At 37.7% G+C, this 72,089-nt stretch overlaps 1 protein-coding gene across 1 annotated transcript; it reads right to left on the bottom strand.

The window, feature by feature from the left end:
- Positions 1–26,232: 26,232 nt before the first annotated feature.
- On the bottom strand, positions 26,233–70,075 carry GPR63 (G protein-coupled receptor 63). The gene is made up of 2 exons (XM_001100856.5): positions 69,872–70,075; positions 26,233–31,743 (listed from the first exon to the last, which is right to left on the bottom strand). Exon 2 carries the CDS (start codon positions 31,591–31,593, stop codon positions 30,334–30,336), a length of 1,260 nt encoding a protein of 419 aa, XP_001100856.2. The 5' UTR covers positions 31,594–31,743; positions 69,872–70,075; the 3' UTR covers positions 26,233–30,333.
- Positions 70,076–72,089: the final 2,014 nt, after the last annotated feature.

Raw genomic sequence — 72,089 nt, 5'->3', positions numbered from 1 at the left:
TTGATCCTCCTCTCTGTAAAGCCACAGGACCCTAGAAGAAAAAAATATTTTTCATATTCAGGATACAATTGAATATCTGTAACATTAGAAAGACCTAAGATTAAATTATATCTGTAGAGAAATATAAATTCTGGAAAAATGGAGAACAGGTGACAGAGAATGAAAGGAAAAGAAGTAAGAGAAGACAGTGAGTGAAAGTGGAGAAAGCAGTTCTGTGGCCACTCTAGGGAGGTCAACATAGTGAAACTCAGTGCTTGTGAAGGACTAGGAACACAGTGGCTACCCAAAGAGTACAATGCCTCATCTCCACATCCATATCTCACCCTCTCGCCTTTGGGGAACAGCTTGGGCACAGTGACCTATGCTTTGCAGTAAGAAACTGTTTAGGCCTTCAGTGGTGACACAGGTGTGCTCAGTCACGGACACTGGTCTCAGGCAGTGTCTGGAGCTTCACATTCCAGGCTTCAGCCTCTTTCTTTGTGGATCATCTGGAAACAAGAAGTGTCTTCCTCGAGACTATAAGAAATTGAGGACAGGGGTTTTTCAGTTTCATTTATTGCTCTATAACATGGCCTGGAACATATACACACTCAATAAACATTTGTTGGATACCAGCTGAATACAGGCCAGTAAGAGGATCACAGCACCTCAGTGGCAGATTCACGATTAGAAACTTTCTCTTAATGTCCAGACTTATTATGATTTCCTCCAAATATCACGTAGTTTAGAAACTATTTGGTTTGAAAAAATGTTCAAACTAATCTTAAGGAGTTAGGAGCTTTAATTCATAATTAAGCAAATATTTAATCCCTTTTAACTTTAAATACCAGAGAAAGAGCAAGTAACCTGGGAACACATACACGGAGAGGGACAAAAACTTTACTTTTATTTATTTATTTTTCTTTATCTTTTTTTTTTTTTCCTTGAGACAGTGTCTCACTCTGTCACCCAGGGGGAAGTGCAATGGTAGGATTTCAGCCCACTGCAATCTCAAACTCCTAGGCCCAAGTAATTATCCCACCTCAGCCTCCTGAGTAGCCAGGACTACAGGTGCATACTACCATTCCCAGCTACATTTTAAATTTTGTTTTGTAGAAATGGGGTCTTGCTATGTTGCCCAGGCTAGCCTCAAACTCTTGACCTCAAGCAGTCCTCCCACCTCAGCCTCCAAAAGTGTTGGGATTACAGGCGTGAGCCACTGCACCCCAGCATACCTTTATATTTAAAGAGAAGAGATTAAATTTTTTAAGTTTAATTTATACAAATCATAATTTAATGGTTCCAAACTCAGACTAATTATAAATAAAGTAAAATCTAGGAACAGAATATTTGTTGTGCTTTATTTTTTTATAGAATATTTATGTTAAGCCAAATTTTCCCAAGGCATTTTTTTGGGCCCTGGAGAAAGAGACATAAGTTCACATAGTAAAGGGGTAACTACTTTACAAATAGTAGTCACATGTAATGATTTCTGACTAGGTAATATTTTTACAAGGTTTGAAAATCAAAGCAACATTTTTTTTTTTTTTTTTTTTTTTTTTTTTTGAGATGGAGACTCGCTCTGTCGCCTGGGCTGGAGTGCAGTGGCTGGATCTCAGCTCACTGCAAGCTCCGCCTCCCGGGTTTACGCTGCCTCAGCCTCCGGAGTAGCTGGGACTACAGGCGCCCGCCTGGTTTTTTCTATTTCTGTTTTTTTAGTAGAGACGGGGTTTCACCATGTTAGCCAAGATGGTCTCGATCTCCTGACCTCGTGATCCGCCCGTCTCGGCCTCCATTTTTAAAAAGTATATCTTGGCCGGGCGCGGTGGCTCAAGCCTGAATTCCAGCACTTTGGGAGGCCGAGGCGGGCGGATCACGAGGTCAGGAGATCCAGACCATCCTGGCTAACAGAATGAAACCCCGTCTCTACTAAAAATACAAAAAACTAGCTGGGCGAGGTGGCGGGCACCTGTAGTCCCAGCTACTCGGGACGCTGAGGCAGAAGAATGGCGTAAACCCAGGAGGTGGAGCTTGCAGTGAGCTGAGATCCGGCCACTGCACTCCAGCCTGGGCGATAGAGCGAGACTCCGTCTCAAAAAAAAAAAAAAAGTATATCTTGAGAAATCTTAGTTCTACCCCATTCCTGTCCACCTTGTCCCCACACCCATTCTGGGTAGTCATTTTTATTTGTTTCTTGATTATCATTCCAAAGTGTCTTTATACAAATATAAATAATTATAGATTTTTGTTTTTACTTTTTCATCTTTGTTAGTTTAATTTATACACAATGCTGTTCCTTGCTTTCTCCATTAATAATAATACAGTGTGGAGATCTCACACCAGCATTTTATGAATGACCTCATTCTTTTAATAACTGTGTGGTGAATCAGGTCTCTATTGGTGGGAACTGATAATGTTTCTTGTTTTTTCTACTGGAGATGATGCCATAATGAGTTTCTACATACACTATTTTGTAACTGAGTAGATAGATCTGTAAAACAGACTCCCAGAAGTGAGACTTTTGGAGCAAGGAGTAAAGTGCAGTTATCATTTTGGTGATTATTGCCAAATGTTCCTCCACAGGAGTGGTATGCTCCACTTGCCACCAGCAGCAATATATGATTCACTGGCACTGTCTGTTGTCAAACCTTTCAGTTTCCACCAATATGGCCGTGAGAAATGTTATCTCATTTTTATTTCTCTTACTGTGAGTGGGGCTGAGCATCTTTTCACATGCTTATGGACATTTCTATTTCTTGTTCTGTATCTATCCACTCCTGCCTTTTAACCATTTTTCTGTGTAGTGGCTGGTCTTTTTCTTCACAGTATTAGGAGCCTTTTATATAGTAGGAAAGTTACATGTTTGTCTGTGATGTCAGTGGCAAATATTTTTTCCTTGTCTATCAACTGTCTTTTGCTTTGCCTATTGCAGTTTTCAGGTGTTTTATTTCCATTCAGAAAATATGACTACATTGTCCTTTCTAAACATTACACAACCCTAGAAGGTAGCACAATTATTTCCATTATTCAGAAGACTCCAATCTATAGGGATATTAAGTAAATTGTCCAAAAACATACAAATCTGACCACAGATCTAACTTTGAAGATGATATAAAATTCATTATGCCATATTGCCCTCTCACCATGAAGATAAAAAATCAGAAAAGTAATAAAATTATTATTTCACACTTTACATTGGTTATATTTTTATCCTCACACCAACTCTATAGATTATTTATTTCACTTACATTACAGATAACAATTTGAGACTACTAAAAGGGAAATAAATTTCCCCAGTTTGCACTGACTTTTTTCTCATCTTCATGGATTTATCTACCTTCAATCTTTGAGGCTGCTGACCTTTGGATGGGGTTTAACATTAAGTGTTCCATTGAGGACTGAATTTTGCTTACATTATGGACCCTGAAACTCTTGTAAATGGTTACATGGCCCTCACTGAGTTGTATACAAGGAATCTCAGATTTGAATCTGTGACCCACACGTGGAATTTGTGTGCTCACTACTCCAGATTCTTACTACTACTCTACCCTTCTTTCCCTTGTATTTCTTTAATTTATCTTGTTGAATTGTGTGTATTGTATCATCACCTAAATTAACTTTAATAAGAGTGTAAATATATATTCAAACTAAGTATTTTATCTTCATTTTTAAATCCTTTAAATATTCCAAAAATATTATGATTGAAACTCTACTAAATCCAAATTATGACTCAAATTAAATGAGTTAGTAAAATAAAGTTTATTGCATCTGCACCAACATTTCACTGAATTCTTCTTAATCTGCACTGACTCATAAAACTTTACTAGAGAAGAGCAAAAATCGCAAGTGAATCCCTGCTCCATCAACTAAGGTATCCAGGTTCTCCACTGGGACTGACTAGGCAGTTGGTGAGACCCACACAGAGCAAGGAAAAGCATGGTGATGTGATGACTCAGGAGCCAGACAGGATGAGGAGAGCTCCCACACCCAGCCAAGGGAGGCGGTGAGTGACTGTGCTACCCCACCCAGGAAACAATGCATTTTGCATAGATCTGTGCATCCTACGGATCAGGAAATCCCCTCATTAGCCCACCCCACCAGGGCCTTGGGTCCCAAGCACAGAGCTGTGCAACCTGCTTGGGCTGCAACCAACAGCAGCAGGCTGGACCGAGTTCCCAGGCAGAGGGGTGGCCGCCATCACTGTAGCTCCAGTCAGCCATTATTCTCTGCCGGTGTCAGGAAGACTGGGCAGTTTGGACCAAGAGGAATTCCCCACAGTGTAGCACAGTGGCTGTGGCAGATCATGGCCAGACTGCTTTACTAGGTGGGACCCGGATCCTTCCCTCCTCACCAGGAGGGGCCTCCCTACAGGAATTGCAGCAACTCCAGCCACAGGTTTAGGGAAAGAAGTCTGATATCCTGGAAAGGAGCCCCTGGGGGGAGGGACAGTCAAGGTCTCATAGTTCAGTGGACCTAGTCTTTCCTGCCTGCTGGCAGTCCAGACGAGAATTCTCCCCAGTGCAGCCAAAGCTGCTCAGCCAAGGGGCAAGCCAGACTGTTTCCTTAAGCAGGTTCCTGATGCTGTGCCTCCTGACTGGGTGAGACCTCCCAACAGGGGTCACCAGACACCTCATACAGGAAGGTTCCCACTGGTAATAGCTTGATGGCCCTCTGGGATGGAGCTCCCAGAGGAAGCAGCAGGCAGCCATCTTTACTGTTCTGCAGCCTCCCCTAGTGAAACCTCCAGGTAAGGGAGGGACCCTGGTTAAATGGGTCTAGAGTGGTCCCCAGTAAACCGCAGCTAAAGGGCCTGGCTGTTAAAAGAAAAACAAACAAACAAAGCAACAACATCAACAAAAAAAACCCCACAGAAACCCCATCCAAACAAAGGTCAGCAGCCTCAAAGATCGAAGGTAGATAAATCAATGAAGACGAGAAAAAGGTCAATGCAAAAAATCCCTGAAAACTCAAAAAGCCAGAGTGTCTCTTCTCCTCCAAATGACTGCAACACCTCTCCAGCGAGGGCACAGAGCTGGGCTGAGGTTGAAGTGGATGAACTGACAGAAGCAGGCTTCAGAAGGTAGGTAATAATGAACTTCACTGAGCTAAAGGAGTATGTTCTAACCCAATGCAAAGAAGCCAACAACCATGACAAAACATTATGGGAGCTGTTAATCAGAATAAACAGTTTAGAGAGGAACATAAATGACCTGATGGAGTTGAAAAACACAACACAAGAACGTCACAGTGCAACCATTGTGTCAATAGCTGAATAGACCTAGTGGAGCAAAGGATCTCAGAGCTTGAAGACTATCTTGCTGAAACAAGACAGGCAGACAAAATTAGAGAAAAAAGAATGAAGAGGAATGAACATAACCTCTGAGGACTATGGGATTATGTAAAAAGATCAAACCTATGACTGATTTGGGTAACTAAAAGAGACGAGGAGAATGGAAACAAGTTGGAAAACATACTTCATGATATCATCCAGGAGAACTTCCTCAACCTAGCAAGACAGGCCAACATTCAAATTGAGGAAATCCAGAGAACCCCAGTAATATACTGCATGAGAAGATCAACCCAAAGACACATAACCATCAGATTCTCCAAGGTCAAAATGAAGGAAAAAATGTTAAGGGGAGCCTCAGAGAAAGGCCAAGTCACCTACAAAGGGAGGCCCATGAGGCTAACACCGGACCACTCAGTAGAAACTCTACAAGCCAGAAGAGACTGGGGGGCCGACAATATTTGACATTCTTAAAGAAAAGAATTTCCAACCCAGAATTTCATATCTGGCAAAATTAAGCTTCACAAGCAAAGGAAAAATAAAATCCTTTTCATAAAGGCAAATGCTGAGGGAATTTGTCACCACCAGGCCTGCTTTACAAGAGCTCCTGAAAGAAGCACTAAATATGACAAAGAAAAACCATTACCAGCCACTACAAAAACACACTGAAGTACACAAAACAATGACACTGTCAAGCAGCTATATTAACAAGTCTGCAAAATAGCCAGCCAGCATTATGACAGTATCAAATTCACACATAACAGTATTAACCTTAAATGTAAATGGGATAAATGCCCCAATTAAAAGACACAGAATGGCAAGCTGGATAAAAGCACAAGACCCATCAGTTTGCCATATTCAAGAGACCTATCTAATGTGCAACGACATGCATAGGCTCAAAATAAATGAATGGAGGAAAATTTACAAAGCAAATGGAAAACAGAAAGAAAACAGAAGTTGCAATCCTAGTTTCTGACAAAACAGACTTTAAATCACCAGAGACCAAAAAAGACAAAGAAGGACATTACATAATGGTAAAGGGTTCAATTCAACAAGAAGAGCTAACTATCCTAAATATACATGCACCCAATACATGAGCACTCAGTTTCATAAAACAAGGTTTTAGAGACCTACGAAGAGACTTAGACTCCCACACAATAATAGTGGGAGACTTTAACACTCCACTGTCAATATTAGATCATCTAAACAAAAAATTAACAAAGATATTCAGGACTTGAACTCAGCTCTGGATCACGTGAACCTGCTAAATATCTACAGAACTCTCCATCCAAAAACAACAGAATATACATTCTTCTTAGCACCACATGGCACTGACTCTAAAATTGATCACATAATTGGAAGTGAAACACTCCTCAGCAAATACAAAAGAACTGATATCAAATAGTCTGTTAGAACACAGTGCATCAAATTAGAACTAAAGATTAAGAAGCTCACTCAAAACCACACAACTACATGGAAATTGGACAACCTGCTCCTCAGTGACTCCTGGGTAAATCATAAAATTAAGGCAGAAATCAAGAAGTTCTTTGAAACCAATGAGAACAAAAAGACAACATACCAGTATCTCTGGGATGCAGCTAAAGCAGTGTTAAGAGGGAAATTTATAGCTCTAAGTGCCCACATCAAAAAGCTAGAAAGATCTCAAATCAACATCCTAACATCACAACTAAGAGAACTGGAGAACCGGCTGGATGTGGTGGCTCACGCCTGTAATCCCATCACTTTGGGAGGCCCAGGTGGGCAGATCACCTGAGGTGAGAAGTTCAAGACCAACCTGGCCAACATGGTGAAACCCCATCTCTATTAAAAATACAAAAGTTAGCCAGGCATAGTGGTATGCACCTGTAATCCCAGTTACTCGGTCAGCTGAGGCGGGAGAGTCACTTGAACCTGGGAGGTGGAGGCGGCAGTGAGCCGAGATCATACCACTGCACTCCAGCTTGGGTAATAGAGCTAGACTCTGTGTCAAAAAAAAAAAGAAACAACAACAAAAAAAAACCAGAGAATCAAAAGCAAACTAATGCCAAAGCTAGGAGAATAAAAGAAATAACCAAGATCAGAGCAGAACTGAAGGAGATAGAGACACACAAACAAACAAACAAAAAAACTTCAAAAAATCAACAAATCCAGGAGCTGGTTTTTTTTTTTGAAAAAATTAATAAAATACATGGAGCACTAATTAGAATAATAAAGAAGAAAAGAGAATAATCTAATAGACACAATAAAAAATGATAAAGGGGATATTACCACTGATCCCACAATAAATACAAACAACCATCAGAGAATACTATAAATACCTCTATGCAAATAAACTAGAAAATCTAGAGGAAATGGATAAATTCCTAGACACATATACCCTCCCAAGACTGAACCAGGAAAAAGCTGAATCCATGAATAGACCAAAAATGAGTTCCGACATTGAGGCAGTAATAAATAGCCTACTAATAAAAAAAGCTTAGGACTAGACAGATTTACAGCTGAATTCTACCAGAAGTAAAAGAGGAGGTGGCACCATTTGAAACTATCCCAAACAATTGAAAAGGAGGGACTTCTCCCTAACTCATTTTATGAGGCCAGCATCATCCTTATATCAAACCTGGCAGAGATATAACAAAAAAAGAAAATTTCAGGCCAATATCCCTGATGAACATTGATGTGAAAATTCTCAATAAAATACTGGCAAATCCAGCACCATATCAAAAATCTTCTCCATTAGGATCAAGTTGGTTTCATCCCTGAGATGCAAGATTGGTTCAACAAACACAAATAATAAATGTGATTCATTAGATAAACAAAACTAAAGACAAAAACCACATGATTATCTCAATAGATAGAAAAGGCCTTGATAAAATTCAACATCCCTTCATGATAAAAACAATCAACAAACTAGGTGTTAAGAAACATACTTCAAACTAGTAAGAGCCATTTATTACAAACTCACAGCCAATACCATACTGAAGGGTCAAAACTGGAAGCATTCCCCTTGAAAACAGTACAAGATAAGGATGTCCTCTCTCAACACCACTATTCAACATAACAATGGAAGTTCTAGCCAGGGCAATCAGGCAAGAGAAAGAAATAAAGGGTATTCAAATAGGAAGAGAGGAAATCAAATTGCCTTTGTTTGCAGATGACATAATCCTATACCTAGAAGACCCCACTGTCTCATCCCAAAAGTTTCTTAAGCTGATAAGCAAATTCAGCAAAGTCTCAGGATACAAAATCAATGTGCAAAAGTCACAAGCATTCCTATACATCAACAACAGACAAACAGAGAGCCAAACAATGAATGAATTCCTATTCAAAATTACTACAAAGAGAATCAAATACTTAGGAATACAGCTAACAAAGGAAATGAAGGACCTTTTCAAGGAGAACTACAAACCACTGCTCAAGGAAATCAAAGAGGACACAAACAAATGGAAAAACATTCCATGCTTATGGATAGGAAGAATCAACATAATGAAAATGGCCATACTGCCCAAAGTAATTTATAGATTCAATATCATTCTCACTAAACTACCATTGACATTCTTCATAGAATTAGAAAAAACTACTTTGAAATTCATATGAAACCAAAAAAGAGCCCATATAGCCAAGACAATCCTAAGCAAAAAGAACAAAGCTGGAGGCATCATGCTAACTGACCTCAAACTATACTACAAGGCTACAGTAACCAAAACAGCATAGTACTGTACAAAAACAGTCACATAGACAAATGAAACAGAATAGAGAACACAGAAATAAGACCACAAATCTACAACCATCTGATCTTTGACAAACCTGACCATAAATAGCAATGAGGAAAGGACTCCCTATTTAATAAATGGTGCTGGGATAACCAGCTGGCCGGCCATATGCAGAAAATTGAAACTGGACCCCTTCCTTACACCTTATACATAAATAAATTCAACATGGATTAAACACTTAAATGTAAAACTCCAAGCTATAAAAACTCTAGAAGAAAATCTAGGCAATACCATTCAGGACACAGGCATGCACAAATATTTCTTTATGAAAATGGAAAAAGCAATTGCAACAAAAGCAAAAGTTGACAAATCAAACCTAATTAAAATAAGGAGCTTCTGCAAAGCAAAAGAAACTATCATCAGAGTAACAGACAACCTACAGAATGGGAGAAAACTTTTGCAATCTATCCATCTGACAAAGGTCTAATATCCAGAATCTACATGGAACCTAAAATACAAGAAAAAAAACAAACAACCCAATTAAAAAGTGGACAAAGGACATAAACAGACACTTCTCACCAGAAGACATTTATGCAGCCAACAAACATGAAAAAAATTTCAACATCACTGATCATCAGAGAAATGCAAATCAAAACCACAATGAGATACCATCTCGCATCAGTAAGAATGTTGATTACTAAGAAGTCAAGAAACAACAGATGCTGCTGAGGCTACAGAGAAACAAAATGGATCTTTTGCTGCACTTGGTCTATTCAGCTATTGATACTGTTGGTTTCAGACTGTTGGTGAGAATATAAATTAGTTCAACCATTGTCGAAGATAGTGTGGCGATTCCTCAAAGACCTTGAACCAGAAATATCATGTGTCCAAGCAATCCCATTACTGGGTATATACCCAAAGGAATATAAATCATTCTATTATAGAGATACATGCATGTGTATGTTTATTGTTATTCACAATAGCAAAGTCATGGAATCAATCCAAATGCCCATCAATGATAGACTGGATAAAGAAAATGTGGCATATATACACCATGGAATACTATGCAGCCATAAAAAGGAATGGATCATGTCCTTTGCAGGGACACAGATGGAGCTGGAAGCCATCATTCTCAGCAAACTAATGGAGGAACAGAAAAACCAAACACTTCTCACTTATAAGTGGAGGCTGAACAATGAGAACACATGGACACAGAGAGGAGATCAACACATACTGGGGCTTATGGGAGGGGGTGTGGGGGAAGGGAAAGCATTAGGAAAAATAGCTAATGCATGTTGGGCTTAATACCTAGGTGATGAGTTGATAGATGCAGCAAACCACCATGGCACACATTTTCCTATGTAACAAACCTGCACATCCTGCACATGTACCCTGGAACTTAAAATAAAATAAAATAAAATTAGAAAAAATTAAAAATGAAAACGTGTATCTCTGTTAAGGGAAGGGTCAAGGCACATCAGAAGTATTTTTAGCTTATGGCAATTGTCAGACATGCTAATTGCTACCTGGTTAAATCAAACTTCTTAAAGATGATTTTTTTTTTTTTACTAATAATTTATTTGAAGCCAAACAGACATGGAGACTTTAAATTAAAGTAGAAGTTGATACTCAAAACGTAATCTTCCTAGAAATTTTTGAGCCCCTGTTGCTGCAATCAAATCACCCAAAGAGGCCGGGCGTGGTGGCTCACGCCTGTAATCCTAGCACTTTGGGAGGCTGAGGCTGGCAGATCACTTGAGGCCAGGAATTCAAGACCAGAACGGCCAACATGGTGAAACCCTATCTCTACCAAAAATACAAAAAAATTATCCAGGCATGTTTGTGCACGCCTATAATCTCAGCTACTCAGGAGGCTGAAGCATGAGAATCATTTGAACCCGAGAAGCAGAGGATGCCGTGAGCCGAGATCGTACCACTGCACTGTAGCCTGAACGACACAGTAAGACACTGTCTCAAACAAGTAAAAAAATAAAATCACCCAAAGAGCTAACTAAAATTACCTGCAACATTATTTTAAAATATTACATTTTACAGAACAGAAAACTTATTATTGTATTTTAAAAATCCAAACTTACTCTAAATCATATCATTGGTATCCTTTTTCTATTCACCTTCAGTGAATTCCTTCTACAGAACTATCTAGTACAATGGAGAGGATTTCCCTCTGTTCTCAAACTTCTCTCTATATCACTCCACTCATGGAAGGTTGCCAGTATATTCCACTTAGGAAAAGATGTATTATACAAAATGAAAACTTAGCTCATTGTGATTTTAAAAAACCAAAACTAAGATAACACAAATGTTTATATCTATCTTAAGAATAAAAGCAAAAAGTTATCTTCCTCTTGTTTTGTCTATTTGTTCATTTGTTTTTATTGTTTCTGATCTTGTTTTCAGTGGCTCTGTGAGCGACTCAGTATTTACTCTCCCTAAGCCTTGGATCACTGTATACTTAGACAAGCTGAGTTGAGTTACCTTGAGAAAATTTGAGCTTTAGACTTTTGCGCTATTTTTAACCTCAGAAAACTACAGTGTTCCTGGAGTCTAAAATTACTATACCTGGAAGGAGCTAATTTCCATCTGTGCTTTGAACTTATACAGAAACCATACCCACGTTTATCTATGTGCCTTATAGGTTAATTTGCCACAGGATGTTCTGTCTGGTCCTCTCTGGTATTATTCAGCTGATAAAAACTGCTTGGAAATGTGACTACCTACATTTTACCCTTATTATATTGTCCAAATTGATTCAGATCATCCCAGCTCTCTCTTTCTCTCTTTGCCTCTGAAATTTGATTTTGCTGTTGCCAAGAATGAACTGTTCCTTAGGGAAACTGGTAAAAATTCTGATTCCATGTCACCTTGAACGTAAGTGTCAGGTAATTTTAGTTTTTCCTCAATTTAAAATCACTGTTTTATCTTCTTATGTGTCTTTGAAGGCAGGTAGAGAGAAGAATTGATCCTTATAAAGTCATTTACCACTCACCCTTTCAACTATAGCATGTCTACTAACAAGAAATTAAGCTATCCCCAATCAGCAAGAATTAGTATTTAATAGAGTTATCAAAAACAAAAGGTATATCCCACACTGATAATAAATAAATCTGTATACCTAAGAGTTAAATTTTCATTTCAAAGGGAAAACACCAGTCCTGATTTTCTGGGTTGGGATTAAAATCTTAGATCTTTCTGGTTTTCATCTAATTTCTGAGGCCCTCATGAACCCATTACTTTATTACCTGCAGCCAAAAAAATCTCCCTAAGGCTGTTCTCCAGGTATGGTTTCTTGCAAAGGGCACAAAGAACAAATTTCGAGTTACTATAAGAAAAAACACCCTGCTTTAAAAAGGAAGAAAGAAAGAGAAAGAGAGAGAGAGAGGGAGGGAAGGAGACAGACAGAGAGAGAGAGAAAGAGAGAGAGGAAAGAAGGAAGGAAGGAAGGAAGGAAGGAAGGAAGGAAGGAAGGAAGGAAGGAAGGAAGGAAGGAAGGAAGGAAGGAAGGAAGGAAGAATCTTAAATCTCAAACTGGTAAGCTAGATGCCTTAACACATCCTTCCCACTGCCTAAGCCACTTCATCAACCACTCTTCTCCCTCTCCCTCTTTCTTCTTCTTCTTCTCCTTCTTCTTCTTCCTCTTCTTCTTTTCTTCCACAAGGTCTTGCTCTGTCACCCAGGCTGAAGTACAGTGGCGCAATCTCGGCTCACTGCAACCTCTGCCTCCTGGGTTCAAGCAATCCTCCCACCTCACGCTCCCAAGTAGCTGGGACTACAAGCATGTACCACCACCACGCCCGGCTAATTTTCGTGTTTTTTGTTTGTTTGTTTTTGCTTTTGTTTTTTGGTAGAGATGAGGTTAAGTCATGTTGTGCAGGCTATCTACTATTTTCTTCTTATGCCCCAAGAAGAAAAAATCTGAGAAACATTTAACCACAGCAGAAATGTAAAGAAATCAGCTATGGTATATAGTTATTAAGAAGAATGAGTTGTATCCAGGTAGACCAACCTATAAAAACAGCCATGATCTATTAATTTGAAAATAAAATGAAGACATTGTACAACAATATATACACCATGACCCGATTTTTTAAAAATGAATAAACAAGAAAACAAAACTAAACACAATAGAAGTTCATAAATCTCTGTGAGCCCAGAGGAATATACACAGGTACATTCAGCCAAAGGTTAGCATTAGATACCTCAGGAAAGTGTAATTAGAAAGAAGAAAGTAGAAATTAAAGTTCTCTGTCATATTTCTATAATGCTTTGACTTTTGAAAATAAATATTTATTATCTTATAATTAAACAAAACAAAAATTTAAGGGATAAAAGCTAAACTAAGGAAGACACATGCATCATACATGAGAAATAATTTTTGATTCAGTTCAGTAAGTATTTGTTCAGTGTAGGGACTGATTAGATATATAATATTACACATGGTGCACTTGGCTAAAGTAATAGAAAATCTGATTCAAACTGGCTTAAATAAGGACATTTATTGGTACACATAACCAAAAGTCAGTCATGATGTGGATTTTAGGAGTGACACCTGCGCATTGATTTCATCCTCAGTCTGAAGGAAAAAGAGGCAGAGTTGTGAGACACATCTCCATGTCCAGAATATGAGTGACCTCCTTTTTGGAAGCTACCCCAGGAGATGAAGGAAATGCTTTCAGGAAATCTTTCCTTGTGCTTCCTCAGCTCAAACTGTATTGCACTCCTAATCATGATAAATTCATTGGCAAAAAAAAAAAAAAAAAAGGAAAATTTAGATCAATGAAACTACTGTTAGAGTGCGGTGTGAAGATGGCCTCTTCTGAGATATTCAGGGATGAATATCTGAATAAATTTCCATTAGCAAAGAGAAAGAAGAAATTGTGGCTTTGGTCAAACAACAGTGAACAATGGTGGCATGTCTTTACCCTAACAGTGTTTACACTGTTGCAGAAGGCAAGCAATAAAAAGAAATTCTAACTGTGAAGAGTGTTATGAAAAGGGAAGTATATACAGTGCTATGCTTTCAGAATAGATAGCAAGGATTTACCATTGACAAGTGGGGGTGCGGAAGTTTACAGAAGACCACCCTGAGGAATGTTTAAGACCTGAAGAGAGAGGAACTCTACTAAATCCAAATTTATGACTTAAATTAGATAAGTAAAATAACATCTGTACCAGAATTTCACTGAATTCTTCTCACTCTGCACTGACCCATAAAGCTTCACTAGAAACTTGTGATCATTTGTATCTCTGTTAAGGGAAGGGTCAAGGCACATCAGAATTCTTTTCAGCTTATGGCAATTTCCTGACATGCTAGTTGCTACCTGGTTAAGTCAAACTGCTTAAAGATAAATTTTTTACTAATAACATATGAAGACATGAAGGCCAGTGGGTGTGATATGTTTAAAGAACTGAAAGCAATGCCAACGGCCAGAGCCTAGAGAAACCAATGCTAAGGTTACGTCTGGTGTATGTTAGGAAAACTCCCACAAATTATCAAGGAAAAGACAAATGCCCTGACAGAAAAATGGGAAAAGTAGTTCACAAGAAATAGAAAAAGGAAATAAACAGAAATATTGCTTGGTCTACTAACAATAAAAGAAAAGCATTTTGAAATACGTTCCATTTTTCATTTACCAAAATAAAAATTAAAAACTAATTCTGGAGTTCAGTCTTCAATTAGGACATAGGCATTTGCTACAGTGAATATAAACTCCTACAACTTTTCTAAACAGCAATTTGACAATAAGTCCAAAATTTCAAAAATGACTGACTGCCTTTTGAACCTCACAATTCAACCCCTTGGAATTGATCTCAAATAAACAAACAAAACCAACAAAACCCACGAGTGTGAGTAAATATGTTCAGGGATGTTCATCACAGCATTTTATGTAATATTGTAAAGCAATACTGAATGGAATTGTTACTGAGTGAAAAGCAAATTAAAATAGTATTAGAAACTGACTTCTCAGCCAAGCACAGTGGCTCACACCTGCAATCTCAGCACTTTGGGAGGCTGAGGCAGGAGAATTGCTTGAGGCCAGGAGTTTGAGACCAGTATGGACAATATAGCAAGAACCCGTTTCTACAAAAAATAAAATATATATAGCTGGGCAATGGGGGCATGTGGCTGTAGTCCTACCTACTTACTTGGGAAGCTGAGGTGGGAAGATGGCTTAAGCCCAGAGTTTGAGGCTGCAGTAAGCTATGATTGCACCATTGCACTCCAGCCTAGGCAAGGGAGCCTCAGAAGAACTGCAGATTAAGGTCTGGGTGGTGTACAGGAATCTGGAGGAAATCTTGGGCCAGGTGAAATATCTTCCCAGGAAACTTGCAGCCATGATTCCAGAGGCATAATTTGAATTATAGTCAAGAAAATACAACAAATTTAGAGCCAAGCATCAGATCCTGGGAGTAAAATGAAATCATAAATTGAAGAATTAAGAAATGAGCTCAGAAGATGGGAAAATCTCATTTATGAGTATGTGAGGGCCCTGAGACACATAGAATGTTTCAGGTGCACTTTTATATGGATGCCTGTTTATCACAGTTGACCTCCAGTACCAGTTCCATGTGATCCTCCACCCAAACATTTCTGAGCCATAAGCCCTATCCTAGTGTACATCCATCAGTGGTAATCAGTGGTATTTACTCAGACTTAAACAAAGTAGCTGGGCCTATGCACCAGGACCCAGAGGACAGGATTTTCTCCAACTACTATTCTATGGGACTGTGTCCAGCCCACCTGGATTCTATGAGCACCCAGTGTTCATTGTCTTATTGGAATAGTTAGAAGAGGGAAGAAGACAAGAAGAAAAGAATAAGCTAGTAAAGAGAAGAAGAAAACTAGCAGTTGCACTTACTAAAGCAGACTACAGCATTTACAAATCATCAGATAAAGGGCACCTTGAATAGACAGAGAGGAATATTTACAAAAGCAGCTGGTTTCCTGGGGATGTAACTGTAAATGTACCCACTGATTTTGCAGCAGCATTCTTCCTCCACTCACATAGTTTATGTGCAGCCCTCCGCCAATGAGAAGATATGGCTGGCTAGTCAGTTGACCTTCTATACACAGACAGTTAACTTTGTGGCCTAGTGTAATAAATCATAGACGTGTCTTGAAAGCCTTCCTGGTGTCAAACACTCTGGTTCTCATTGACCCTGAATGAAACCTGTGCCAGCAACCAGAACTTCAAGATACAGCAATGCATTAGCTGATGCCCCAGGAGAGGCGGCCAGATGGGTGTGAAGGCACTTGGTGCCAGGCTGGAATGACCTAACATGGCCTGAAATACTGTGAGAAATCCTCATGCTGATCTGGGGAAAGTCTGTTTAGTCACGAGTGTGGGGTTGTTCATCTGTTTGTCTCTCTTCTCAGCCAGGATATCAAGACTGTCAGTCATTCTGCCTCATCCATAAATTTCACAGCCTGGGATACAGAGCTCATCAATGCCATAAGGAAGTGAGGACTCAGACTGTGTCAGAGGAAATCTTTCTGGCATGGGTCTGAAAATGGAAGCTGGAGCTGTACCTGGACTAACTCTCCTGGGCTACTATCAAACAGTGAGGGAAACCCACAGTCTCAGGTGAAGGTTTTCTCTCTTTGGGATGCTGTGGCCACAAACAAGTGGCCACTGTTGGCTCTACTATGCAGAAATGACTTTGTTTTCACCAAAATTCATTTCCTTTTCATCTGGTGCACACAAGCTACACCATATTTCTGCCTCCACTGCAGGAAGGTATATCCACATAACCAACTTCTATCCATGGGAATATCTGTGAAATGATGGAAGCCATTTTCAAGTTTGGCCCATAAAAATCTTCCAGGTGTCCAGGCATGGTATCTCTTTTATCACTGGCTGTATATTGTAATACAGCTGTATATTGGAATACTAGCTGTATATTGGAATACATTGGAATCTGCATGCTGAAGATACTAGAGCTTCCATCATTCTGGATTCCTGGGTGACTGCTTGGAACCAACGGGGGACATTTGAATTGGATTGTTATATGAAAATGAAATCAACTATTCTTATATTAAGCTATTGATTTGAGGGGTTTATTGTCACAAAAGCTATCACTACTTTAATGAATACACAGATTGATTTTCATGTAACCTTTGTGGGGTCAGGGTAATACACCTAGAATAATGTTTGGACCAGTGATTACCCAGGCAGCCTGAGGAAGCATGGCTAGAGAAAGAATTTTAATTCCTTTAAGAAAGAAGCAAAACTAACTGCTAGAAAAACAGCCCCAAAAGTCAGAGTCAGTGGAGGAAGTCATTCACAAGATACTAAGCAATAAGACTTTAGCCAGGATGCCAGTGAGCAAGTCAAGTTGCAGAGCATGAAGACAATCAGAGCACATGGTATGGAACAAGGGCAGAGGAGATGTGAGGGCAACAAAAGTCTGTTTTCTTCAAATGATAATAGAGAGAGATTTGAAGGCATAAAAGAACTATGTAAAACCAGGTAACTTCAGCCCCTACCTTTAAGCCAGCTCTGCACCCCATTAACTTCCTGAGGTCTTTACACACTGGCATCATTCTTATAAAGTCCATTTCTTAAGGTTTACAAATTCTTGGGTCATTTCCCAAATTCTCTCATCTACCGTTGGTGTGCACTTGTGTTGTAATAGATTTTATTATTATTTCTGTGTGGTAAGGCCAACACATCAGGAGATGACTGCCATTGAAAAGATAGTTTGTGCTACTAACAGTTCCCAAGAAAGAGTACATGTCACGCCATAGGAGGCTATACTGGGATCTGTCACAGGGCAGAGAGAGAAGGGGAACTGTGGGCTGAAGCTTCTATTGTGCATTGCTCAGGGGTGAGGCAGGGTATGCAGACTTGGGATTGGCTAGTGTGACTAATCCAGCGAGCTCTAGAGCCTAAGGGCTGTTCCTAATTGTCTGAATGGGGGAATTAGGGCAGGTGGGGTTTATGGCTGACTTAGGGAATAAAAGCTTGATAGGGAAGGTGTTTGTGGGTATGGACTTAATCAGCTGTTCAAGAAGGGCAACTGGCCAGCCTCTAACCAGGTCCCCCAAACTAGGTCAAGACAGCATTTGAATAGCTATATTATAACCTGTCCCACAGTGACAGTGTTTTCATGGTTCATTTACTAGCCCTCACCATATCCCATGTCCCAGATTTTAATTTTTGTCATCTGCATGATTGCTGAGTATACCCTTGTGCATAATGGTTTCCTTTCCAGAAGAGGAAGGAACTGCTGTTTTTACTCTAGTGCTACTCCTAACCATTCTAACTCCATAGTACTATGTCAGCTACTTTGGGAATTATATTGAAAGCACCCAGATAAGCACCCAGGCTACAGAAAGGGTCAAATTTCCATGAGGCTCTGCTTCTGAGAATCAGGGCTTCATGACCAGAGCCATGGGCCTTCAGATCTCCTGAGATCCCATGGTCAAGCTAGCATTCCTGAGAAAGGAGGTATCTGACTTTCAGTTAATAAAGACCTGAGTAGGAACTTCACCAGCCTGAGTCCCTACTCACTACCTAAATCTTTTCTGCCTTTCTGACGGTCACCATGTCTGAAAATTTTTCCAGGAATAACCTAGCACCATTGTTTGTATTATCTAGATCTCAAAAGTCTTCTATTGCCCTGGCCTCCAGAAGCTGCATGCTTGCCTGGCCTGCCTAGATTTCTGCCCTACAGTCAGACCTTCTCTGAAGATATAAGAGCCAATAATGCTTAATAGGGATCTTGAATTCATTTCCTGTGTCTCTTGCTTGCAAATGAGAAACATTTTACTTTAGGCCACAATGTGGTTATGCATGTTTTACCTGTGTCAGAAATTGTGGGGTGGCACTGCTGCAAATTACCAGCGCTGAGTTGGGTTTAGTAATGCTGAACCTGGTATATACTGAGATGAAGAAGTGATGAATAATGTAGACAAATCACAAGCTTAGAGCCAGCCGACCATGGAGGAGTTGAGGACAAGCTGAGCAGGGCCAGAGGCAACAGGATGAGTCATGAGGCCCAAGCTAGGTTGATTGGGACCATTGGATTCTAAAGGAAAATCCTTCATGAATGAGGAAGAATAAAGTGAAGGAAACAAAAAAGTACAGGTAAGAGGTTGGATTGGCAGTATTACGATGTAAAAAACACCTGAGTTTCAGTGTCTGTACAGACACAGGTTTAAATTTTTGTTCTGAAACCAGCCCAACTGTCCCATAGAACTGATGTTTATGATTTCTTTTGAAAAAACCTAGAAATTGACCCTTGCAGTTTTAAAACTTGAGAAACTTGCATTGTCTTATCTGAGTTCCTTTCTCAGGAAACCAACCATCAGGCCTCCCAGACAGTGTCAAGAAACTGAAATTTTCCAATCTATCACTGCATCTGGACGAGACGTCAGACCCAACACCTGTCATGATCGCCTAGCCAACCACTTGCTGCCTGGTAACCAACTCCTCTTCCTTACCCCCTTCTCCAATTCCTGTTTTCCCATGTGGAGTTCCATTTCTTCCCTGCTATATAAACCCCTAATTTTAGTCACTTGCAGAGACAGATTTGAGATTGATCTCCCATTCTTAGCTGCAACACTAGAAGCCTCCTTCCCTAGTGATACTTGTCTCAGTGACGGGCTTTCAGCAGGACTTAGAAGGAACCCCTGGTGTTTTGGTAACAGTACCCCCACTTTATGAGTCCTGTAGCCTCTTAAAATTCAATTAACCACTTGAAGCTTTAAAGATTTATAAAATAGATCTAATAGAATAATATCTACCTCCCAGAGTCATTATAAGGACTGGCGATTATACATTTAAAGATAAAGTATTTGCATCACCTAGCAGGAGTCAAATAAATGACTTCCATTAATGTAATTATTTGGTTGTGGACTTTCTATGGGCTTAAACAGCAATAAAAGTCTTAACCAGGAACTGACAACCAAAATTATTATTTGTAACACTGACCTTGCTTCAACCAACATTGAACCTTTATTTAGCATTTACGTATTTTAGAACTTCTTCATTAAGCAAAGTAAACACCTTTTATATGTAAAAGTCTGAGCTAGCTGCCAAAAACACAGCTCTACCCACCCCCACCCCAAGCACATACCATAATGTTTCCTGGTTTTTGTTTTGTTTTGTTTTGTTTTGTTTTGGAGACAGTCTCACTCTGTCGCCCAGGCTGGAGTGCAGTGGCCAATCTTGGCTCACTGCAACCTCTGTCTCCCAGGTTCGAGCAATTTTCCTGCCTCAGCCTCCCAAGTAGCTGGGACTATAGGCACATGCCACCACACCAAGCTAATTTTTTGTATTTTAGTAGAGATGGAGTTTCACTGTGCTGCCCAGGCTGGTCTGGAAGTCCCGAGCTCAGGCAATCCGCCCACCTCGGCCTCCCAAAATGCTAGGATTACAGGCATGAGCCACCGCACCCAGCCAGTGTTTCCTGTTTTTACAGACTATCCATCTTTGTTTTAAATGGTCAGTGTTTTAAAGATTTGTTACTAAATTTAAGTTTTCCTCACTTCTATACAATAGTAGACTGATTTGGCTGCCTTTTTGTTCTTCTAAATTTTCTTTTTTTATTAAGCCAAATGTTTGTTCTGGCACCATGTTAAAGTATGTACCTTTTAGTCTATTTATACGTGTCACATCTTGGATTGACTTTTTATTCCCAGTTTCTTCCTGGCAAAGACAATGAACACAGTGAGCATACTTAATAAATGTTACATAATAATAACTATTAAATGTTCCTTAAAAAATCTCAAGCAGATTTTTTATCTTTAGCTTCTACTTTGGGATAATTATATCCTTCCACAAAGCTATTTATAGCTCCCATCAGGAAGAACAACTTAAAAAAATGTGTTCACGGTCCTGCCAAAACTGTGGTGAAAGTGATTTAAACTCTGAAGATCTGTTGCAAGTGTTCAAAATGGCATTCGACATATGTATATCTAATTCCAACAACAGAAAACTTTTCCCAGCCCAAATTTCCATGACGGAGGTGGTCATGGAATATGACTTGTCCATATCCCCATCATCATTCATTCTGATTACCCAAAACAGTCACAGAAACACACCTTACATGCTGGTGTTATCAGTCCATCTGTATGTGCACTCTTCATCTGCATCATAAGTCATGTTCTCCCTCTACCCCGTGAAGAGCCTGAGCCTGAGCATATTTAGTCGACACCACAAGATGCAGTCATAGGGCCACCTTATAAATAAGTGAAATGGAGGACCTCCCGCATGACATGAATTGGAAATCATAGGGTCAAAATATATATATATATATATGGTTCAGAATTCAGGGCTGCCGGATTTAGCAAGTACAAATTAGCAATCTTATTCACTCTACACATTAATCCCCAAACTTGCCTAGATGGTATAAGAAAACCCCCAGATTACTTTCTCTTAAGTTCAGGAAGCAGGTTAGAACAGTAGGTGAGTCACCAGAGACTGAAAACATGGGCGTTGATCTCAGTTCTTGCTAGCTAGAACTTATTTGGCTTGGAAAAGTCCATTCTAGTTTTTATTAGCAAGATTCTATTATCAAAAGTTCCACTTCCAGACTTTGAGAGGGTACCGCTCTCTGTCAGCCACCATGGTAGATGCTAGGGAAACCACGAACAAGCCTAGCGCCTGGCCCTCAGGGAGCTTAGCATCCAGTAGGAGAGAAAGTGTAATTAAAGGAGAAAGGTGGGGCTAGAAATAAAGATCTATGTCTATATAAGAAGTCTTGGGTTAGAGGGGTGGGAAGAGGTGGCTGGCATCACATCTGTTAGATTACATTTTTTATATTTCCCTTCAGTATGCCTCTTGTTTCACTGTAGATTTGTTTTCATGAGAAGGCTTTTGCCCTCAGGAGAAATCAAATAGAACCCACTGCTTGGCAATAGCAGCCTTCACACAGATTCACATATAGTGATGTCTTGCATTCTAGGTTAATCATCGCTTTTGAGATTACCTTTGGGGAAACTGTGTAAGAAAAATCTTTTCTTCTCTCTCCTGTCAGAGAGAAATGTCTTCTGTGCCATTTGCAGTTACCTTGCTAATGAGTCCACAGAGAGGTGGTAAGTACAGAAAGGTATCTCTGGCTGACAGCTTCCCAAGGAGTCCCAACATCCATGAACAAAGAGTTCTTCCAGTTTAAGTCCAGCAAAAGTGATAGCAATACTTACCAGAGCAGGTGGGCTATGAAAGGTCAGCTTAGGTCCCCTCAGAAGTTTAAGTCCAGGCAGCGTAGATGAACTCCTTAAAAATTGTTATCTTATTTAAGATACTACAAAAGTTCCATTATTATTGCTTTTACTAATAAAAACATATCTATCTGATAAAGATATTTTCCAGAATCATTTGTCTGGCCTCTTCTCACTTGATAACAGGTTTTTCCAAAGCTTGCAACCTCACTATTCAGCCCTTTCCTTTCTGACAGTAAAATCTCACTGACTCAAATGAAGTGGGAAAGAGCTCTAAAGTTGGGAGTTGGGGAGTCTGGTTTGAATCCCAACTCTTGTTTCCTAACTGCTGCAAAAATTTGGTCCAGTCATTTAATTGCCCCAGAACTAGTTCCTTGTCTGCTTATTAGGGCATAATGTATTCAAAAACCTCTAATGGAGGTTCTGTCACAGAACAGATGATAAATTACATAATTTAAAAATATTCTGTCTCATTATCTTCAAATATATCTAACAAATTACAGTACCACAGTTTTTTGGGACAGTTTTTTATACAAAGTACTCAATCGATTAAGCAATTCTAATTCTTGTAACAATCATGAGTTTAAGGGTATCTTAAAACACTGCCATTTTACAACATATTGAAAGTTTGGTGACACAGTAAGAATTTCAAAACTGGTGTGGGGACCCAAAGGGCCCAACTTTGTGCTCAGTACTATCTGATTTATCTTTGACAGTTAAATATGCTCCAGTAACAATTTATATTATTAATTGGTTTAATCAACCTTAGATAAACTATATACAAACCAGTGCCTGTGCCTGCTTATCCTACATTCCAAACTGATGGGTGTTACTGTATTTATATATATATATAACAGATAGGTTTTTTTTTGTTTGTTTGTTTTGGATAGAGTCTTGCTCAGTCGCCCAAGCTGGAGTGCAGTGGTGAGATCTCAGCTCACTGCAACCTCTGCCTCCCGGGTTCAAGCGATTCTCATGTTTCAGCCTCCCAAGTAGTTGGGATTACAGGCATGTGCCACCATGCCCAGCTAATTTTTGTATTTTAGTAGAGACAGGATTTCGCCATGTTGGCCAGGCTGGTCTCGAACTCCTGGGCTCAAGCAATCTGCCAGCCTCAGCCTCCCAATTGCAGGGATTACAGGTGTTAGCCACCACACCCAGCCAAAGATAGACGTTTAATGACACGCAGAGAAGTCCCACTGAGTCAGTTTATATATGAAGATGCCAATATCATTCTGATCCCCAAACACTGATCTCTTCTGAACACTGGTTTTCTCTTCATTGTTTTAAAAAAACAAAACAAAACAAGACAAACAAAAAAACAATGTCTACTAATAATATTAATTGAGTGCATACCACGGCCCAGCTCTGACTCAACACTGGGGATGCAGCAGTAAGCAAAACACTGCCTTACTGACTCAAGGGGCTCAGTCTGGTGAAGGAAATCACCACTTCTTAGGGTGAGCTCTTTCAGAGGAGTTTTCCTCTGTGGAACTGCTGGAGTCCTTGGCAGTTCTTTATTCTTTGGGTTTTCCGTCCCCAGAATACCTAGGCAGGTGGCTCCAGCAAGGGTAGGGTACAGGGGAGAGCAGTGATCAGGAAAGTCTCACACTGCCTCCTCCAACATTTAGGCCCCACCCAGCCTTGCCAGATCTTCATCACCTCCAGCTCCTTTCCCTCATTCTTGGCTACTACAGATAACTCCCAGTACTTCAGACAAATTAGTACATAATTGAACCCCAATTATGCACCAGGGTGAGAGTCTATTCAAAAGGAGTTCTGAGATCCATGTGATCTGAGGACATTAGTTGGGTGCTCCAGTATTTCTGCTGCAGTCAGCAGGTTCTGTGAATGTTCTATGACATTACAGATGCTGTGTCCCAGGCTCTAAGGGCCCCAGTCAGCCTAATAGTCTTATTTATGACTTATCCAAATACAGTTCATGACTTAAAACCAAGACTAAACCAATCTCAGTTTAGCATTAATATCCCCATCTTGGAGTACAGATTTTGCTGCTGATTTTCTGATGCATTAAGAGTAATACTCATTCAGTATGACATTTAGTAAGCTCCACTCACTAGGGGATTGGTTCAGTTATCAGAGAATAATAGGGGAAGGTGGCCTAGATGTGAATCCTAGTTATTCCTGAAAAATGTACTTAACTTCTTGGGAACAGTTACCTCAGCTAGAAAAGGGGAAATACTGTGCATTAAATAGATTGACGGTGTATTTAACCACAATTAGAGGCCAAAATACGGCATCTGCTATTATTGGTACTATTATTGTACTTTCACACTTAGAATAACTATAAACGCTCTTAAATTCCTTAAAAGGATCGCCTTTGATAAGTATCACAGAAAATGAGAACTTATATAGAAAGGATACTGGTTTACATAATCACCTGATCAATTATTACTCCCTTCTAAGGAAGTTTCAAAATCAAGTAAATATCAGAGCAAAATATGGTGCCCTGTGATTATGCACATTAAACACAATGCAGTCAGAATGTGTATCCCATCCTCTGCAACAAGTTTAACTTGGTCATTTTATTATTAAACTCCCACTTATGCAACACAGATTTATGTGGCTGTATTTTTGGACCACCATCTCCAGCATTATAGAAGGATTTTATTTCATACAGTACTTTAAATTTGGAGATCTCCATTGTGATGGTCTTCTGATGAGTTAATTTAGCTAAGCTATAGTTCCCAGTTATTCCATCAAATACTAATCTAGGTGTTGCTGTTAAGTATTTTGTAGATGTGATTAAAGTCTATAATCAGTCCACACTAACTAAAGGAGATTAATAATCTGGATGGGACTGATTCAAGCAGTTGAAAGGCCCAAAGATTAGAGCTGAGGTTTCCCTAAGGAAGAAACTCCATCTGTGGACAGCACCTTCAGCCTGTGCCTGAGAGTTCCAGTCTTCCCTTCCTGAAAGCCTGCCTTCATATTTCGGACCTGCCTAGCCAGCCCTACAATCATATAAGCTAATTCTTTGCAATAAATCTTATTCTCTCCTACTGGTTCTGCTTCTCTGCTTAAACCTTGACTGATACAGCCATGAAACTTACTTTTTTTTTCCATTTTTATATTAAATCTAATTGACTGCACCTTGATAGTGAAGGCAGAAATTGCTCTATAAGGGTTCTCTTTATTATGGATGAATTGAGTGGGGTTCATTAGTCTCATAGTAGATGTGACTATTCTTTTAATTCAACATGTTGCTTTAATATCTATTTTGCGTATCTTTCTTACTTTTTTGTGTCAGAAGGAAACATCAAATGTAGATTCAATAACAACCTGCTTTTGTAAATCAACCTTCTTTTGTGACTTACAACCCTCATGTTTAACTGGCACAAAACTGAAACTCTCATACAAATAAATGATGTTTCCTATGGATTTATAAGTACAGAAAGGCCTTTGCTTTTAGAAATGGAAATGCAGTATGAAATCATTTCATCAAAATAGAAGCAGACATTATCATTGCTTTGCCAAACTGACAATCTAATTTTAAATAATTCAGCAGTAAGATTTTCATCACTTTCCTAGACAGAATTTCTTAAAGCTGTTTAACAGCTTTATAACTCTACTAACAATTGTTGACTATACTACTAGTTTTTTGTCATATCATCTTGAACTACTCTGAGAACTTCTAAAACTAGAATACAGTTATATGCACACAGGTCTTGAGGTCTAATTTGAAAATAAGAACCCAAAGGAAGCACAATCTGAAGCTAAATTCAGCTTTTAACAGAAATTATTATTCATGATAAACGTTTCTAAATGAGATGCAGTAGTCCTTTTTTTAAAAAAAACTCCACTTTAGAAATGTTAAATATTTATTTATTTTCTTATTAGGAGCTGTTTTCTTGGTTGTGATAAGAATATGCACAAATAACCATATTTTTTTATTTTTTTATATTTAAATATTAGAACCCATAATTCAAGGTGTTTCTTTTTCTCCATATAGGTCAGTTACTATTGTAAAATAAATTAATTTTAATCACAAAGGTCTAGTACCAATAGATATCTGAGAAACTTATAATTTACCTCCAATAACAAACTTGTGCTTTGACATTTTTTATTATAAAAACTGAGTTTTCAATGAAGGCAGTTTAGCAGGACTATAGTTGTGAAAATAAATCTGAATGTAGCCATTCTTTAAACTTAAACTAAAAATCATTGTAGAATAAAATGTCAAGCAAGTGAAAACTTTTCTGTGATATATACAGAAATGATACATACGTAAATATTTTCACATAAACAAAAACAAAGATCAAGAAAAAATTTAAATATCTTTGTGGGCAACAGAAATACAGAGATTAAAAAGGTTATTTTATTTTACTTCAATGCTTCCATCGAACACAACTGGCAGAGCAATGGGAATTAGATAAATCTTTACATTTCTTCAGGGAATTACATACAATAAAGATACCTCTCTAGAAGAAAATAAAATATTAGCATAATTAGACTGCTGACAGTCATGACTTTCAATTTAGTCACCTTTTTTGCTCTACTGTGAAGCTATATGCTTTATCAGTATTTTGCCAGTTGAAAGAAAATAAAGCTAACACTGGCAAGATCCAGCACAAACACAGGTGGCAGCAAATTAGGCACAATGTTGTGTAGATTTTCCTCTCAATGTGGATTACCCATGCCTAGAAGATAATGGCTTGCGATGCAAAACAAACATTGTGGGATAAAACAGACAATATTTAAATAGATATATTTTCTACAGGAATGTTTCCTGAAGTGTTTCCCAGGGACTACCTGAGCCAGAGTCAGGCAGAGTGCTCAATAAAATAAAAATGCACATTCCTGGGCTCAACCACAGACCCTCTGGGGGCCCAGGAATCTGTACTGCTAACAAGCTCCCTTGGGAATGCTTAAACACGTATTAAAAGTTTAAAAAACATGACTTCATACTATTTGGAATTTCTCTTGCATCTTTCTTTTGACCACAAATATTTCGTTTGTGGTCATGCTTCTTACTAGCCAGAAGGAAAAATAGGCAAACAAAAAACCATTTCGGATTATGCCTGTCAGCAGTGAGAATTAGTAGTGGTATCTTTCCCTGCCTCAAGAAAATATGGGGGAATAGGCAACAAATGATTTTGCTCCTACATTTCTCAAAGGTGCTCCGTAGTACTTATTTTTAAAGCTTTCAAAATGTATACATAATAAAAATGTTCAAAATGATTTGTAAACTCTCATCAGATCAAGATAATCCAGTGTAAAAAAAAAATGCTGTTCAGTGTTGTTGCTGAATTCTCACAAAGACCCCTTCATAATCTTTGTTCACAAACAGGGAGCGTCTCGGCAGGCACTCCAGAACTCTCACCAAATGAGGCACTGCCTATTAAGTAGCATGAAAGTACCTAAAGACTGCCCATAAAACAGGAACAAAGAAAACAAAGCTCAGTTTCAACTCCAGCCAAAAAGGAGTCTTCATGACCTACCAATATGTAAGATGAATACAGATCATGCTGACTTTCCTCAGAGAAAGTCTAATAAAAAAAAGTCCGTATCGATATCTGCTTGAAATCTAGTTTATATTGAAAATGGAAAGCAAAATACAACATGCTACTAGTATCTACTACAGTGCTTATGTCCTATAAAATCCCTATGGACAAAAACAATTTTACTTGTGAATAAAAATTAGAAATGAAAGAGGTAGGTGACTATCATTTGAAGATAATCCCAAAAACATGTTGAATAATATGCTTGAGTCTCCAAAGAGCTCTTTAACTGGTCAATGAGTTCCAACACCGGTACAATTTCCTTAAGAGCAGGGTTTCCCAGGTCTTTCATGATGTCATCAACCTTTCAATGCCCTAAACTCCGGACACAGTGCCACAAGCTCTTCAGATATTTAATATTAAGAAATAGGTAATGAAGTAAAATGTAAAGAAGTAATACTAGAGACCAAAGAGTGAGGTGATGCTGAAGTCAGCTTGGCTCTTCAAAAATCTATACCCTAGTATGGAGGAAAGCACATTTGAGTTGGACAGGACGTTAGAGATTCATCTAATCCAACTCTCTGGTTTTACAAATGAAGAAATAGAAGCTTATTTTTTTTCCACTGGCTCACAAAGCACTAACATCCTGAAAAGATGCTGTAAGTCCACAGTTAACTTACTTAATTAATCAATGATGTAGCCAAGTGGCTATACTTTCAGCCCTTATCCCTGTGGGCTGTTTTATAAAGTGAGCCACTGGTAACAGAGAAGCTGACCAAGGCCTTAGATGTACCTGGGAGCAGACTGTCAGCAAGAGAAAAATAATTTGAAATGTCAGACATGCCCCATTAAAACTTGTTCTAGGCTCAGACCAGGGTTCATTTTCCCTTCTTTGTAGGAGACACACATCTGAGTACGTTCACAAACTCCAGCTCTGCTAGGGCAAGCATTGGGGCAATACTGTTTTACCCAGAACACTTAGAACTAACACAGGTGGACAACTAGAAACCCCCAAACCCACAGGCTCAAGACCTACACACAGCTCTTTAATTTCTCAATAATTGTTAGTCACTTGTTTTGCAAATCAAAAACAAAAAAATCACTGGATTTCCTTCATAGCCTTATTTATCTAAGATTTTTAAGTCTCACATTAAACAGTGGTTGTAAATCAGGTGTGGTGGCTCATGCCTGTAATCCCAACATTTTGGGAGGCCAAGGCAGGCAGATCATTTGAGCTCAGGAGTCTGAGACCAGCCTGGGTAACATGGTGAAACCTTGTCTTTACAAAAGAAAATACAAAAAATTAGCTGGGTGTGGTGGCACACACGTGTGTGTGTGTGTGTGTGTGTGTGCAGGAGGATTACCTGAGCCTGCAAGGTTGAGGCTACAATGAGCCATGATCACACCACTGCACTCCAGCCTGGGTGGCAAAGCGAGACTCTGTCTCCAAAAAACAAAAAGTAGTTGTAAGTGATTATATTTTTTCTTTTCTATTTTCCAGTGTTTCTGTAATGCCTTCATATTTCTTTTGGTAGTAAGAAAATAAAGGCTAATTTTTAAAAAGAATATTATAGTCTAAAAAATTAAAGGATGCATAGAGTTCCCTCTTGACTATGAGACATCTAAACTGAATGAACTGTCTGTGTGGCATACTGGAACAGCGCAGCCTCAGGATTCTGACAGATTTTTGGATCCCAGCTCTACCACTAACCTTGGGCAGGATTTTAGTCCCTCTGAGACCTGCTTTCTTCACCTCTAAGAATGAAAACAATAATACCTACCTCACAGCATCTTGTGAGGATAAAATGATGTACAGTGCCTGAAACATAGGTCCATAAATGTCAACCCCTTCTCCCTATACTCCACAAAAACCCTTGAGTAAAAGGAATCACCACAGCCTGCACCAGCCACCTGCCATCCCCCTCACTACATTCACCTTTTAAATTCGCAAGGATGCTGTCTCCTTGATTTTGTGCTATTGCTCTGAAGAGTTGCTATTGTGCTTAGAAAAATTTCTACATTTTATGTTCTCTCTTTTACAACTGTACATGCAGATAAAACATTTTTTAAAACTATCTTCCCATAAATGATAATGCACGTTTCCTAAAGCACGTATCATGTATAAAAACAATTCTGAAAAATAAGACTGAATTAATTTGTACATTGTCTCTTAAAGTGCACCAAAGTAAATAGTAATGACCTTTAAAATGTCACTAACCTTCTTGGGTTAGTTTTTAAAATAAATCTAAATATATATTGATTGAGATGTTTGGCTCCAATGTGATGGTAAAAAGCAGCAGTGTCTTCCAGAAAAAAAAAAGTCTTAATAAACTCAACTAAGCATACCTTAGCAGCACATAAAATGCCTACAATTCAATATAACTGCAGGCTCAATAAAGCTCAATCCTGATTCCTACTATGAAAACAAAATCAATCAAGGAAAAATCCAAAAACCAAAACCAAAAAAACATCTCCTCACCCTAAATTGAGGATTTCTATTGAACCCTGGAGGTAATATTTGTAATCACTTTCCTATTGTTTATTCTTGGTAACAGAACCATAATTACCATTCTTTCTTTACACTGCTCACACATATACATACACAAAGTCCATAAAAAACAATAAAGTATAAGTGGAGAGGCTATGAGATAGAAACTTCAATGTCAATAAAGAACAAGCATCACCCAAAATGTCAGTCAGTTCCAATATTCACACCACCGTCCGATGTTCCCCACACACATAGACCGCACTGGGACGTATCCGTCGCCTTGTGTGACCAGGGAGCTGCGGCAAAAACTTGAAGGACTTAGGCATCATGTCCAGGCAAGCATCATGGAATTTCTTAATCCTCCAGTAGTAGATCAGTGGATTCAATGCAGACTTGAGGTAGCAGAGCCACAGTAGCCAGGTGCTAATCTCAAAAAAGTTGTGCTGATAGTAAAAGTGCTTACTGAATGTTGCCACAAGGCTGTAAGTGGTGAACGGGGCCCAGCAGACAATGAAGACAGCAAAGAGAATCAAAATAGTGGTGAAGGCACGTGTTTTAAAGCCCATGTCAATGCTCATCTGGAAAGGTCTCTGTAGACTCATGAGACCCAGTTTGCTGGCCTGGCTGAGGCATATACCTTCAGGGTAGCTATGGATCCTCAAGGCATTGTGCCGAAGGGTGTTGAGTATGCCCATAAATGAATACAATATTACCAGGAAGGGTATGAAGAAAGAAATGAGAGAAATCAAAATCACATAAGCCTGGTAGCCTGGATTGGTTGTGTACCCAAACACACACTGGGGAGCTCGGGAAGGTATCTGCAGGTCAGGGTTTCCTATGGCTAAAGGAAAAGCTACACAAAAGGAAGTTGCCCAAGAAACTGCAATCAGAACCTTAGCTCTATATGGGTTTAGCTTATCCTGCCTCTGGACTATAATAAGGAACCTATCTATGCTAATGATGAGCAGGATGGCTACTCCTTCTATCACAAATAACCAGAAAAACATAGCAGATACCCTACAGAAGAATTTCCCAAAAATCCATCGGGTAGTAAAGATAGTTACCAGGGCAAAGGGCATGTTCAGCACTGCAAGCAACATGTCTGCAAAAGCCAGGCTGGCAAGGAGGATGTTAATTGCAGATCGCATGGCAGCTTTTTGGTAAACCATGAGGCAAACAACCAAGTTCCCAAGAAAAGACACAAACAGAATGAATATCATTATAGCAGAAAGGGTAATTTGAAGAGGCAAGTTGAGGCTCTTAAATGCTGCTGGTGTTGTGGGCACAGCTGTACTATTCACTGTCAAGGAACTCAAACCAGTGGGAGCCATGGTTTCAAAACTATATCTAAGCAATGGACTGATGTCAGGATGCTGGAATGGTGGAGGGAGTGTAATATTCATGTAGGTGTTTTCATACACTACAAATGTTGTGTTGGATGTCCCGGTATGGAACGCAGTCAACACTGCCGAGAAGACCATGGTTTCGGTAGGATGGAAGATGCAAGCAGAGATGCAGGTGTTCTTCAAGCATTTCAACACAGAACAGCAGTATCAGGTTCCATTGATGGGCTTGGAAATACATTCTGGAAAATGGACAATGAGTTCCATCTTCCACAAGAGTCCTTTTGCCTGAAAACAAAACCAAAACACAAAAAATCAATGAGAAATGAGATTTGTAAATAACATTTAACTCCAGGGCTGCCTTTCATTATGAAGGATCAGTTTTGCTCTTTTTGATCCTTTAAAAATATTTTAGCCTCCAGTGTAGTCAACACTAAAATACTGTTGTTATTTTATCTTTCGTCAACCATGGTGGAAATTTCATGACATTCATATATAAAGCAAAAGTGCAAGGAATCTCAAAACGTATTACTGCCCCAAAGACAAAAGTTATAATCTTACTGTTAATTTTTAAAATATTTCCAGTGGCTTTAATTTTAATTAAATGTTAATTTTAATTTTCATGCTTTTCTATAGTCACTATTAATAAAGATTTTTATTACCTGGTTCTCCTGAGAGCACTATTTTTTTTAGTTAATAGTTGTTTGGTACAAGTTCTTACTCTAATTTTACATTAGCACAAAACCGGATGACAAAGAAACCTAAAGCAGGTTTCCTATTTCACACATAACAATTTTTAGTTCTAACATCCTTATTAAGTAGGTACTAGGTAATTGTCAATGAAGATCTGAAACGTTTTATTGGCTTGCTTTCTATTTATTTATCCAATTAATTCATCAATTTTTTTTCATTTTTAGTTTTTGAATTAAAAATTCATTCATTTTTAATTTCTTTCCAGAAGTTCCACCACCAACCATACTGGAGAATTTACTCAAGAGGAGAGAAAAATTCTAAGTAAGAAGTCTTGGTAATATTTTCAGAAGTTTTATTTTACTAAAGCTCTCTTTGTTTCTCATAGTCTCTCTTCTCTCCCAAGTCCACTGACTTTCATCCTTTCTTTTCTGATATATATACATCTATCTTCTCTATTTTCTTCTCCCTAAATAACCAATCTTATTTTGTGTTAGCAACTTGATCAGAATGTGTCAACCAAATAACAAAGTTAGAGATGTTAAAGGAGAGATGACTAAAAAAATTCAGGTATGAAGAATCTACTCCAGAAAACTTACAAAGAATCTACTCCAAAGAGTTTCTTATCACATTTGTCTTATCCTAACCCCCAATTTCTTAACCAGATTTCTGTAGCTCTAGAGTTTTCTGTAAGGGACTTTCTTAATCTGCTGTCTTACACATTTTGTGGTATGGGTTTTTCCTTATGTAGGTCTTTACTGGACAGGTAACCTCTTTATAGTTAGAAAGAAGTCTCTGAATTTCTGGCAAGATTCCTTTAATAAGCTCTTAAAAGACTGGGAAAACATAAATGTACAGCAGTTTAAAACAAATTGCAGTTTACTCATTATTTTGACTTAGAATCAGTCACTGAATTTTTTTTTTTTTTTTTTTAAACAGAGTTTCACTCTTGTTGCCCAGGCTGGAGTGCAACGGCGCGATCTCGGCTCACCATAACCTCCGCCTCCCACATTCAAGCGATTCTCCTGCCTCAGCCTCCCCAGTAGCTGGGATTACAGCTATGTGCCACCATGCCCAGCTAACTTTGTATTTTTAGTAGAGATGGGGGTTCTCCATGTTGGTCAGGCTGTTCTGGAACTCCTGACCTCAGGCGATCCACCTGCTTCAGCCTCCCAAAGTGCTGGGATTACAGGCATCAGTCACTGCACCCAGCCTAGTCATTGATTTTAAGGGTCATTGTCAAAATTTCATTCATTCACTTACTAGTGTATGATGGGCAGGAATATCACATTTCTAAGATCTAAGATCCAGCAATGTAGCCAAATCAGGGACTCTCTACTATACCTATAGCTCTACAATCCCATCTTTCTTTGTCCAGGGCTGCCTTTATAAAAAAGAAGAATCCTGATCTACTCCTTCAAAATATCAACTTTACTACTTACTTTCACTTCTACAGTTTAATTTCTTTGCCCTTACTAGATTTTATCTATCCTCACATATTCACTTTGTAATACAAAACATACCTGGATATGATGCCACACTAAGCCAGCTGCTCTTGAACTTTATTAACCACAAAGGGGCCAGTGGAAAGACAGCAGTGGTAGTTGGAAGATTTTTACACCATAATCACCATCGGCCTCTACAGAAGTACCCTAAATATACATATAATTAAGACTAAAGGCTGTGCATAATTATAAATTAATCTCAATACAAGTCTACCACTATAGAGGTAGAGGTAATTTCTCTAGAAAAATTATAAATAGACAATTGTGTATCTTAAGCCTAATGTGACAGCTAAAATTGTGTTTGACCAAGTAAACTAACATATATCCATCCTGCACTACTACACTGTTCAAAGTATTTCATTCCCTTGACCATGTTAAGGAACAAAAACAAAAAATGGAATGAAGCCAAAGTAAAACCATAATTTAAAAGATGCCTTTTAACTTGTTATATTTGCATAGTCATAACATCATTCTACCATAAAAGCCTCCCACAACTATAAAAACTTCTAACAATTCATTTAATATTTCATCAAATATCTGTTTAAGAACCTACTACGTGCCAGATACTAAAACGAAAATGGTGAGCAAATAAAAGGCTTCTAAATTTCTGGTTAAAAATGCAGACTGACCACAGTCCACATCCCCAAAATCACACTGAAATGACAGTAAAGGGATTTTTTTAAACAAAGTATATAAACCAAAAGGACAAGAGGTATAAATGAAAGACACATTAGTAGATAAAAAAAATTTTTTAATTCATTTTATTTATTTATTTATTTATTTATTTATTTATTTATTTTTTTGAGACGGAGTCTCGCTCTGTTGCCCAGGCTGGAGTGCAGTGGCACGATCTCAGCTCACTGCAAGCTCCACCTCCCGGGTTCACACCATTCTCCTGCCTCAGCCTCCCAAGTAGCTGGGACTACAGGCACCCACCACCACACCCAGCTAATTTTTTTTTTTTGTATTTTTAGTAAAGATGGGGTTTCACCTGGTTAGCCAGGATGTTTTTTAATGTTTTAAGGCAAAAAAAAAAGCAAATGGTGTTGTGGTAACTGACTTAAGAAAGCAGAACAGAGAACAATTTATTCTCAATACTTCCAGGGAAATATGCTTCGAAAAAACTGAAACGATCCTGTAGATCCCCAGAGAATCTGTGGATGCCAGTTACCACAGAGAGTATAGGTAGAGCTGAAAACTGGAAAACTGACTGAAAATCAGAGACACTGGAACCCCACTGCACACCTAGTTCTCCTCCTCTCTGAACAATCATATGAAAGCATCTATCTCCATTTCAGTAGCCCAACTCTGTGGCACAACTGAACCTGACAAGCACCAAAGTCGAAAATATCAGTGCAAGGCTGAAAACGGGGGAACTGAGTGAATGCATATTCAATTTGAGAACACAGCTCCTTTCGCCATCCTGCTCTCAGACTGCCAGAAGCCAGGAACATATTGCCTATGCAGAAGACTGAAAGACTGTAACTAAATAGCCACAGAGGAAAAACCTCTAGATACTAATATCTGATGGTAGAATGCCAGCTTGGTGCCCAGTCACCCTGTACATGGAAGCCCACCCACTGTCAAACCAGCCCATAAGCAGAGACTCTAATAAACTTTTCGGTGCCTATTAAATATAAATGGTCAATTTCTCTAAGAAATAAAGAGTTTGTAACAAAGAGATTAAACAAAGGCATTTTTGTAGTTAAACATTAAGGGAAATAACTTGAATTTAAAATACTAAGGAACATAGCATGAACAGACTTAATAATGCCTTTGCTTCATTCAGTATCTGTACAGTGGTCTTACTTCACTCCTGGCTCACTGGAATGTAAATATTCCCTGGCCTTCTTCCTTTTCTTACGAAGTATAATAACCAAAGCAGTGCTCCTGAATGCTCACAGTAACTACATTAAAATATTCTTTCCTCTAAGCATTTCTCATCAAATATCACTGTGACCTGAAGTTTCTTTGAATTTTATATAAGACTAAGTAAAAAAGTTTCATACTTAAAATTTGTATTTCCAAATGAAATAGGACAGTAGCAGCATGAGATCAACAGACAATTAGCTTAGGTTGGTAACATTTACACAGCAGTCCTAATGTTAAATCCAATCTAGACTAGTCTTTATTTGCCATTTGTCGGAAATGTTTAACAAATCTTCCAAGTGAGAAACATTTTAAATTATGTGTGAATGTGTGCACATGATATATGCATACATAATACACATATGTTTATACAAACACACCACATGTATGTACATTTGTAAAACTCACATATGGTAGAAGTGACTGGATTTATGATTCTCTCTTATTGCATCTACAGAAACAATGCTGGGGTTATCAGGTTAATGATATAAGTGGAGTGTTTTATATTTGGAGTGTGCCAGAATGTCACATTTATAGGGCTTCAGTAGCTAGAATGGTCAGTGGAGGTTGCGGTATTCTCTTGGTTCTCTTTCCTTAGTCTTATCTGCCACTGGAGTGCTTTATTTTGTTTTTTTTAAGCAGGGTATATCACCCAGACTGGAGTGCGGTGGCACAATCACAGCTCACGGCAGCCTCAACCTCCCAAGCTCAAGTGATCTTTGGAGTGCTTTAAATACTTGTTTTATTCTCTGAAAAGGCTATATTCTTCTAGAAGGCAGCCATTGATTTTATTAATCCCATTGCTCCCTACAACCACTATGCTTTGCACACAGTCCGATAAATATTTAGATAACTAAATTCATTTGCACTGTTTTGTGGGATCAATTTTTTGTTTACTCATCTTAATATTCATGAAATACACACATTTTAAAAATAATTAGATAAGTTTTAAGGTGATCATCAAACCCTGTCCCAACCTTCACCACCCCATTCCTGTTTTTAGTAATAGTCATTCTTAATTAAAGGTTTTTTCCTATTTTTATTCTTTATATATTCTTTATATATCTAAATAACATGAAGAAATTACTTATTGGTTTATCAATTATATATATTAACTCCTGATTTCCTGTAAGTATAGATGTAGATTTAGCTGTCACAGCATTGCCCAATTTATTTCTCTTCCCTTTGTACTATCAAAATCTTTATTTGAAACTTTTGAGTTACAGTACTGTAATAATGTAGTTATGTAAATAGTATATTTACTGATAAGCCAACAGTAGAATATTTTCCTTTCTTAACTTTTAGAAATCCTAAAATTAATAATTCACTTACATATTTATTCTCCATTTTTTTTTTGTTTTGTTTTGGCTGTTTGGATATTTTTGTGAAGTTTTTGTTCAAGTCCTTTGTTCATCTTTCAGCTGGGTTGTTTATCTTTTTCTTATAAATTTGTTAGCATTTATATATACATATATATACATACACACACACACACTTTTTTCCCCAAAGGATGAGGCTGCATAATTTATAAGAAACAGAGGTTTATTTTGGCTCACAATTCTGCAGGGTGTGTGAGAAGCATGGTGCTAGCATCTGCTCCTGGAGAGGTTTCAGGAGGCTTACAATCACGGTGGAAGGTGAAGGGTGAGAGCAGGAAAAGAGAGCAAGAGGGGTTAGTGCCACAGCCTTTTAAACAACCAAATCTTGTGTGAACTCAGAGCAAAAACTCACTCACTATTCGGAGGACAGCATCAAGCCTTTCATGAGGGATCCACCCCATGACTCAAATAGCTCTCAGCAGGTCCAAACCTCCAACATTGGGGATTACATTTCAACATGAGATTTGGAGGGGACAAACATCCCAACCATGTCAGTATCATATTCTATGGTACTGCTTCTATTCAGAGCAGAAGTTTATGGAAATCTCATGATTAATGAAGTTTGGGCTCAGTACAACTCCCACTCATCCCAGAACTCATGCCATGGTTATTCTACCAGTTTTGAAATGCAGTGTTAGAACAGACAAACTCAGCAGATTCCCTCACTGGTTCTCTAATCTGTGGAGCAAGGGCTATAATGGTAGGAAAGGTTAACTGCAAACCCCTAGAACTATCTATTTCTACCTGTGAAAATGGTAAACCAAAAGCAACATTTAATTCCTGCAGAGATTGCAAAGATTAGAGTCACCATCAAGGACTTGGAAGAAGAAGGTGATCAATTCTGCCATATCTCTATTCAAGTTGCCTCTTTGGCTTTGTAGAAAACAGATGGATTCTGAAGAGTGCAGATGCTGTATCAGATGTGGTTTTACTGATGGAGCACATCAATGTATTTCCTGGCATCTGGTATACGGCTATTGATCTGTCAAATTCTGGTTTTCTCTATATGTGTTAGCAGACTACTTGAAGCATTTGCCTACCCTACTGTCCTACCTCAGGGCTCTGTCAAGTCTCCTGCACACTATCATAATCTAGTCCACAGGGACCTTGGTTGTACTTCTAGTCCATAGAATGTCATGCTGTCCATTACATGCTGACTACATCTTTTAAATTTTCTAGGGGTCTTATAGTATTTCAAGATATCTTGCCTACCACTAATACAGAGACACAGCATTTAATTGGCTTTTCTGGACTCTGGAGGCAACATACACCTCATTTGGGTATGTTATTCTGACCTATTGATCAAGTAGCTTGAAAAGCTGCCATATTTGAGTAATCAGTAATAATAAGAGAAGGCTCCACAACAGGTCCAGGCTGTTATGAAACCTGCTCTGCCACTGAGCCGAAAGATTCACTGGTGTTTTAAGTGTCTGTGGCACACAGGGATTCTGTATAGCATTTGGCAGGCCCCTTAAAGGTCAGACCAGATCTTTAGTATTTTGGAACAAAGCTATGGAACATGAGTGCTCCACATAAACTTGGTGCTGTCTGACCTTCTGAAGCCATACAGTTGGGTTTGCATGGAGCATTTCAGCCTTATGCAGAAGGGTATGTATGAAATCAGACCTGGCAGGTGCTCAGGGCACAGTTCGGTTACATGAGCAAATGGCTGAGATTCCCACAGCTCCTATTTTTGCTGTAATGATCCTCTCTTTAAACTTCACCTGTCACCTCACTGAGAGGAGTTTCTCATGACCAGTTAACTAAAGAAGAAAAAAATTTAGGCCTGATTTATTGTGCTGAGTTGTAGCATTACAGCCCCGCTTGGAAGCCCTTAAGGGCAGAGCAGAGAAAACCTCCCAGTGGGCAACATTTTGAATACTATACTTGGTTGTTCATTTTGAAGAATTCATGCCAGAGATGAAAAACTACATTCATCATAGACAGTAGCTAATGGTTTGACTGGCTAGTCATGTAAATGCTCACCAAATAGCAATTTTCAATAGAAGAGCTTGATAACCAGGCAGACAAGATGACCTATTCTATTGAGATCAACCAATCTCTTTCTCTAGTCACTCCTGTCCTTCCCTAAAGAGTTCGTGAACAACATAGCCATGGCAGAAGGGACAGAGGTTGTACATGTGCTCAATAACATGGACTTTCACTCACCCAGATCAATCTAGCTATAGCCACTGAACACGCAACGTGGGAACACAGGGACCAAAACTAAACTTACTGAATATGACATAATCTCCTGGAGACACTAGCCAGCTACTTGGTGACAAGTGGATTACACGGACTACTTCCATGATTGGTGACTTTGTTTTTATTAGAATATATCCATATGCTGGATTTTACCAAATTAGGCCATCAAGCATAACATCAATATATTTAGTATCCTGTGCCTCCTTCCTTTCACACAATATCCTATACATATCAGAAAAAAGTAATCAGAAAGTTAATAATCACCTCCACTGTGGTTACAGATTTCAAATAAAAACAGTGGGAACTCAAAAAAAAAAAAAAAAAACTCTTAAAATTTTGTTTTTTAAGTATCCAGAAGCATAAAGGAACAGACATATCAAGATATTCAGTATTCAAAGGGGCAATCTGCATTCTTAAGAATAACCTTTTATCTCCTGAGTTTTGTTAGGAAGTATAATATCAAAGAACTGCCTTAAGCTCTTTGAATATGTTAGCTTTAAAAATTTCACAGCAACTATGATATTCCTGCTGCTATAATATCCATTTTAAGGATGACAGAATGATTGTACAGAATGGTCAAGTAACATGTCCAAGGTCACATGACTAATAACGGGCAAAGCTGAGAATTAAACCCAGGAAGTCTGTTCTCAGTCACTATGCTATGCTATAAAACAGAGAATATAACGTACAGAAATGCCACCAGTATAAGAAAAACATAACACTTTGTTTTCTTTTACATATCACTTGTATATTTTCAAAAACATATTGCTAAATTTAAAAAGCAATTACAATAAATTTAGAAATGATGTGGAAATGAATCAGGATTATATCCATATATTTTACCAGGATATTCATGTAAATGTAGGGCTCTATGCCTTGATTACAGAAGTCTAGGTCTGCCAAAAATATATGACACATGGAATGTAAATATGCATGAAAAATACAAATACTTTTTTTTCCTTTCAAAAAATAAGACTCAGTAAAAAAAATCTTAACAGTGCTGAATTTGCTCGGTGTTTCCCAATGCAGATGATACAAATATCTGGTAAAAATACAATAAAGCTCCAAAGTAACGAGATTAGTTTTCCCATGCGGTTGCTAAAACTGGAGTGACCACCTTTTAATCACAATTTCACATGAAACAAAATGAAAATTCTACAATCCCAATAGAAGTGAATATTTAGTGAGTAAAAGCAAAGACTTCTTCAGGCCAGTTCTTTCAGTGCCCAAAAGGTTTTCCCAATGCTGCAGTAATATAAATGCTGGCTGTTTTTCAGAAGAGTTTCACAGGCTGAAGTCCTGAGGGCGTCCATAAAACTCTGCAAAGCAGTCCTCATCAAAACTGGGACTGCAGAGAAAAGCAGCAAAAAAGTGGGACACCTACACTGAACTCCAGTCAACTAAACAGGGCCAGCTTCTTTCTTTATCTCGTCCTGCCATCTCTAATTCTTCAAAATGGTTTTATTTTCCTTCCTTTCTGCTCCTTTCCTTTTTCTCTTCTTTTATATTATTTTGACTGTATCTCTATACTGAAAATTTTCAAAACCAACCTCACTTTCTAATTTCCAATAAAAGACCATCCTTGGATCCACATACATGCTGGAGTATACTGGCTTTACCAGCCCATTAGAATCATAGCCTCTCTTCTACAACTTCCATCTCTAACCCTTCCAGGAGAATCCTGCTATCTTTGCCTCACCAGTTAGGCCTTCAAATGGCCCTGTATTCAGAGTGCATGCTAACTAATGTGTCTAACTGCCTGTTATCTCTACCATGACTCAGACTGCAAATCTTACAAAAGAGATAGGACCACCATATTACAACTTAGAAAGAAACTCATTATACACAATTCTGCCTTGATGTTAAAATTCATTAGGCTGCCTAGACAGAGACATAAAGATATACAGATTAGATACAGATACAGGCATGTATCTATATCTACAGATAGATATATAGGCATGTATGTATATCTACAGATAGATATTACGTATATATACAACCAAAAAATTATTTCATGGTTCAATAAATATGTTCTCTTTATATGAAATTTGATTTGAATCATTTTCTGTATTTTTCTCTTCCTTCAAATCCATAGTAACCCAGTACTACATAAAACCTATCAACTTTCACAAATGCTAAGAAAATGTCATCTAAATATGGCCAACCTCAAGCCTTTCCTAAATTAACTTACTATAAGGATGTCAAAAGTAGAGAAAAAATATCTGGGTAATAGTCTTGGCCCTTCCATTTATTAACTAAGATGTTCAGGCAAGTCAGTGAACTTTCCTGACTCTCAAATGTCCTTATCTCAAAGATGCAGATATAAAACCACATCATAGGCTGGTGAATTAAATAAGATAGATGAAAGTGAATTATAAACTACAAAGTGATATCAAATTACAACATATTATAACCATAATCTTCTACAGACTTCTGTCGCAGGAAGTCAGGGAACCTGAAGGGACGGACCCGCTGAAGCCATGGCAGAAGAACATAAATTGTGAATATTTCATGGACATTTGTTAGTTCCCCAAATTAATACTTTTATAATTTCTTATGCCTATCTTTACTGCAATCTCTGAACATAAACTGTGAAGATTTCATGGACATTTATCACTTCCCCAATCAATACTCTTTTCCTTTTCTATGCCTGTCTTTACTTTAATCTCTTAATCCCGTCATCTTCATAAGCTGAGGATGTATGTCACCTCAGGACCCTGTGATGATTGCGTTATCTGCACAAATTGTTTGTAAAACATGTGTGTTTGAACAATATGAAATCTGGGCACCTTGAAAAGAACAGGATAACAGCGATTTTCAGGGAACAAGGGAGATAACCATAAAGTCTGACTGCCTGAAGGGCTGGGCAGAACAGAGTCATATTTCTCTTCTTTAGAAAGCAAATAGGAGCAATATCGCTGAATTCTTTTCTCAGTAAGGAATAACCCTAGGAAAATTAATGCATTCCCAGGGAGAGGTATCTAAAATGGCCGCTCTGGGAGTGTCTGTCTTATGCAGTTGTAGACAAGGGATGAAATACGCCCTGGTCTCCTGCAGTGACCTCAAGCTTGCTAGGATTAGGAAATTCCAGCCTGGTGAATTCTAGTCAGACCAGTTGTCTGCTGTCGAACCCTGTTTCCTGTTAAGATGTTTATCAGTGACAATGTGTGCCCAGCAGGGCATGGACTTTCATCAGTAATTCTAGTTTCGCCCTGGCCTTGTGATCTCACTCTGCCTCTCTGCCCTTGTGATATTGTATTGCCTTTGAAGCATGTGATCTCTGTGACCCATTCCCTATTCGTACACCCCTCCCATTTTGAAACCCCTAATAAAAACTTGCTGGTTTTGTGGCTCAAGGGGCATCACGGAACCTGCCGATATGTGATGTCACCCCTGGAGACCCAGCTGTAAAATTTCTCTTTTGTACTCTTTCTCTTTACTTCTCAGACCAGCTGATACTTAAGGAAAACAGAAAAGAACCTACATTGAAATATGGGGGGCTGGTTACCCTGATAAATTTTGACTATGTTATGCAATCAATATCTCTATTATAGCCTATTGGTGGGAGTATGAACTGGTACAGCATTTTGGGAGTAAGAGTAGGCAGTATTTCTTAATATTGAACAATTTAAATATTGTCTAGAATTCTACATGATAAAAACACTAGCATAAACATACAGATAAGAATGTTCATTGTAGCATTACTTCATAGTGAAAAACTCAACATCTTTTTAATACTCATCAGTAAGATAACAGTTAAATAAGCTGGGGTGCAGTGGCTCACACCTGTAATCCCAGCAGTTTGGGAGACTGAGGCAGCCTTGAGGTTAAGATGGCTTGAGGTTAAGAGCTCGAGACCAGCCTGGCCAACATGGTGAAACTCTGTCTCTAGTAAAAATACAAAAATTAGCTAGGTGTGGTGGCACGTGCCTCTAATCCCAGCTACTCAGTGGCTGAGGCACATTAATCACTTGAACCCAAGAGGCTGAGGTTGCAGTGAGCTGAGATCGCGCCATTGCACTCCAGCACAGGCGACAGTGTGAGACTCCATCTCAAAAAAAAAAAAAGATAACAGTTAAATAAAGTGTGGTACATACATACTAGAAATACCATGCAGCTATCACAAATAATATGTCAATCTAGAATAGTGACATCAGAGAATGTTCATCATATACTAAAAAAAAAAAATTAACATGCAGAATGACATACAACATAGTCCCATTGTTATGTATGTATGTAGATGTGTGTGTATATATATACATGCATGTGTTTGTGCATATGTACATATGTATAGACAAACAGACCAAATGGACAAAAGGGATTTCTTTTCTGGTATGAAATTAAGGGAGTAAAATATTATTTTACCCATACACTTACAGTTTTGTATAATTTTTTTCACATTAAATCAATATTCATCTTGTACTATTCTGTCACACTTTTCTTCCTGTTTCCTGTATAAAATTCCTTGAGGATGCAAGCTGCAACCTATCTGACCTAACACAAAGCTGTGTATCCTAGTGTTGCTTAAGATATGATAACCATTTATGTCACTCTAACCATGGAAAAGAAGGTAAGAAGCAAACCAGTCTGCAGATTCTGCAGGACCTGGGCTCAAGCATCTCAGGGGTCCCAGTAGAGACCTCCCAACAGCCCCAGTCCCAGTCCAATCCTCTAAAATGCTGTACTCACTGCATATGCTCTAAAGGTTGGCCTTGATTCCACTGATCCCAGGATGCTAGGAAGAAATGAGTGGCAACACTATGAAAAAACTGCTGTTCTAAAATTACTCTTCTATACCCTAACGGATAAACAGAAACTGGCGCTGGTAAAGCCTAGGAGAGGACTAAGGGAACAACCCACGTCTTCTAGCCAACTCATCACTGACAGCAGAAGAAAACAGATAGGAATCTGAAATACTGGTGTTACTCAAGAGTGTCTGCTTTTGTCTTGAACAAAATGGAAGTCTAAAAGAAAGAATGCCTAAAAGAAAGCAGAGCTCTTGTGACATTATGGAGCATCTCTCTCTGATTCTGGGCCAGAGGCTGCACTTGAAGAGAAAAGATGTCACATCATGTTCTTCTGTTATTTGCCACACTCTTAGCCAAGAAGAATTTCACTTGGTTCTCCCTTCATTCCCATCTTTCCTCTCATCTAAGAAAGAAAGAAAATTGCAAACTAAGAGAGGAAAGAAAAAAACGTATCACATATAAATTTATATTCCTTCCTATATTAGGCCCTTGCTACATATCCAGAGATTCTAATTAAAACCGGGGGAATGGTAGTTGAAGGACACACCAGGATGGAAGTATACTCCTGAGTTCTGTTATGAAAAAGGTGGAACCAGAAATAAAGAACCAACCATTTCACTTCAGAAGCAATGCAACTTTCAACTTTATTTCATTTTTTTTTTAAAGGCAATCACTTTCATTGGGCAACCTACTTTGCAATTAAAATGAACAGTCCATAAATTTAGATCACTATAACAATGTCTACATTTTTTTGTTGTTGAATTCTGTTATTCTCTGGTTTACCTGTAAATAGAGTCAAAGGAAGCTTTGAAAACAAACCAAAAAGGAATACACAATAATCACATAGAGTGAGACAGGGTAAGGAAGAGCTTATCTAAAGTTATTTTTTATATAGAGCACATCATCATGGCATCAAAATTACCTTATATGCAAGGCATATCTAACCTAAAACCTATATGCAATAAAGCTAACGGAAAAAATGCTGTGTGTACATTTTAAGCATGAACCACAAGTAGTATTCTATTTATAACGCCATTCCATTCCTAATATACTTCTAATTCCAACCAGAATATTCACCACAAAAAAAGAAGAATTTTCTCACTGATGTTCAAAGGAACACTCAGTTTTTCCATGGACTTTTAAAAAATTAGATTATTAAGCACAAAGATTTATTTGCCTTCCTGTTACTTTATCCCAAAAATACTAAAAAGAAACTAAATGCCAGCAAGGGCTCTGTTTCAGAGAATATGCTAAGTGACTTCTGATGACAATTAAAACTGAAACTCAAGTGGCAGGAAAGGTCAATATTTAATAAAAGAGAAAATTAATTATAATTGAAAACTTTAAAATGTATTTTTAAGTGGCTAAAAGATTAACCTTTTAGAAATGCAAAAAGCAAAAGAAGTGATAAGTCCTATGGGTGATAGGTTTTGTTCACAATTCCCTTTGTCTCCTATTTCTATTTCTTTTTATTTTTTTATTTTATTGATGCATATTTTACGTATTTGTGGGGTACATGTGACCATTTGTTAAATGTACAGAATGTGTAATAATCAAGTCGGGGTATCTGGAGTATCCATCATCTAGAGTATTTAACATTTCTATGTGTTGGGAACATTTCAAGTTCTCTCTTCTAGCTAGTTTGAAATATAAAAAACATTGCTGCTAACTATAGTCACCCTACTCTGCTATTGAACATTAGAACTTATACCTTCTATCTAACTGTATCTTTGTATCCATTAACCAACCTCTCTTCATCCTCTCTTCCTCTTCTGGTATCTTCCTAGCTCCCGGTATCTATCATTCTATTCTCTACCTCCAGGACATATCTCCTTTGACTCCCACATGAATAAGACATGTGGTACTTGTCTTTCTGTTCCTATTTAACTTACCATAGTGACCTCCAGTTCCATCCATCTTGCTGCAAATAACATGCTTTCATTTTTTATGGCTAAATAGCACTCCATTGTGTACATATACATGTTCTTTAGCCCTTTGTCTGTTGATGAACATTTAGGTTGATTCCATATCTTTGCTATTGTGAATACTGCTATGATAAACATGCGACCACAGGTATCCTTGGATATACAAATTCCTTTTGCTTTGAATACATACCCAGTACTGAAATTGCTGGATTGTATGGTAGTTCTACTCTTTGTTTTTAGAGAAAACTCCATACTGACACAGTGGTCATTCAGGAGTATGTTTAATTTCCATTTATTTGTGAAGTTTCCAAAGTTCCTCTTGTTATTGATTCCATTGTCATCTGCAAAGATACTTGATATGGTTTCAATTCTGTTGACATTTGTTTTGCATCCCAACACATGGTTTATCCTAGAAAAATGTTCCATGTGCTGATGAGAAGAATGTGTATTCTGTAGCTGTTGGGTGAAATACTCTGAAAATGTCTGTTAGGTCCAATCCAAGGTTTCTTTGTTAATTTTCTGTCTAGATGATCTAACGCTGAGAATGTAGTGTTGAAGTCCCCTACAGAGTCTTTAGTCTCCTCTACAAGTTTGTTTTACTTTTGAGATGTCATATATTCTTTTATCTGTATCTCTGAGCAGTGGCTACAATTATATATTCTCTGTCTCTGAGGAATAACTATGGTTTATTAACATAAGAGTGAGCCATAAAGATGGCATCATATGAACATCTGCATAAGATTACCTGATACTAAACTATGAGTAAAACAAAACCTTATATAAAAAGTGGTATATTTGAAATGTAGGATATAAAAAAATTACTATAAAAATGCAACAAAAAAGAAAATTCTAGTATTGTTACTTCAAAGCAAAAGAAAAAAATATGTTTTGTAAATGACATTCAATGGTACGTACTCAGAAAATACAAAAAATGTCATTTTTTGTAAATGACATTCAATGGTACGTACTTGTTCAATCTCCAACTTTATATCTCATACAATAGTATATACATGTAAAACCTTAGTAAGTTTTCAAGCAAAGGAGGAAATGTAAATTATAAATGAGGAAGCTGAGCCACAAACTATGTAACTTGCCCAAGGTCACATAGGTGGTAAACAGTAGAGCAAGGATTGGAACTCAGGTAAACTGCCTCTCATCTTTGAGTTATCATTATACTAGGGGCAGAAAAAAGGTCTTATCCCAGAAAAAGAAACAAAATTTCAGATGTGCAATTACTATAGCTATCAATTCTTAAATGTCTACCATGTACCAGACCTTAACATATATTATTGCTAATCCTGACAAACCACCCCAAAAATAGAAGTTATGTTCCCCATTTTCAAGAGAAGTAAACCAAGGCTTAGAGGGCAATGTGCCGCCAATCACACAGCTGGTGGGAGGGCTGGAATTAGAACCCAGGGTGCCTGGCTCCACAGTTTCTGCTCTTTCCAAAAGATTTTACTGCTTCTCACATAACCTATGAAAGAGAACGGACTTTTATGCCACTTAATATAGCAATTTGCAATGTTAAAAATGCTGTCCCTCATCCCTGGTCTAACACCTTGAGGGTTTTATTTTTAGACCAGCCTTCCCCAAAGGCTTCAAGTTTTCTACAGAACACCATTCCCTGAGGGCCTGAGGCAGCATGAGCACAAATAATGTGTTTTACAAAATGACCAAAAAAAAAAAAAGTAGGGCAGTGACTAAAACAAGGACATTTCTGTGAGTTATATCATACTTTCACAATTAATAGAGCCAAAATGTGGATAAGGAAAATTCCATTATCCCTTATCCTCAGACACAATTTTCATATTGCTGACTAAAAATTACACTGGATGATTTCTTAAAATCCAAACACTTAAGACTTGGATAAACTATGGGAATGGAGAATGTTTTAGATTTTCTAAATTTTTATGTGCATGCTTTAGAACTCTGAAATCAGTTTAAAGTGGTCTAACACTTCAATTCCTTCAAAATGCAACTGGTAAGGTTGACACTCACCATTTATATGAATGCTTCCAGGAGCGAGATTAATTTAACTTCATGTGAGGAAGCCAAGATATACAATTCCCCTTTTAAATTTGTGGAGATTTATAAAACAGGTACTTTCTGATATATCACAAAGGAGAATTTCATCTTAAGTTAGTGATTTGCATGGACGTGAGAAAGAAAATAACAACTCAAAATTGGAATGGCTCTGATTCTACTTATAGGAGGTATCTAAAATAGTCAAACTCATAGAAGAGAACAGAATGGTAGTTGCCAGGGACTGGTGAGAGGGAGAAATGGGGACGTGCTCTTCAATGGTTATAAAGTTTGTTATGCAGGAAGAATAAGTTCTAATAATCTGCTGTACAACATAGTACCTGTATTAACAATAGAGTATTGCGTATTTTAATATATATTAAGAGGACAGATCTGATGTTGTGTTCTTACAAGAACACACACATACAAAACAACATGAGGAAAATTTTGGAGGTGATGAATATGCTCAGTGCCTTGGTTGTGGTGAAGATATCGCAGGTGTACGCATATGTCCAAACTCTTCAGGATGTATATGTTAAAGGCGTACAATTTTTTGTATATCATATATATCAATAAAGCTAAAAAATGTGATGCCTCATGAACTTAGACTTGAGATGATGCTCCTAAATAGACAAACTTTCATACAGATAAACCACTGAACACAGCATGACATAAGAAAACATTCCTCAAGGGTTTCCTGCTCTTCTCTCTACATTATTTTTTAAATGTAATCCGGTTCATGTTAATATGACCTGTACCACATACCAGATACTAAGACAGAATACAAAAGAAAAGAGGACACAACCCTTGCCTTCAAAAATATTAAAACATTATAAAGATTAATGAAAAGGCTAATTATTCTGGTCAATTAATATAGTATCTTCAAATGGATGGATTCTTATTTGTTAATACAGGCAATATTACACATTAAAAATTCTTAAAAATCAACGAATAATAATGTATATTCGCAAGTAAATCATAAATAGAAGGTGCAAAAAACCAACCATTGTTTGAAACAGTGTTCAGTCTCACTCAAGTAAAAATGAGAATTCAAACATAATGGAATATTAATTTTTTGTCTAGATTTTCAAAGGTTTAAACAAGATGAAAATAATTCTAGCAAGTTGATACTCCACCAATGGGAATGTAAGCCTATAGTAATTCAGGAAGCTATTTCAAAAGCCTTAAAAACATTCCTAGAGACTTCCACTTCTAGCAAATAAAGTCAAGCCTGCAGCAGACAAACACTCCCACCAAAAACAACCAAAAAAGCTGGATAACATTTTTACATCTCTTTGAAGACATCTAAGAGCCACCAAAGCAGGGAGAACCTGAGAGGCTACGATCTGAGAGAAATGAAGTATAGAAAAGTGAGGCACTCTGCAATTCGGGTAATTTTTCACCTGAAGGCATGAGCTAATTCTGAAATGCTAGCTCAGAGGTTTTCTCAAGGCAGCTGAGAAACCAAGAGCCTGCAAAGTGGCAGCTGAAAGGATTAAAAGCTGCTGAAAAGCTTGAAAGTCTGGTAAAAGAGGCAGCTGAAAGGCTGGGAAGCTGGGTAGAGCACAGTCTCAGTGGGCTGGAAGCTGGCGTTCTGGGTTCATGGAAAGGTTGGGAGAAACAACATCTGAAAGACGTCACTCGTGGAATAAGCATGAATAGCTCTCATAACAACCAAATATCAGCCTCTAATTAGCTCAAGTTTAAGTTTCTTAACATTTATTAAGTTTCCAAATCAAATATATTTTTAAGGCACAAACAGGATGTCAAAAGCACTGCCTATAAAGAATGATAAATTCACCAAAAGGTGAAATTATAAGAACAGAAAGACAAGCCAAAAGGCAGAAGACATTTGCAATCACATACTGACAAAGGACTCATCCTTTGAATATATATATTTAAATGCCAACAAATTTGTAAGAAAAAGATAAACAACCCAGGCTGAAAGATAGGCAAAGGATTTGAACAAAAACTTCACAAACATATCCAAACAGCTAAAACAAAACAATACAAAACAAAATCCACAACATATGTAAACGTGTTCTTCCTCACCACTCATCAGGAAAATGCAAATGAAAATCACAATAAAATAAAAACCCAACAGAATGACTAAAGTTGAAAAACTAAATATAAAATATAGCAAATATTGACCAGGATGTGGTGCAAATGAAACTTTCATTCACTGGGAGTGGAAACGGGTAACTAGATAACAGTATGCTGTCTATGGTAAATTTAGTTATGCCCGCTCTGTTACCCAGTAATCCCACTCCTGAGTAATGAACAGAAATACTTAGATTTGTACACCAAAAGTTCAATACAAGTATATTCCTAGAAGCATTATTTGAAATATGAGAACAGCAAAAATGTCCATCAATAGAACTGATAAATCAATGTCATTATATTCATATAATCTAATACTACACAGCCATGAAAATGGGCAAAACTACTATAACACAACACGTGGATGAATCTCACAAATATAACACTGAACAAAAGACAGACACAAATATGTATATACAGTATTATTCAATTTATATAAAATTCAAACACAGGCAAAACTCATCTATGATGTTAGCAGTTTATTGGTTACCTTTGGGGAAGAGTAGGAGTTATGACTGGGAAAGGGTTTCTGGGAGGTTCATATATTCAGTTTTTTTCAAATTTCACTGAACTGTGCCTTTATGATTGGTACATCTTTCTGCCTGTTACACAAAACTTCAAAAAGTTTATGAAAATTAAATATTAAAACTTTCTAGAAATTTTACTCCTCAGGATCCATACTTAAGAAATAACTTTATATTACCCAAAGCAATCCATAGATTCACAGCAATCTCTCAAAATGTCAATGACATTCTTCACAGAAATATTTTTTTAAATGCTAAAATTTCTATGGAGCCACAGATCCCTTATAGCAAGAGTAATCCTGAGCAAAAAGTTAAAAAAATTTCATGGCTGGGCGTGGTGGCTCAGGCCTGTAATCCCAGCACTTTAGGAGGCCAGGGATCACCTGAGGTCAAGAGTTTGCAACCAGCCTGGCCAACATGGTGAAACACCTTCTTTACTAAAAATACAAAAATTAGCCAAGTGTAGTAGTTCATGTCTATAATCCCAGCTACTTGGGAGGCTGAGGCAAGAGAATCACCTGAACCCAGGAGGCAGAGGTTACAGTGAGCCGAGATCACGCCATTGTACTCCAGCCTGGGCAACAAGAGCAAAACTCCTACTCAAAAAAAAAAAAAAAAAAAAAAAAAAATTCATGTACGTCATAGTAAGAAATATGAAGCAATCTAAAGGTTTACATTTAAAAAACAGAATTATATGATTTATAAAATAGAATGTTGCACAGCAACTAAAACTGTTCTTGAAGAATATTTAATGACACGTGAAAATATTATGCTAGCATATTGAGTGAAGAAAAGCTGTATACATATAATACGTTCCCACTATGTTTTGAAAATGTTTTCAAAGACTTAGAAGAGAACATATCAAAATATTAACAAGCATCAGAGTGAACAGGCAACCTAAGAATGGGAGAAAATTTTTGCAGTCTACCCATCTGACAAAAGTCTAATATCCAGAATCTACAAGGAACTTAAAAAAATTTACAAAAAGAAAACAAACGACCCCATCAAAAAGTGGGTAAAGGATATGAACAGACACTTGTCAAAAGAACACATTTATGCAGCTAACAAACACATGAAAAAAAAGTTCATTATCACTGGTGATTAGAGAAATGCAAATCAAAACCATAATGACATACCATCTCACACCAGTTAGAATGGCAATCATTAAAAAGGAAACAACAGATGCTGGAGAGGATGTGGAGAACTAGAAACACATTTACAGTTGGTGGGAGTGTAAATTAGTTCAACCATTGTGGAAGACAATGTGGCAATTCCTCAAGGATCTATAACAAGAAATACCATTTGACCCAGCAATCCCATTACTGGGTATATACCCAAAGGATTATAAATCATTCTACTATAAAGACACACACACACATATGTTTACTGCAGCACTATTTACAATAGCAAAGACTTGGAACCAAACCAAATGCCCATCAATGATAGACTAGATAAAGAAAATGTGGTATATATACACCATGGAATACTACGCAGCCATAAAAATGAATGAGTTCATGTCCTTTGCAGGGACATGAATGAAGCTGGAAAACATCATTCTCAGCAAACTAACAGGAACAGAAAACCAAACACTGCATGTTCTTACCCTTAAGTGGGAGTTGAACAATGAGAACACATGGAGACAGGGAAGGGAACATCACACACTGGGACCTGTTTGGGGTGCAGCGTGAAAGGGGAGGGAGAGCTTTAGGACAAATACCTAACGCATGCGGGGCTTAAAACCTAGATGATGGGTTGATAGGTGCAGCAAATCACCATGGCACATGTATATCTGTGTAACAAACCTGCATGTTCTGCATATGTATCCCAGAACTTAAACTAAAATAAAGAAAAAGGAAAACCCAACTAAATTGTCGAAAAAACAAAAAACGGGTAGATCATGAGGTCAGGGATGGCTGGCTAACACGGTGAAATCCCGTTTCTACTAAAAATACAAAAACAAAATAAGGCAGGTGTGGTGGCAGGCGCCTATAGTCCCAGCTGCTCTGGAGGCTGAGGTGGGAGAATGGAGTGAACCCGGAAGGCGGAGCTTGCAGTTAGCCGAGATCGTGCCACTGCCCTCCAGCCTGGGCGACAGAGCAAGATTCCGTCTCAAAAAATAAAAAAACAAAAAAACAAAAAAACAAAAAACAAACATATATTTCTGACCAGTAGGACAGTCTGTGGTACATTTTTCTCCAGCTTTTCTTTTCCTTATTTTCCAAATCTTGTAAAATGAGTTTTCTTATAGTCAGAAAAAAAAAAATCTTCTTGAACATTTCATATATTATAAATATAAGTTAATATTTCCTTTCAATGATCATAAAACATATTCCTTAAAAAAAATTTGTTCGTTAGGAAATACATTAAGACAGCAAGATAAGCATTCTCCTGTCTATCTCATCATGCCTGTTGTCCATGGATAAAATGAAATAAGGTATTTAAACATTTAGAAACTAGTGACAGGAGGAACTATTCAAATGTACCTTGTTAGGTAAGTGTTACTGTTATTACGCAAGAAATGTACTCTCATCGGTAAAGGGCACATGTTTCTTATGAGAATAGGATTTTGTTATCCCCAATGAATAAAATTTAAATATGATACTTTACCTAGTCACTACTTTTAAGTGTACCCCATATTTCCTGCGATTACTTACCTAGTAATCTAAAAAATAGTCTTTGTCTTTTCATATTAAACTCTAGGTCATCTTTCCAGTTTCCACAAATATTCCCTCAGAATCAATGTAATTTTTTTAAAAAAGCAAAACAAGCCAAAAAAGCATGCTTATTTTGTTAATTTCATGCTATTCCACTAGAATTTTTTTTCATCCAGCTTTAGCATTGAACTGAATTTCTGGGTAGAGCTCAGCATGCCACTCACTTTTTTAACCTGTTCCCTTAGCAACTCTGTACTCATCTGACCCCATATGCCTATCTTCACAATTAGACATTTAATTTTTCCTTAATAGTCACAAATCTAGCACGAATTTCCAAGGACTTAAAATTAGTTTATCTAATCAAAACTAAATGTTTATACCATCATACTGGTGGTATTTCTTCTAAAAATGCTGGTACTCTCTTCACCGCATCTCACTACAAATGATTTTGGCGTGTTCTTTGGAGGGAATAAAAAGTCAGTCGGGGAAACAATAGTCTATCTATTGAGCAGTTCCACACTCTTCCTCCAGAAGCTCATTGTGCCCACCTTGGCAGTGGTCAGAGTGCCTGGTTGCTATTTACAAACTGTGTGTCACTGGGCAGGTTACTGAACCTCGGGTTTTTCATCAGAAAAAATGGAGATGATCATAGTGCAGTTTAGCTCATGAAGCTATAGCAAGGACTAAGCGAGATAGCAAATGTTAAGTATTGACACATAGTGCTCAATAAGTATGCACTCGCAGTTTCACTTAAGTCAGAAAAGAAAATCACATCCTCTACGACACCAACCCTTCAGTGACATTTAGGATTCTACTCCTTCACCCTTACAAATGACTATTTTTCCATACCTCACCTCAAACTGAGTTTAAACCTCCTTCTCACTTCAAGATTCTGCGCTGTGATTTTTGATAAGATGCCTTTGTTTCTCTTCCTCTAACTTACCCTTTTATTTCAGAAAAGTGACTTTCAAATACCTCTTTTCAGAACAAAAAAAAAATGGTACAGCTTCTTTTGCCTTTTCACGACTTTAAGCAGCATCAGAATTCTACATATTTCTTACTCAACTTTCTAGGAATAGTCTACTACAACTATGCCCAGAGTATTCCTCTATCCCCAGATGCATCTGTAGTCTAGCTTACTTGTTTTTCATAACAACACTTTTTGTTGCTGACTGTGATTATCCCTGAGAGCTCCAACCAAGTCAATTCAACAAATAGGTCTCAGGCAACAATCATGTACCAAGCCCATATATGACATGATATCTACTAAAAACAAGTGAAGGACACATATACATATACCACGGTCTCCTCTTTCTTCCCACACCAGATAACATCACTATCTGAGACAGTTCAAGCATAATCTCTTGGTACAACAGACACATCTGGTAGACTCCCTACCCTACCTCTCCCCCATCAACTAGGTACCTCGTTTCCAAGGGTATAATAGAAATTTCATAGAACATAGAATGAGAAGACCTTCACAACACCATCAGATACCTCAAATAACCTCATGATTGTATATACAACAGTCAACCATACACACATACTTAAAAAAAAAAAATCAAAGGATGGATCCTCAGTCCTTTGGTCCTGCACTATGTAAATGTAATGAATTACCATAGCAAATTCCAATAATGAACACAAAGAAAAATATAGGATTATGAAATTTTTTCATGAGTGGGAAACCACAAAATAACACAAGGGAAACATCACTGAAATAAAGATCATTCTGCTCTAACGTACACCATTTCAAAATAGGATTGGTGAAGAGCAACGCTGACTCATCCTCAAAAATAACGGCGAATCTGTTTTGACCTTGATTCACTGCTATGATCAAAATAATTATGGTTAACTTAAGAAGGTTCTGAAGAAAAGGTTCTAAAGATCATACTAAAAATACTTAGAATTTTAAAATCTATGAAATAAGACTTCAGTTTTAGTATTCGAAGTGACCACCAGATAAAGACAAAAGAAATGTTGACAGCGTCATCATGCGCCAACCGAAATTACCTTCACTTGCACATCTTTCCCTGATACTCAGTCTTCCACCACGCTATCCAAGTATACTATATAAATCTTTGGCATATACTTTTCAACTTGACTTACACACTTCTTTAAATACATTTCCATCCTTCCCTTAACAAACAGTTGCTAAGCACCTGCTCTAAACCAGCTTCTGACTAAGCACTACTTACAATGGGAAACAAACTGGATATATCTCCTGATCTTATGTAACTTACAAGTTCATCAGGGAGACTCACACTACTCATATGGTAACTCCTGGGTTATGCCATGATGTATGTGCTGTGAAGAAAAACTCAGGATGCTACAAGAGTGAAAAACAGTGAAAACATAATTCCTCATTTACAGTCATGTACTGTTTAATGACATTTTAGCTAAGGGCAGACCACTATATGACAGTGGTTTCGTAAGATTATAATGGAGCTGAAAAATTCCTTTCATTAGATTATAATGGAGCTGAAAAACTCCTATCACCTAGTGACATCGTAGCCATCACGGCTTTGTAGTACAACACAATATTCATGTGTTTGAAGTGATGATGGCATAAACGAACCTCCTGTGCTGCCAGTTGTATAAAAGTCTAGCACATACAGCACACAATACTGAACAAACATAATAAAGGATGTTACTGGTTTATGTATTTACTACTCTACACTTTCTATTGTTATTTTAGAGTACTACTTATTAAGATTTCTAAAAGTTAACATAAAACAGCCTCAAGCACATCCTTCAGTATTCCAGAAGAAGGCATTGTTATCACAGGAGATGACAGCTCCACATGTTATTGCCCCTGAAGACCTTCCAGTGGGACAAGCTATAGAGGTGGAAGACAGTCATACTGGCCCTGTGTAGGCCTAAGTTATTGTGTGTTTGTGTCTTAGTTAACAAAAAGCTTAAAAGTTAACAAAAAAAATTTTAATAGAAAAAGGCTTATAGAATAAGAATATAAAGAAAATGTTTGTATACAAATGTACAATGCACTCATGTTTTAAGATGTTATTACAAAAAAAAGAAAAAGTTTTAAGAAATTAAAAAGTGTATAAAGTAAAAAATTTACAGTAAGGTATTACTGAAGAAATTTTAAAAATAAATTTAGTGTCACCTAGGTATATTGTGTTTATAAAGTCTACAGTGGTGTACGTTAACATCCCAGACTTTCATTAACTCACCACTCACTCACTGACAGAATAACCTTCCATCCTGCAAGCTCCATTCATGGTAAGTGCTCTATACGGGGTACTATTTTTTCTCTTTTACACCATATTTTTACTGTACCTATGTTTAGATATATAAATGCTTACAGTTGTGCTACAATTGCCTATAGTATTCAATACAGTAACATGCTTTACAGGTTTGTAGCCCAGAGGCAATAGTATACACCATAATATAGCCTAGGTGTAGAGCAGGGTATACCATCTAGGCTTGTGTGAGTGCACTCTATGACGTTAACACAATGAAGAAATTGCCCAATGACTCATTTCTCAGAACATTTATGTGTCCATGTCTTCTTATAACACTCTCTAAAGCTCATGCTCTATGATAGCATGGTATTATCTACTAAGATGAATCTCTAAGTACTAGGCTAAAGACTAGCATATTTTAGTTTTCAAGTTATAGTTTATTTGTTATAGTTTGGTAGGCAAAAAGTGGGAAAGAATAGGTCATGAGGAATAAGAGCAGAAAGAAAATAAAGACCAAAAACAGATGTCTTTCACTGTAAGAACAGATAAAATTTTACAATATGCATGTGGTCCTGAAAAAATGTCTTCTAAAATCAAATTGCTGGCAAACCATTTTAAATTCAACAATATTTAATATTTCTTAAAATCTTACTAGCTGAAAGACTCTACTGAATCCTGTTATAAAGCAGAATTCATCTAAACAAAAAACTAAATCCTCTAAAACAACCCCATTTCTACTATTTCTAAATTTTAATATTCAGTCAAGTTTTCTGTGCAACCAACAACTGGAAAGGACTACTCCAAGTAAAAGGGCTACATAATTATCATTCTAAATTCAAAGTACTGCATGTCACCTACCAACATAAACCCTGCTCACTCCCCACCAAAAATGACTTAGCAAAAAAAATGTTTTAAAGAAAATCTGCACTATTCATTTTGAACTTTTAAAAATGAAAAAAAAAAAATCAGGATGATAAAATGGCTGTGTTCTTAACACCAAAGAACAATTTATCATCATGCACCACAGTCATAAGGGAGAAAGGGTCCAGTGGGAGGTTGTGGTGTTTCCCACTGATAGTGTTGCAAGTTATTGTCCCCACACAGTAAGACACCTGCCACTGGTCTTCTAGTTCTCTGCTCAAAGATTAAAGCACCGGTAAAAGCTTTGCAAGATCACAAAGAGCTGATGCAACTGATATTAAGACTGGTAAGACCAAAGACCCATAGGATATTCAATGGCTCAGCATTAACTGTGCACACAAAAGTCAGAAATGCAATTCCTGGATTTTCTCTCAAACCAAAGGCACAGAATGAAAAGTATGAAATATTGTTTATAAATATCACTGCTTATACTTATGTAAAGCTTTTCCATTTGTATTATACCTCACTCATGCTTACTCATTTTATTTCATCTAGCAAATAGGGCCCATGAGAGATTGACTAACACCAGAAAGTGATGTGTATATGTGTATGTATGTGTATATTCAATATATATTCAATTAGGGCAAGAACCACTGCAACAATGTGACCCAAATGCTGAGTTTGTATAACAGGTGATGAAACAAATGTGAAAATTCTTATATGCAGAGTATTTATTACACTGGAATTGAGCAGGAAAAAAATCAGACTTGAACATAGGGTCTGGGAGAAACAACATTCAGTGAAATGATCAAGTCTCAAGTTTGTATAAGATAAAAAAGAAAATTCTCCCTCCTACAAGGGCCACAGACTAAATGGATTCTTTATAAAATGTGGCTTTTGATATGAGGGTCTTCTATCTACTAAAAAAAAAAAAAAAAAAAAAAAAAAAAAAAGCTACTAGAGGGACTGTTTGCAGGAAGTTTATTCCAATCTAGAATCTAGATATGAGCAAAGATCTTACCAAAGTGAGATTCTATTATGTATGCTTCAAAGATTATTTCCATTTTGGTGCCTGTTTACTCAAGGTGAGGAAAAGTAAAAGGACAAAAAGATAAACTTTAAAACTGAAAATGTAAAAACAGCACAGAAAATAGTAAAAGCTTAATTTTATGACATGGAAGCTTAATTTTATTCCATCATCACCTGATGAATGGAATCATTCTCCAAAGATAATCAAGCTAATTACCTTAGTCTTTTTTTTAAATTTATTCAGCTTCGTTTGCTACTATATCTGCTCTTATTGCTAACGTACAGCAACTGAGTATTGAGAGATATAATGCTGAAGTTCTTCAACCTTTCTAGTAACTAACTGTCCATCACAATCAAGGTTGCATCCACATCACCATATCACGTAGGATTAAAAGTAAAAATTTGAAGATGTTATAAAAACTAAAAAATAAAAAGAATAAAAACAAACATTACTTTAAAATATTTACCAAGATGGACCATTTCAAATAAGCATAAAATAACTGTTCCTTTTTAAAAGTCAAGTACCCAGAAGAACCCTGCAGTTTGCCATCTTTAACTTGCTTTTGAGAATATAAGTAAGGAATCTGTGAACCATGGATGGCTTTTTAACTTTAGCTACTACCATTTTAAAGGCAAAGCCTAGACATATGAAGGAACAGAAAGCTAAATGTGACTGGCAATGTCTTTCCAGCTGGAAGATGAAACCAAATTTAAAACAAGGAGCTGGTAATAACTTTCTAAAAAACAAAACACAAAACTAAATACTAAATGACTGTAAAAATGAAGTTTGGGACTGAAGAACAGAAAGTGCTGACAACAACATTATATACAGAAATTTCTAATTTATTAACAGAGAAAAATGTCAAATTAAAAATTGAAATTAAAAAGAGAAAGGTATTTTGCTATCATATTGTAATACATTAATGGCTGCTTTTTCTTTTCAAAAGCAAATGCTCTACAGTAAGACTAGTTAAGGTCTGCTTATTAATCTGAATAACAAAGATATTCTATTTTATACATGTTTATGATCTCAGAAATAAAATAGTGTCTTTAGTATCGTCAAATTAAAATCATTTGAGTTGCGATTATAGAATTAGAATATTTGTCAGAATACCTCAATGGCAACCAGGGACTTCATGGGACCAATATTTGCTAGGGAAAAAGTGAACAGAAAATAAACTCTACCATGTCAAAGGAAACAGAAATAAAAATTATATTTTATTACATGAACAAAGTACACCATGGAAAAAAGAAAATAATCTCTCTCAAAAGATCTGTAACCACAAGATACATTTTAAGAAATAAGGCATCATCAAACAGAAATCTAATTTAAAATGTGCCGAAGTCAGTACACCACCCAAGCTAGCAGGCAACAGGAAATATATTTCCCCTCTGGAGGAACTCACCTTCAACACAGGCCTGAAATAATTACCGCAAAATTCCAAGGCAAGTGAACACAGCCTTAAAAAAAAAAAAAAAAATCACAAAAACCTCAAAATAAAGTAAGATGAGTGATTAAGAGCAAGGGGAAAAAAAGACAAACTCACAAAAGACTTCAGTTATAAAAATTATTAGACAAGGAATATAAAAATAATAACTGCTTAGAATTATGACCAGAAGACAAGCAGATTTGCAAATAAAGTTCTACATATGAAAACTATAACTGATATTAAAAACTAAATTGACAAAGTGGCATATTAGACATAGCTGAAGTGAATAAACTGCAAGTTAGAACATAGGAAATTTTTCCAAATACAATCAAGCAAAAACAATGAAAGGTAAGAGATAAAAGGGATGAACTAAGGAAGAAAAACATAGAAAGTCTACCAGACATGGAATTGGAGTTCCAGAAGGAGATCATAAAATTAATGAGAAAATATTCAAAAGGATTGTAAATAGGTTTCCAGAATTCCTGAAAAATGCTAGTCCTCAATGTAGCCTATCTAATGCCAAATATGTTAAAATTCATGCCCAAAAACATCAGATCAAAAATTCAGAATAGAGAGAGAGAATATCTTGAAGGAGAAAGAGAGCATCTTCAAAAGATCTTAGAAGGAACCAGAGTTTGGAAAGATAAGTTCCCTTACGAAGAAAAAAATTAGCTTGACTGCTTAATTCTCAATGATAATAAAATTCAGAAGACAATAAAATGATATTTTTGATACTTCCTTTCAGCAAATTAAAAGGACTGTCACAAACAAAAATCTCTCTCTCTCTCCCTCTCCTTCTTTCACACATACACACACTCACTCAACAGAGGAAAATTAAAGGATATGTCAGGCAAAAGAGAAATGATCCCAGATAGAAGGTCTGATAGACAAGAACAAACCGGGTGGAAAGATATTAATGAATAAATGGCTAAATATAACAGACACTGTATAAAGCAATAAAAGTAATATCTAACTTGAGAGAGAAAAAACAGGCTAGAACTAAAATACTCAACAACAATGACATGTAAGTTGGAGGAAGGTATTATAAGAGTTAATTCCTAAGAAATGAAATGTCACAGACTGGGTGGCTTGAACAATAGAAATTTATTTTCTCACAGTTCTGGGGGCTAGAAGTCCAAGATCAAGGTACTATCTGGATGCATTTCTGGTGAGGCCTCTCTTCCTGGTTGGTAGACATGTATGATCTTACATAGCCTTCCCTCTCTATGCAGAGGGAAGACAGAGATCTCTGTATCTCCACAGAGATATTACTGGATCATGGCTCCACCCTTATAATCTCATTTAATCTTCATTATCTCCTTATAAGCCCTATCTCCAAATACAGTCATATTGAGGATTAGGGCTTCAGCATATGAATTTTGGGGGATACAATTCAATTCCGTAATAGAAGGCAAGGATATTAACTTTAGACTAGATAAAGATGAGTATATATTAAAATTGTCTGGGTAACCACTAAAATAATAGATGTAGAACTTATAGCCAATCTCCTGACCCCCCAAATAAATAAAAATAGTAAAAAAAAAAAAAAAAAAAAAAAAAGTGGGGCAGGGGGTCAGTCTATCCAAAAGAAGGCAAGACAGGAAAGAAGACAACGAAAAAGCAGAATAGAAAATACATAATAATATGATAAATAAATCCAAGTCACTCTTCATTCTAAACTCTCCAGTTAAAAGCAAAGATTCAGCTATATGCTATTTACAAGAGACACATCTAAAATCATAAGGATATAGATGCAACATTAAAGCCAACAAGTAGGGAAAGGTGTGTCAAGCCCATCATAATCTATAGGGGACTCTATATCATTTTATTACTATCAAAGAAAAAGAGACTTTAATTCAAATTATACTATTAGAGATACAGAAGGTATGACATATGACAAAAGGGTTAATTTCCCACAAAAATATTTAAAAATCTAAACTTGTATGCATCTAATAATAAACCTCAAAAACACATAAAGTAAAAGGTGAATTAACCAGATGAAAATAATAAATCCGTAATTATAATCTCTCAGTAATTAAATGATCAAGTAGATTAAAACATCAAGAAGGATAAAGACTTAAACAGCACATTTAAAATTTTCATCTTATGGAACACATGAAACTGCATCCAGAAACTAGAGAATACATATTGTTTTAAAGCTACACATCGAACACTTATTTGTAGAGAAGACTTGCCATTGTCCATGGAGCTAACCTTAACAAGAATCAAAGAACTGGTAAGATACAGACCACATCCTCTGACCATGTCACAAATAGTTTAGAGATCACCTACAACCACAACAAAATATGCTTAGAAATTAGGAAACATGATGCTCATTAACTCATGGATTAAAGAAATCATAGAAAATACTTAGGGCAGACGCGGTGGCTGATTCCTGGAATGCCCACACTTTGGGAAGCTAAAATGGGAAGATGGCTTGAGCCCATGAGTTCAAGACCAGCCTGGGCAACATAGCGAGACTTCATCTCCACAAAAAATAAAAATAAAAAAAAAATTAGCCAGGCATAGTGGCATGCACCTGTAGTCCCAGTTATTCAGGAGACTGAGGTGAGAGGATCGTTTAAGCCCAGGAGGTCAAGGCTACAGTGAGCCATGATCACACCACTGCACTCCAGCCTGGCTAAAAGAACGAGAACCTGTCCTAAAAACAAAGAAAATACTTAGAACTGTATGAAAACATAAAAAATTCTGATAAGCAGCTAAAGTGATGATTCAAGAGAAATTTATACTCTGAAAAAGCAAGACTCAAAACTGAGCTAAGCACTCAACCTAAAAAATTAGAATAAAGGCAGGAATAAACATAAAAACATGGAAACAAAAGAGTAAAACCGAACATGTTAGAAACAAATATATAAATATTTTCAAAGAAGCAACTTTTGGCTTTGCTGATCATCTCTACTATATATTATATATTATATACAATACATTAAACAACAAAAAACAAATTACAGCTACAAACAACACTGATGAATCTTAAAAAATATAACAATGAGCAAATGAAGCAAGCATAAAAGTATAAATATTTACAGTAGTAAAATTCCCTTTATGTAAAGGCCAAAAATAACCACACAAAGAGGGTTGATAAAGCAAGAGTTGCCTCCATGTGAGGAATGAGTAGACAGAGGAATGCTAGGTATATTTCTTAACTTTAGTAGTAAGTCCATGAGTATTCAATTTTTTAAACTTAAAGGCATGTTTTATGCAATTTTAAATGTACAATGTGCTTCACAATAAATACTCTTTAAAAATAACATGGCAAAATCAGTCTCTAAAGGATATTCTGAACTTTCCTATAAACAGTGAACATCCACAAGATCTCACGAAAAAAAATTTACCTGTTTAACCTATTCATGTCTGTTAGATTCCACGCTGAAAATATAGTTCCTGTTATTTGAGATAGTAAAAAGGAAAATGATACTTATCTAAACAAACAACAAAAAAATGTATTTAGCACTTATCCAAGTGCTAAAACAGAGGTAAGCACCAGGTATTAAGGGATCAGATAACCTAAGCCTGACTTAAAGGAGGAAAGGCAACTATTCCACAGTGAAGAAAACAATGTCTGGAAAACAGTAATTGTCCCAGAAAGCATGTTTGGGAGTACACGTGTGTTTACCTTCTACATTCAGAACCAAATTCTAAAAATGAAAAATGCAAATATAACTGCATTCACTCGGATCATGTTTGATAGCTAAAGATAATTTTAGTTTCAAAAATAAAAGGGAGAATTTCTCTCTACATTTAGCCGTCAGTGTTTAAGTTTCTATCTTTTCCTGACTTTTGCTCATTTTATAGCTCTAATTTTGTTCCTAGAAGTGACCACATGCTTCTGTAGTAGCCAGAGTGATACTCAACTGATTTCAAAAGGGAATTTCTGGCTAAGAAGAAGTTTCGTATTATTGACAGAAAGGAAGAAAGATACAAATATATAGATAAAATATAGATGTAAACAAACACATGCACATACACATACACACACAGCTCAAGGCTAAATTTTGTAAATTTAAACCTTCCAAATTTATTTTAAATGTTAAGAGTCCAGGAGTTGGCAGCAAAGTGCAGAAAACAGAATATTTTTACATTTTAGAGATGACTATACAGAAAATGACATTCATTCACTCTATCATTCCACAATTATGTATCAATATGTGGGCAAGAGGGCAGCTGGCAATACAGTAAACTGAAATTGAAAAAGGGACAGCATTCTCATGGCACACTCAACTACTGTACCTGTTTAGCTGGAGGTCACATTTATAGTTATAACTGAGCACTCATGAATGGTTTGGGATTGAGGCTAAATCTCTATAAACAACTAGGTTACTTCATTTGGAAAAAGCAATCAGGTCTGGGTTCAAACCCTATCTGATTTGACTCTTTCATATTACACTTACCAAAAACACACACACACACACAAAACTGTAGAAGATAAACAGGGAAGACAATGATTAGCTCTACAGATTTTATATTGGGAATAATAAAGTGCCTTGAAGGCAATGAAAACTATCAATGCTCTTTTATTCCTCCCCAAAAATTCTACATCTAGGGCTTTACCCAAAGGGAATAACCATCGATGCATATAAAAATTGAGCTATAGCAAGGCACAGTGGTTCACACCTGTAATCCCAGCACTTTGGGAGACTGAGGCAGGCGGATCACTAGAGGTCAGGAGTTCAACACCAGCCTAACCAACATGGTGAAAACCCCATCTCTACAAAAAATACAACAATTAGCCAGACATGGTGGTGGGCACCAGTAATCCCAGCTACTCAGGAGGCTGAAGCATGAGAATCCCTTGAAGCCGGGAGGCGGAGGTTGCTGTGAGCCAAGATCGCGCCACTGCATTGCAGCCTGGGCAACACAGTGAGACTCCATCACAAAATAAATAAATAAATAAATAAATAAAAATTGAGCTGTAAGATAGTCATTACTGTATAGCTGAAGAAAAAAAATTATATCCCCAATAAATTATGATACATCCATAGAATAATATGATTCAGAATTTAAAATGTTACAGATCATTCCATGACAAGGGAAGTGGTTCATCTTTATGTGAAAATTACAAAGCAATAGATATACACTAAGGGCCATTTTTAGAAATTAAAATATCATAGTATTTTTCTATATGTATATAAAAATAGATACCAAAATGCTAATAATAGTTATCACTGGGTGTAATTCTTCTTTTCTTTTTGCTTGTCTGGATTTTCTAAATTTTCTTTTCTTTCTTTTTATTTTTGAAGACAGGGAAGTCTTTCTCTGTTGTCCTGGCTAGAGTGCAATGGTATGATCACGGCTCACTGCAGCCTCAACTTCCAGGGCTCAAGTGATCCTCCCATTTTAGCTTCGCAAGTAGTTGGGACCACAGCCGTGTGCCACTCATACCTGGCTAACTTTTTTTTTTTTTTTTTTTTTTTTTTTTTACCTTTTGGAGAGACAGGGTCTCCTCACATTTCCCAGGCCAGTCTCCAACTCCTGGGATCAAAGAATCCTCCCACTTCGGCCTCCCAAAGTTCTGGGATTACAGGCATGAGTGGCCATGCCTGGCCTCTAAATTTCCTATAATGAACAAGAATAACTTATAAAGGAAGAAAAAATCTATTATATCATGAGGGTGGAGGGTAGGAGGAGGGAGAGGATCAGGAAAAATAATTAATGGGTACAAGGCTTAATACTTGGGTGATGAAATAATCTGTACAACAAAGCTCCACAGCATAAGTTTACCTATGTAACAAACCTGCACTTATACCCCTGAACTTAAATAAAAGTTAAAAAAAAAAAAAAAAAAACAGATTTGAAACCTTGAAATAGTAACTATACATGAACTATAGAAACAAAAACAAGAAGTTCCCAACATTACCAAACCTGTAAGTGGGTGCAAATTTATGTAACTTATAGAAAATGGAGAAACCTGATACTCAACTTATACTCAAATCTCCTATCATTCAAGAAATGAATAATGCAAAAGAAGGAAAAACATCTGAAGAAGTGCTGAGTGGGAACAAGTTGAGAGAAGAGACTTTCTGCTAGTGCTAGACAGTGTGAAACTTTACAAGGTATCATGGTTTATGCAGGGTTAATCAAAATGGAGTAGGAAGACTGTGTGCTTCAAATACAAGGGAAATGGAGTAAGTTAAAATGATGAAAAGAATGGATCTTATTACAAAAGCACACTTATCTGAACATTTTTCCCTCTGGAAGACAATGGATGTTATGCCTACACCCAACTCCCTTTGTATCCACATCCTCCCAGGATCAACTTAGAGCAAAAAATCCTGCACCAGACAGCCTCAGCCAAATACCATACCAAACACATGGGATAGATTTAATTGATTCTTATATAATTTTCAGTTGAAACTTACTCTGATCTAAACTTCAGGCTTCTTTAAATGTCTACAAATGTTCTCTCTCTAAAGTTACCTACGCATTTGTTTTCGTTTTGTTTTATATTGTTATTGTATAAAGTAGGAAGATGTAAAGATGCCTCACTTTAGGAGAAAGGTAACAGCTAGAATACAGAATCATGTCCCTTCTTCACCAGCCTCCCCAAGGCAGATCCTTAGAAGTTTCCACAGAAAAGAATTTGCCTTAAATATTTTTCAAACACTTTAATAACACAGACTGAGCTAAGTCAATTGAGAGAAAGAAGTTAACCAAGAAGGTCTGCTCAAAAACCCTAAAAGGTATGTAAAGCTTATAACTATAACAACACATAAAGGTTTAAATTGAAAATGATCTAAGAATTTGAAAAAGATCTAAGAATCAATTAATATATATGCCAGGTGATTGGTACAGTATCTGGCTGGGGGTGTTTTTAATCTAAATTGGATCTGGGAAGATGTAATTCTTTAGCATATCACTCAAAGGAAATGCTGATAATAATAATCCTATTATTAATTTCAATAGGCAACCACAAGATTACCCCCATAACTGCAAATATACCATCTATTCCCCAAGACCTGAGGGCTGTGTCAAAATCCAACTTTTCTAACTCTTCATTATGTTTATAACAAATATAAATGAACTTTCCTGTATATTAAGCTAGAGTTTCATGCTTGAGTTTTCTGAATCTTCTGTCATACAAACAGCAATGAATATAAATCTTGTCCATATTTACTGGTGCAGAGGTTAGAATGCATTTTATCCTATGTGTCAAATTCAAAGCCTGAAACAGCTTGCTGTCAGCTTCGGAAACCATTTTTACAAGTATGGCATACCGCCTCAAGCCAACCAAATACTAAAGCATGTTGGGCTGCCCACACTTCAAATCATTTGGAATATTCTCTTGTTTTGTGGTTGCAAAAGTACCTATTTCGTGGATCATCTAGTTCAAATTAAGGGCACATCTAACCTTAAACAGAAAATTCCCAGGAAACTGAAACTATAACTGACCAGGATCACATCAGCTCTGAAGGTCCATGATCTCAGGCTCATAGTCAAACATGTCATATGTTATGTTTCGAAAGGTGAGGAAATACAACATAAACTCTATGAAACTCATTAATATTTTCAAGTAAACACTAAGAATTCATCCTAAATATACATATGTCATAGTTGCAAAAAAAGGAAAAACTGCCACCTGCAACAAAGTAAAGGTCATTTGCAGCAAATATAAACACATTTCTGGTAAACAGCTAGCAAATTAAAGAAAAAAAAAAACAGCCTAATAGATTATTTCATTTCATTTCTAATTTTCATACATATGCTGAAATGTAGCAGCTTCAGCTATGAAATGTGGTAACAAATATACCAAAGGTGAATGAAATAGTTTTGCTTGCAGTAACTGGAGCACTGTATTTATACACATTGTTTTTCCAAGCATTAATGGGTCCACCTCTCAAATCAAGCACTTAAGACATCATTTCACAAATTTGGAGTACCAGAACTTCCCCAAGGTTTGCCTCTCATGCCTTTGAGACATACTCTCTAAATCCCAGACCTATGAAGAATGTCGTAAAGGTTATTTTTGAAGTGTTAAAAAAAAGAAAACACTATATTGACAAACTAAATTTTACCTAAAATTTGCCTACTGAAGCTTAAGAAATACCTGGTTCAATTATCCATTAGTGGGGCAATTCAATCCATTTGAATAGATAAATGTGGTTAGGATATGGCTCCCTGATCCAAGCCTTGTTAAGAGTTCAAGAACATATTGAAAACCAGTGCTTTTTAACTTAACTGATATTGACTAAAATGCTGAAAAGATGACAAGCCCTAGCAATAACCATTTTTAGCTGATCTTTTAGACCTGCTGTTCTTGGTGCACACATATTATTAGGTTCCTAAAATGGTTCTCGTGTTTTTTATATATTCAATAGTATATATAGATATGGTATATATAATTATACTATATATAGTATGGATACATAAATATAGGTATATGTGTGATATGGATATATACATATATAAATCCACGTGTGTGTATCATTTCCAAAAGACTCATTCACAAAACAATCATCCCAAATTAAATACACCATATACAAAATCTCAAGGTGCTCAAATAACTCTAGAAACTAAGTCACATCCACCTAAGAACACTAAATTCTTACTTTCTTGCTTGTAGTCCAGCAAACTTAAGGTAAAATAGTAACTACATTCGGGTTTTAGTTATATTTATTTTTCCTAAGCAAATTTTCTCCAAGAATGCTCGGTTTGCTGAAAATTTTCAGAAAATGCTTGAGATGGTGAGTTGTTTTCTTTTTTTTCAGTTTTGGTACTGGTATATTTTACAGTAAAGTGACAAAATTGTACTTAGAGATGAGAAGTCTATATCCCAAACAAAATTTGACAGTATTAATGGTTATTCTGGGACGATTTTCTTCGAAAACTTCCCACTGCCAACAATGTTTCCTACACTATCCCCTGTCTGCCTTGGTAGTATACTTTTCACACACAAAATTGTATGTAACGCATATACCAGAAATACTTCAAGGCACTCTTTTATTTAAGCTCCCACATTCTGTTTTTATTGTTCAAAATGATCTGCATGTTCATAATTGATGTAAAATCAATTATGTCACTAACATTTTGGCTATGCAACACTTGACAAAACATAGGGACTTTTCATCAGCACCTTTGATTTGTAGTTGGCAATGTGGTGAATAAGGCAAACAGGAATAGTGGTGTGGCAGAGACCTGGGGGTGTGAGAAAATGGGGCTTCCTTTACCCACAGGACATGTGGGGAAAAAAAAAAAAACTTAACCACGTCTGCGATAAATGTACTTTTATGTTAGGTTTCATCAAATGAAACACGTGTTACATACCTCGACCATAGATTAGAATGTCTGAAGCAGTATCAGCTTATGCAAGAAACATGAGGTTCTATCCATGATTCTTAGAAACACTACTCCTAGAACTGGCTGAAGGCTTCTTAATCCAACACATAATGAAAAACAAGCTCACCAACAAAGAAAGATAAATCCTATTTTAAAAACATATGGTTTAAACTTCATCCTACCTCACTAAAAACCTGCATGCTACTACAGGGATGCCTGTATTCCCTAAGTGTCGAGACTGAGTCTAAACATTCCATCAAAGACTAAACAATAAATGAAAATTTGGGCTAGCCCTGGGGGAAATTTTCATAAAGATATGTTGTTGGGTTTTTTTTTTTTAAGCACTCTGAGCCTCCACGAATATTTTATTATTAAAAAGAAGAATGTTTCCGAAAAGAGGCAGAGGAGAGAAGACTGAAATCAGGGTGACGCTGAAAACCAGCCAACACACACAGCGCTGCAGAATGAACCACATGGAAGAGGGAACCTCTCGTTCAACTGTTGGAGCGCGAAGGCACCTTTCGCTCCCGCCAACAAGGTAAATTTCAGCACTCAAGCAGCGAGACCACCGTGTAAAAGTTCAAGTGGAGCCCATCTCCTTCCTCTTACTCCCAGCACTGAATTCTCGACCAGAACAGCCCAGCAGGGAAGGAGCCGGCGCGGGGTGCACCTCTGCAGGCGACCGTTTTCCTAGAAGGCCTAATCGCTCAGACGGGCAGGGGAGAGGGGCAGGCGGCCCGGGAGAAACCGAGTCCCTGCCGGGCCCCCACCGTGTGGCGCCGGCCGAAATAACTCCAGTCCAGCTGCAAAAATCCTCCCGAAAACCCAAGCTTCTCCGGCACAACTTCGGTCTCCCCAGCCTCATTTCCCCCCACGCACACTGCCAAACCGCTCGCCCTGCCCAGCGCGGCGGATGCAAGCGCTCCCCGCCCTGGGCGGCTACCTGTCCCGCGGGCCAGAGACCCCCAGCCTCACCTCAAGCGAAAAGCAGCGCGCGGGCGCCCGCGGAAGAGCCCAGGGAGCATGGCCCCATGTAGTCCCTCCCGGAACTTTCCTGACATAGCACTTCTCTCCTCCGCTGCAGAGAACAACGCTGCCAGGCGGAGGAGGAAGGAGGACGACGAGGAAGAGGTGGTGGCGGCTATAGAGGCGGCGGTGGCGGGAGCTGGAGCTGAAAGTGAGGAGCATCGCGGACGAGCGCCGCCGCCGCCTAGCGAGCTACCGAGGGGTTCCCGCCCCCAGGGTAACCAACGCTCCCTCTTAAAGGCGCAGGCCCCGGTTTTAGACCGTGAGGTGAGTAGGAGGAGAGGAGAAAGAGGGAGGAGGCAAGTAAAGAGGGAGGAGGCAAGTAAAGAGGGAGGAGGCCAGTAGAGACTGAGAGATCCCGGGAGGCCACGCCCCAGCTGCCCTAGGGCGGATCGCCGGCCCTTTTCCGCCGCTCCCCGCCTTGACTCCCTCTATACTCAGCTCGCGTCGCTCCTCTACCTGGGCAAAGGCATGGAGGGTACCGCAAGTGCGCCCACCTGGCACTGAGGCAAGCCTCGCCGTTGGCCAGCGCCCTCAACCCCACGCCCCTCTCCTAGAGGGTCGCTCCGCCCCTAATCGCTGGCAGTCCTTTTAGGGTCCTGGTTTCCCGCTCCCACGGCCCCCAAAGTGCACCTCCAGTGGCGACTGCCCAGTGGAATTGCGTTCCCCGAGGCTGCTTGCGTTTCTGCCTTGGTTATTCTTCCTCATTTCCAACACAATCATGAGGGTCTCACCTAGGCGCCCAGAAGACTGAAATAACTGAAAGCCAGCTGGGGCCCCTAGACGGACCCCTGAAGGTGTCCGTGATGTGTGGCAGGGGAGACTTGCCAGGTATCCTTCTTTCTCTGGTGCTCTGTTCTCTTCCAATGGCCAATTGCCAGCTGGCCTCCCACTGGATTTCTAAAACGATTCACTTTCATCAACAGATGGGCTGTAAAGATGCCAAACAACTCAGGAAGACCCCCTAGAAAAAGTATCGCCTTGAGACAGTGGGAAATGCTGCTTTCAGTGACAAGTGATATTTTCAGCTATTACCAACATATGTGATCATTACTGAGGCCACAGCCTCCGGTGGTGATGCCCAGGAGGCTCCCAGCATCAGCAGCTATCATCACCCTAGGAAGAGACCACAGCAGCAGTGGGCATGAGCAGCAGAGGGTTGCTACTATCCACGGACTTATTTTTCTACCTCATGGTTCCAACCCTTGCTTCTTGGACCTATGGGTCTTCAGCATAGTGTTGTGCCGTTTGTACTCTGCACTATGTCCCCTGGCTCAGGAGGTGGGCAGGCAATTTGGAGTTAAGATCTAGCTTGGGTTCCAGAGCACCAGTCCTAGCACAAAGCTCAGAGAGTGGCATTTCTTCATTCACACAAAGGCACTTGCATGGGCCATCACTACCCTGAGACTGGACTAGAACATCTCAGTTCTTTGTCTCCTGCCACCTACAGCTGTGAAACAAGCACTTGTGTTGAACTTGAAGAAGAAGAAGGCAAGAAGAGACTATGCAAAAGGTTGGAGAAACTTCTGTAACCAGATGGAGAGGAAATAAGCCCTGGGCTCTAGAAAAGCAGGAGACATGATCTTGCCTGCACCAAACTTTTAAGATGGAAAAAGAGATTATCAGTGAGAAAAAGTGAAGTCAGGATAGTTGGATGTGCCCGGCACACAACCCAAACTGAGTTAGCAAAACCTACAGCAAAGGGTATTGGAATTTATTGGCTCATATGTTTATAAATCTCACAAGTAGAACTGGCAAACACACACACACAAACACACACAAAAACATGTTCTTAGAAATCATTTTTTCTCCTCCAGATGCTCAAAAAGCGTCAGGACTCAATTTCTCTCACTGTCTTCATTGTGCTTTCATTGCACTGGTTTTACTTTCTCTAAACAGAGGGAAGACCTACATCTCCGGTCTTAACATCCAACCTCCTTAGCAATTAGTTGCATCAGAAAGAGAGCAAGCTGAAGAATGTTTCACCAGACCCATGTGGATCCTGCGCTCATCTCTGAACTAACCATTGTAACTATGGGATGGAATGCACACTGCCAGGCTGGGGTCATTTGCCTGTAGCTACAAAAAGGTCAAGGGAAATAGCTGTATGTACCCCTCATATATACCCAAACCACAGGGACCGAGTAGAAAGAAAAAGGTTTCCCAA

Source organism: Macaca mulatta, chromosome 4 (assembly GCF_049350105.2).
Source record: "Macaca mulatta isolate MMU2019108-1 chromosome 4, T2T-MMU8v2.0, whole genome shotgun sequence".
Lineage (NCBI taxonomy): Eukaryota > Metazoa > Chordata > Mammalia > Primates > Cercopithecidae > Macaca > Macaca mulatta.
The sequence above is the reverse complement of the archived record's forward strand: the minus strand, read 5'-3'. Positions and strand labels throughout refer to the sequence as shown.

What these genes read in the sequence shown, in the direction of transcription:
- GPR63 (XM_001100856.5), bottom strand. Translation starts at nt 31,593, where the DNA reads ATGGTCTTCTCGGCAGTGTTGACTGCGTTCCATACCGGGACATCCAAC.